The sequence below is a fragment of the Anabrus simplex genome, chromosome 11 (genome assembly GCF_040414725.1).
Source record: "Anabrus simplex isolate iqAnaSimp1 chromosome 11, ASM4041472v1, whole genome shotgun sequence".
Classification (NCBI taxonomy): Eukaryota; Metazoa; Arthropoda; class Insecta; order Orthoptera; family Tettigoniidae; genus Anabrus; species Anabrus simplex.
In genome coordinates this window covers 109602275-109661434 of record NC_090275.1, presented here as the reverse complement: position 1 = coordinate 109661434, position 59160 = coordinate 109602275, and the positions used below count along the sequence as shown (strand labels likewise).

General features: G+C 40.2%; 2 protein-coding genes across 2 annotated transcripts; both read right to left on the bottom strand.

Annotated features, from left to right (window-relative positions):
- Window positions 1-2742: 2742 nt before the first annotated feature.
- Window positions 2743-28935, bottom strand: LOC136883390 (general odorant-binding protein 57c). The gene is made up of 7 exons (XM_067155663.2): window positions 28863-28935; window positions 20762-20819; window positions 8036-8067; window positions 6041-6076; window positions 4406-4523; window positions 3047-3121; window positions 2743-2844 (listed from the first exon to the last, which is right to left on the bottom strand). The coding sequence occupies exons 1-7, from the start codon at window positions 28917-28919 to the stop codon at window positions 2822-2824; spliced, it is 399 nt and encodes a 132-aa protein (XP_067011764.2). The 5' UTR covers window positions 28920-28935; the 3' UTR covers window positions 2743-2821.
- A 10053-nt stretch (window positions 28936-38988) lies between these two features.
- Window positions 38989-52111, bottom strand: LOC136883368 (general odorant-binding protein 57c). The gene is made up of 7 exons (XM_067155638.1): window positions 52039-52111; window positions 47333-47390; window positions 44251-44282; window positions 41195-41230; window positions 40634-40751; window positions 39313-39387; window positions 38989-39105 (listed from the first exon to the last, which is right to left on the bottom strand). Exons 1-7 carry the CDS (start codon window positions 52093-52095, stop codon window positions 39080-39082), a joined length of 402 nt encoding a protein of 133 aa, XP_067011739.1. The 5' UTR covers window positions 52096-52111; the 3' UTR covers window positions 38989-39079.
- Between the last annotated feature and the right edge of the window lie 7049 nt (window positions 52112-59160).

Below are 59160 nucleotides of genomic sequence, written 5' to 3'. Positions count from 1 at the left end.
TGTTCTTTTCTTAAGTCACCTCTTTAGCATGGGATTAGCCCTTGTATTAACGGCCTAGTGCCAAGTAGGTCTTAATCAAAGTGTATTAGGAGTGCAAGTTCGCCTCCTCTCAAATTGTTATTTTAGAGGTCATTTAATTAACCTGCTTTTCTTTTAATAGACCTCAGTAGATTGGGTATTTTACCCCTGTGTTTATGTCCGTTGAGGACAATTTGAAGGTGGAGTTTGGTGTGGCCTGGGAGAGGCTTAAATTTGGAGAGCGAGTGGCTCTTTTGAAAATTCTGGGTTGTATGCCTCATGGAGGTTTTTCAGTGTAATTTGGAGCAAGGGCTCCTAGGTATGAATGGGGTTTTCTCCCCCTCTGTTAAAACTTGTGTTTGAGGTAAAACTGAGCTGATTGCCCAAGCATTGTGAAGTCAGGGCGCGAAGCCCAAATTCTGTAAATATTGTAACTAACCCCTTTTGAATTGCTACTTTGTACCTGCCATGCTTGTTATTTCTTTGTTTTCGAAAAGAAAATATAACCTTGTTAACTTTTAAATTAATTTTACATTGCACTATAATTTCGTAGTTTGAAACCCATTCACACCCGCACCTTCTTTCACCTCTACCTACCACGGAAAAGTCCGTACCAATTATTATTATTATTATTATTATTATTATTATCATCACACAGTAATGATGTTACTGCTGCTCCGAAATTATTTTGTTTTTTAAAAGTAGGGAAATACATGGGAGATCCAGTAGGGATCTTTGTGCTATGCTGGTTTATTTTCATTTAATATCCTTTTTTGGGGGGGCTTTAAACGGGTTTTGCGTATGATTTTTGCCCTTCTGGCCTCCTTTGTTTTGGTGCCATTGTTTGTCCTTCCATCGGGATTGGTTCTCCCATGGTTTAACAATTGCTTTTGTTGCCGGGGTAATGGTTGTTGTTTTTGAAATGGAATGATGTTGGTTCAGTATTTTTGACACCCCGTTGTGTATTTACTGTTTTTTGGGCACCCCAGTTGCTCTCTTTCCCTTTTCCTTCTATGTTTGTTGTGGTGGGTTTCTTTCCCTTGGTAACTTATTATGAAAAGCACTTAGCATCCCATGACTGGAACTCCCACTGTATTTATGGTTCCCTGTTTGCTGATGTGAAACGGATAGAGAGTAGGAACCTCTCAAGGAATAACGGTGAACCAAGAAGGTTGTATTTTCTAATTTTTAACAAAGTATCCTTTCCAAATGGAATCCTCTGATAAATAAATTGGTGGTTATTGCTAAGTAAACAGGTTGAGGTGATTGTAATCCTTCCTACATTCTATATCTTTCTTGCCGACTGGCGTTTTGTGTTTTAATTTCTTGATTTTGGTCTGTTTCAAACTCAAGGTACCATTTGATTTACTTTCATTATTTTCTTACCGACCGGCGGTTTCAAATGATTTTTCATTAATTTATCTTTGGGTGTTTTTTGAATTTATTTGTGGATTTCCTGTGGTTTTAGTGAGGTCTGCTTCCCTTATTTTACCAATTTAAATTAATCTCTTTGAATTTTAAAGGCCTCCTTATTTTTATCCTACGTCATCTGATTTTATTTAGTTTCTGGTACCTAGTTTTTTTTTCTAAAAATACTAACTACGAGGATGTCATTTTTTTAATTTGTTAATTGAGTTTCATGAATTATATATATTCTTTTTTAAAAAAAAGAAAGTTTTGTCTTTATTTCCACGCAACATTTATTTGACACACTGTCGGTTGGTAGTTTGATCCACCTGTTTTTTCTACCACCTGGAGGTAAGTTTACCTTTTACTATGTTCCTTTTGGTGTTTTCTGGGTGTGTAGTGTTTATCACGCTTCCGTTTTGTTCCTTTCAACAGGATCTTTGTCCTGTGTTGTGTCTTTGACTGCCAATCAGTTTAGTTGGCACCGGGTAACCTAAACGAACTTTTTTTCTTGCCTTAAGCCCCGAGATTAAAGGAGGTTTTGGGAAAGTGTAAGGTTACCGTCCGACACCATGACACTTCCAAACTTCGCGGGCCTCTTTAGCCTTTTTCTTTTGCAGTGGTTGGTAACTTCGGTCAATGCCCGTGGTCCTTGGCAGAAGCAGTGGATAATGGCGCCTGGACCACTACTTTAGGTTATAAAAGTAAATATACTTCTAGGGGCGGGTGGGTTGGACCCTGGTAGGCGTAACGAACACATCTCTGCTGCACAATAGTTTCTAGGGAAGAATAGCAGCATAGAAAATTACATATGTAATAATCCTTGCGGGGAGGACTCTATATTTCTTCCAAACACCGTGTCCTGCTGTGTGTAGAAGTCCGTAACCGCCTGCCACACATTCGCGTCCAACAGAAATCGTCGACCCTTCAAGGCCTTTCCAAGGGGCCGAAGGAGTGATAACAGGACTTTGGGAAGGGTGCTCGAGTGTCTTGTTGTCCGGAATGGATGTGGTTGTGTGGAAATGCGACCGGCACGGAACTTGGTGCAGCATTCCAGAACGGTAGTTATCAACAGGCATTCTCCTAAGAATGTCCACTTTATAGGCTCCAATTAAGGTGTTCCTGTTACACCGTGTACGTGAAAAGTAACAGAAGGGTCATCAGACGAATCAGGGATGAAGGTGGTAGAAGAAATGAATAGAAAATGATAAAATCAGTTACAACGAAAGACAACCAAGGTAAAATAGCTCAAAAATTGAAAGATAGTAAATAATATTTGGGATTTAAATGGTTCGTACTCAAAACATAACAAGGTAGAGTAACTGAGTTTATTGTTTCTCTCATCACAGAATTACAGATCATCTAGTAGAAGTTTGGCTGGCCGGTGGGTTTTCCTTCAGTTCTGCATCATTTCTTGTACTGGAAATAAAGAAAAGAAACTCATTACAATACATTTGATATGTCAAAATATGTGAAAAGTGTGGGTGCCCGAAACAATACAGTGAAGACACCATCTTGTCTTATCAAACTATTCAACTCTATTGTATGTATCACCTGCCATGTGATGAACTAATTAACACTATCACAAAAGAGAGTTGAATGCTGTATTCACTGAACTTACTTTCCTTGTTCTCCATCAGGCAGCCGAACATAACGGCTCCCTTCTCACAGGGATCTGTCTCCTGGCTCTCGTTGGCTGTGGGAACAAGGTGAATATTTCAAGTTAACAATAATATATTATTTTTTACAATTTGCTTTACGTCGCACCGACGCAGATAGGTCTTATGGCGACGATGGGATAGGAAAGGGCTAGGAATGTGAGGGAAGCGACCGTGGCTTTAATTACGTTACAGCCGACAGAGGGGCTCGAACACACTATCTCCCAAATGCAAGCTGACAGCTATGTAACCCAAACCGCTGATAATGTTATTAATAATAATGTGTTAGTTTTTAGAGGTCGAAGTAACTAACAATTTTTACAGTATCCTGCGACGCCGAAGTGCCGGAATTTTGTCCCACGGGAGTTCTTTTTACATGGCAGCAAATCTAATAACTGGAGACTGACAAATACCACCGGACTGAGCCGAGATTGAGCTATTTCGCCCGGGAAGTGAATGACTCCTTGTTCTGAGAAATGTTGCATAAATACAGTAACTGTCAAAATTTCACTTGCTGATGAACATTGCCATTTATTAAACAAATAAATACGTTTATTTGTGGATTAAAGCTTTTTTATATTAACGAATCTTCAACAGAAAAGCCAAGTTTAATTGGCTTTCATTACGGCAAAGCATGTGGCGGTTTCCTGCTGACCATTAAGCGTAGAAAAGCTTCAAGGAACAAGGACAATATCGGCAGAGGGCAGCGAATCAGTAACTTCCCTCGCGACCACCACAACACAGCGCGACGATCAGTAGGGGCCCTGGATAATATGGTCGTGATTCGCTGAATAAAAAAATGTCTGGTTCCAGTGCCAGCCGGGTCAGAAATGGAATTAAGGAAGCCCCATCTACCGGTGAGGATAGGAATTTTGCCGACTGCCGAAGGCCGTCGCAGTTCGTCGGGGCCTAATTAATAAGTGACTGGTGAACTGAAATGATGTTGGAGAGTCTTGCTGGAATGAAAGATGACAGGGAAAACCGGTGTACCCGGAGAAAAACCCGTTCTGCCTCCCCTTTGTCCGGCACAAATCTCAGATGGAGTGAGCGGGATTTGAACCACGGAACCCAGTTGTGAGAGGCTGGCGCGCTGTTACCTGAGCTATGCAGACTAGTCGCTCAACAGACTTGGTGTCAAATGTTATTTTAAGGAGTTCTTCTCTACAACAGTGGTGATACCATTAATGGATATGGAAATATTAGCATTGCTTTTCGTTTTGTGACGAGCCTTTAAGAGTTAGTAGACGCCGAGTGTGGGACAGAAAAGAAATCAAACATTAAAAGAATAATCTATGCCCTACGACACCGTAGAGGTCACTTACTTTTATCGGCGCATTGTTTGAAGGCATCCATGACTTCCTGCTGTTTGCTCTCGTCAGAAATGGTCTCTGAGACAAGCTTCTCGGCATTTTCAGAATTTGGTGTTCCGTCTGCGTCCATCTGGAAAATATAAAATATTTATGTGAAGACTCTGCAAGACCTGTGCAATCATGTGAGAGCAAGCACCACAGTGGGAGTGATATCTGACATGTCTTGTAGATAGATAACAAGTGACGGCAGGAACAAGGAGACCTTAAAAATTTCCTTGCAGTAACTGAGAAACTGATGAATATTATGGTGGAAGAATCGAGCCGATCATGTGAAAGCTTTGCTATGAAAATTAACAGAAGGAAGATTAAGGTAATGGTCATGAGGAAGAAAAAGTATTTAACAGAAATACATTCTCTGAGGTGAGGAAATAGAACAAGAATCTGCATTCACATATTTCAGAAGCACAATCAGAAGTGATGTGTATTGTTTGGATGAGGTGAAATGTGGGTCCTCTCAGTTTTAGTTAATTTGATGCGAAGACTGTACCTGCTGTGGATCAGTAGGTGTTAATATAAGGAAAGATATTCACCGGAGTAATCGCATAAACGGCATTGTACGTAAATGTTACAGACCTCTTCGTAAGGTTATGGGGGTATTTACGGGTTGTAGTAAGGATATAAAAGAGAGGGTGTATAAATCTCTGGTAAGACCCCAATTAGAATGTGGTTCTAAAGTATGGAACCCTCACCAGAACTATTTGATAGGAGAACTGGAAAAGGTCCAATTTAAGCTGCTCGATTTGTTCTGGGTGAGTTCCGACAAAAGAGTGGTGTTACTGAAATGTTTTTAACTTTGAGCTGGGAAGACTTGGGAGTAAGGAGATGAGTTTCTGGACTAAGTAGTATGTTCTGAGTGTCAGTGGAGAGATGACGTGGAATTACATTCCTAGACGAATAGACTCGAGTAAGGAATTCAAGAGTAAGAAATATCATAAAATGTACATAAAACTATAATTTAAGAATTCGGACAATTCCTCGTTAATAAAGAGGAATCAGAATAATTTATCAAGGGAGAAGTTCGATAAATTTCCAACTTTTTGAAATCATTTATGAAAATACTAAATAAACAGTAGTAGGGAATATGTTACCTTAGCGACAGGCCTAAATGCATATAATTGATTGATTGATTGATTGATTGATTGATTGATTGATTGATTGATTGATCGATTGGTTGATTGATTGATTGATTGATTGATTGATTGATTGATTGATTGATTGATTGATTGATTGATTGATTGATTGATTGATTGATTGATTGATTGATTGATTGATTGATTGAAAATAGCGACTCTCTTCTCGGGAGCGTCAGTTAGTGACAACGTTTCCTGTGAGTATCAGATTGTTCCCTCCAGGTTCTTCTCTTTCATCTACCCTATCTAACCTCCGTTGGTCAGCCCTTGTTGCTTTCTGAGACCTAGGGAGCCTTTTATCTTCACGCCTTTCTTGGCCCTTGTCTTTCTTTCGTCGATATTTTAATTCTTGGAAGTGAAACGAGAATTGTTACTCTTAATACAATGATTATCATCACAATATGAAAATTAATCTGGAGTTGAGGGATAAAGAATGAAGTATTTTAGTGTTACTCACCACTTCAGCAGACTCCAGTACGCACTTCATGAAGCACTGTGGAAATAAGACAAACATTAATTATTAGGTATGAACACAAGGAAAATTACCAAACATCTAAATATCAAACAGTAAAAGCAAGGGTCTGCCTCCATGACTAATTGACTAGAGTTCCTGGGTTAGAATCCCGGCAGGGTCGGGAATTTTAACCATAATTGGTTAATTCCTCTGGCACGTGGGCTGGGTGTGTGTGTCGTCTTCATCATCATTTCATCCTCATCACGATGCGCAGGTCGCCTACGGGAGTCAAATCAAAACACCTCCACTAGGCCTCTCCGGAGGCCTCACGGCATTTCAGTAAAAACACAGTGACGTGTCAGTCTGCAGCCTGGCTGTGATTACGAAACGTCAATAGGGATTTATTATTTTAATACGTTTACAATCAACAACCAGTTGATATTTGACGTTCAATAACGAACTATATTGCGAATTTCAGTGATGATAAATAAATATTTCAAAATAAATTTTGACCGTTTGTGTCAAGTATTAGATCCAGTAAATAAAATGAAGTCAGGTGTATGCGCATGTCGCTTTCGACGCAATTACATCACGTGATCTTGGCGAACTTCTCATTACCCACTATTCTTGCCCTTCAGTGTTAGCAGTTGAAAGTCAGTTCGTAAATAAATTATGAGTATTACAGACGGCCATGCCAAAATTTATATATTTATTTATTTATTTATTTATTTATTTATTTATTTATTTATTTATTTATTTATTTTATTTAGTTTCGGAACATCCCATTGAACTAAATAGGCTACTCGGAAATAGGACCGCCCTTTGCACTACTGGTGATAAATTCTGCAATAATATTAACCACAGACAAACAAAATATCTACAATTAACATATACGTTTAAGGCAAATAGTAATTACACTTGATCCAATTCACTGTTATACGCAGTTCCACAGTCGTAAGAGAGAATTTTACACTAAGCTATGTTATTGTTAGAGACCGGTTGGTTAGGCACTGATAAAGGTCAGAATGCAGACTTACTGAAAGGAGTAACACGTATACTAGCCCGGACAACACTTTTGCTATGAGATTTGCATAAACACATAAACATTAGGGGCTGTTAGAACCCCTAGAAGTTATGTTACTCTACATTACTGAAGAGTGGGGTACAGAGATTAGTTCGCATTCTAACTGCTTAAAGATCAGGACACTGCTCAAGTAAGTACTCCCGTAAGTAGACACCGAGGTGGATATGGAAACTAGGAAAGCTTCCCTGCTGAAGGAGGAGTGCATCAAGGATCGGTGCTCCGACAACTGTTGTTCAACATTGTTGTGAATTACTTGTCAGCCTTGACTTGGACCGAGTTGTAGGCGGATGACAGAGTCGAAAAGAGGTCGACGGGTCGAGAATAGAGAAAAGATGGCAAACAGCACTAGAACCAAATAGACTAAGAATCAGTTCGAATAAGAGGGAGTAAATGTGCTGTAATTTCGGAGAACCTGAACTAATTGGACAAGTTAGACCATCAACGAAGACAAAGAAATTCGAGTATATAGGATTCTGACGTTGAGCAGTATATTAACGTCGGTAGGATGAAATAGCGTGGTCTAAATGGAGTCGTGTAGCAGACAGACGCACGTCAAATTAAAGGACAAGGCGCATTAATCTATCATCTTTGTGCCTTTGATAGTTGCACCAGGAAAAAGAAGCAAGCTCTGTGACTCCTTGTGACGAAGATGTGAGTGCTGGGGTGGTCCGATTGTGTCATATTAAAAGATCAGCTGCAGTGCATGATTATTCATGACTTCTGCAGAAACGTACCTCTCTAGGTATTCATGCGTGACCCATTGCACTAGCGATAACTGTTTGCAGGTTTTTGAGTATGTGTTGGTCGTACCTCTAATTCCCATCTACTACCTTCATCATTCCCTTTCACATGATATCATTTTTACTTGATCCATTCCGACCTCTATGTATATAATATTCTACAGATCTACTTACCTTACGTTTACTTTCGTCATTCTTCAGTTCCTCTGTAACAAAAAATACAACAGTTAATTATAAGTAATTAATTAACATTGCACTTTATCCCAACACAATGAAGTACTCTTAGGTAATGGATCATTCGAAGCTACAACTGGAAATGTTCAAGATACGGGAAGATTCGAGAGCAAGAAGTTAAACGTTTAAGTGCCAAATTAATAATGTAGCCTACTGTTTTCTACAGAGTTTTGTCGTTCGCAATCAAATCCCAGGCGGTCCGCCAGCGCCGCACTTTCTACTTAAAAATATCCCGCATGAAGTAGTGATGCATGGGTTGCCTAATCATTTGCGTTCGAAGGAGTGACAACGTCGTTTATTTCCTATGTTGTGAAACAAATAGCAGTCATGTTACCACTTACCTTTTATAACAGCGTGGATTTCTAAATACGCCCAAGATACATTAAAGAGAATGTAAGAACTTATTAATTTATACACGTGCAGACATTCCACTCCATAAAAGAGTTGTTTATATGAAAAAATCTAATACATATTATTATAATTTCAAAGCTCAGAAAATTAAAATGTTACACTTGGATCTCCCGGAAAGTTTCCCTCTAGCCATTGTCGATATGTAGACAGGAAATGTAGTCCTACTTTACCATATACCAGCCTAGTACCATGCGGTCGAAAACGAGGCTTACTAATGCAAGGGGTTGCATTAGACGGGTAGCACTGAGGAACATGCTGCCAGCGATCGTCCGGTTATTATCACTTCATATTCTGACGTAATATGTCTACTGGCAGGATGGCCCTGGGATAATCAGCAGAAAGTACGGCATTCGCGGGCCGCCAGGTATATGTAAATTTCATGTCTACACGTAAAATCATAAAATCATGGATATGTTTCTGGGCTTAGAAAACGACAGAGAGAGAGAGAGAGTACAGATTCTTGGTTGTTCCACTCTTAGTAGCCTCTTACGACATGCAGGGAATACAGATAATGCATCCTTTCACTCCATCCACAGAGGAGATGAGGAGATGAACGGTTCCGATAAATCGAAAGAAATATGTAGCCAACAATGTGGCAGCTGATCCAGCACACAACATTCCCACGTCATCTTACAATGCAGTCCCACCTATCAAAAACTACGTCCAAGAAATGGCGGCTGATTCAGCACACAACATTCCCATGTCATGACACAAGGTAGCCCCACCTATGAAGATTTACGTCCAATAATACGGAGCTAATCCAGCACAAAACTTTCCCATGTCATGTCACAAGATAGCCCCACCTATCAAGATCTCCGTCCAACAATATGGCCGCTGATCCGGCACACAACTTTCCCATATTATGTCACAAGGTAGCCCCACCTATCAAGACCTACGTCCAACAATATGGCAGCTGATCCGGCACACAACATTCACATGTCATGTCACAAGATAGCCCCACCTATCAAGATCTACGTCCAACAATATGGCAGCTGATCCGGCACACAACATTCACATGTCATGTCACAAGGTAGCTCCACCTATCAAGATCTACGTCCAACAATATGGCAGCTGATCCGGCACACCACATTCCCATGTCATGTCACAAGATAGCCCCATCTATGAAGTTTTATGTCCAATGATACGGTAGCTGATCCGGCACACCACATTCCCATGTCATGTCACAAGATAGCCCCATCTATGAAGATTTATGTCCAATGATACGGTAGCTGATCCAGCACACAACATTCCCATGCCATGTCAGAAGATAGCCCCACCTATCAAGAACTACGTCCAACAATATGGCCGCTAATCCGGCACACAATATTCCCATGTCATGGTACAAGATAGCCCCACCTATCAAGATCTACGGTCAACAATATGGCCGCTGATCCGGCACACAACATTCCCATGTTTGTCACAAGATAGCTCCACCCATCAAGATCTACGTTCAACAATATGGAAACTGATCCAGCACACAACATTCCCATGTCATGGTACAAGATAGCCCCACCTATCAAGGTTTACGTCCAAGAATATGGCAGCAGATCCAGCACTCAACTTTCCCATGCCACGACTCAATATAGTCGCACCTATCAAGATCTACGTTCAAGAAAATCCCAACTGATCCAGCACACAACATTCCCATGTCATGGTACAAGATAGGACCACCTATCAGGATCTACGTCCAACAATATGGCAGCAGATCCAGCACACAACATTCCTATGTCATGATACGAGATAGGACCACCTATCAAGGTCTACGTCCAAAATATGGCAGCTGATCCAGCACACAACATTCCCATGTCATGTCACAAGATATCCCCACCTATTAAGATCTACGTCCAACTATATGGCAGCAGATCCAGCACATAATATTTCCATGCAATGTCGCAAGGTAGCCCCACCTATCAAGATCTACGTCCAACAATATGGCAGCTGATCCGGCACACCACATTCCCATGTCATGTCACAAGATAGCCCCATCTATGAAGATTTATGTCCAATGATACGGTAGCTGATCCGGCACACCACATTCCCATGTCATGTCACAAGGTAGCTCCACCTATCAACATCTACGTCCAACAATATGGCAACAGATCTAGAACACAATATTCCCATGTCATGTCACAAGGTAGCTCCACCTATCAACATCTACGCCCAACAATATGGCAGCTGATCCAGCACACAACTTTCCCATGCCACGTTTCAAAATGGTCCACACGGAACAAGGTCTACATCCAACAATATGGTCACTGATTTAAAAACAATTTTATGGCCATAAATATTCTCAAGGTATGTATTATGAGAAAAAGTAGATAGTAATGTATGATAGAAAATGGATGATAGAACGACGCAATTTTGGTGCACGGGATCATTAAAGAACGCGTAAAATATATTAGGAAATGGCGATACTGTCACTTATTTGAAAACAAGTTCTCATTTCCATAAAGTTTGTGTAGTTTCTATGAAGTACATATTGACTTAGATTGACTTGTGAGAGTAAAAATTATGTAAATAGGTTAAAGATTATTGACAAAGCTTAACTTGAGCTCAAAGTAACCAAGCCAATAACTAATTTCCAACACGCCTTTAGGCAATATTGCACTTATCCATTCCGTGGGCAATGAAACGTGTGCGGGGATTCAATAAAATTCATTTAACTGTTTAAGGCAGACAAGGTCGCCTGAGAAACCCAGGCTTTAAGTATCACCCAGAGGTGGTGGGAAAGACCCCGGTAATACTCTTTACCAGGGACGCTCTGCTGGTAGCGATTGTCTCTAGTGGCGAGTTACAGGACAGCGTTTCAAGGTTTTCCGTTGCAACTAAAGCTAATATAGCCTGATAAATATACTGTACAAGTCACAATGTTCAAACTAATTATATATTGTTTTTCGTCGTCCGGGACAAAGAAAAGAAAACAATTGTGAGTTAGTATATTATATTATATTATAATATATTATATTATATTATATTATATTATATTATATTATTATATATTATATTATATTATATTATATTATATTATATTATATTATATTATATTATATTATATTATATTATATTATATTATATTATATTATATTATATTATATTATATTATATTATATTATATTATATTACTAGCAAATGTACCCGTGCTTCGCTACTGTATTCTACATTTGAGTCGTATGCGCGAACAAACATCTATGTTACATTCCCTATATATTGAGAAAAACGGCAATAAAAATAATTGTTGAACGCGGGATATGGCTACGCGAGAGAATGTAACATAGACTTTTGTTTCGTAAACCAACAGGTTATAAGTGCACGCGCTCACTCATTCGTACATAATGTATGCATGCAGAAGAGAATAGTGTTATTTTAAAGTTTTAGGCTAATTATAATGATTTGGTGCGTACATCTTTCCACTCACTAGAGTCACGTTTCCTTTTCCTGCATCTGTTTTTCGTCAACGTGTGTATACTGCTTGGCTTCAACAGTATATTTACGATCACTACTATCGTCTGATTGCATGATTATGGTTTCGATCAGTAACTAAATAAACTCAGTAATATAAGAATGAACAAACCAGAACAATCTCCGGACTAGAATATGTTCATTACATTGCATTAAGTTCGTGACATTGTCGAGCGCTCGCGCGGGAAATGATGTAACATAGACTTTTGTTCCATTATTTTTCAAGTGCATTTCTCTTCACAATTTCCGGAATACTATAGCCATCTGTTAAGATATGCTCAAACTACCTGCAAATACATATCCAGGACACATCGTAGATGTTTGTTCCGTGAAAATCTCAAATGGCACAAAAATGTAACATAGACGTTTGTTCGCGCATACGACTCATTTATATACGGATATCGAAGTAAATTGCTGTACATGAAGTGAATAAAAATGTTTTAATTGCATGTCTCTTGGCGTTATCCGAGAAAATGCATAGGGAGGTCCGTAGACGTTGTTTCCTATGTGAAGTGCGAGTTGCAGAGTTGTGATAACGACAGGTCCACTTGTCTGCCGCAATTCACTATGCGTAACGTCAGTCACATTTTGATGGGTGAATTTGTTTATAATCGGGGGCCCCTATACCTACTGATAAATAGAATCCGGTAAAAGAGTTTAAAAAATGCATGCTCCCTTGCCTTCTGCAAGTCAAATCAAGAAAGGAATTATGTATTACAATGGTACACAGGCGTTGGAGAACTACCCCATTCCTATTGCTAGTTAATGTCGATCTGGGGAGTACTGATTACAACAGCAGACGCCCTCCTGCTGAGAGTCACTATTGATTTGTAAAGTATTAATTACAATGTAAGACACACTCCTTTCTAGATCGCTACAATTAGACTTTAATAAATGTAGACCGTCATACGGAAGTATATGCATGTTTACCTTCATTTACAGAATAACTGCTGCTAAACGGTGCATTCAGATTGAAAAACGGATTGTATAAAAATACGACTCTGGCCTCATTTAGCTATCTAAATGGCTGGCCCAATGATATTTCCTCGTATAGCTTCTATTTAAAGGCAAGATTATTTTAGGAAAGTTGAATAGGGTGAAATTTGTGGAAGGTTTTCACACAGTGAATTACTTTTCAGATACTTATGCGACAGCTTCAAACATAGAATTTGGCTGGATGGGCCAATATTCGTGTAGAATTTTATGACCCCATCTTTCCTATAAGTGAATCAAACCATTAATTATACGTGTACAAAGTGCAAAATTTAGATAAATCAGAAATAGAGCCAAATTTAACATAAGGGATAGAGATACGACAAAAAGTCATACGACCAAAGTTGTAGATCACTCCAAGTAGAACAGAGATTATGCTATCCGTTTTGTTATACGACTTACCGTTTAGCCACCAAATACCTCGAAAGGAAGGTCTGCATCGTCATTAAAAATGCCTCCATATTTCGATATTTTTGGGGGTAAAAAATAATTTTATTAAACATCTCGTATTCCATCGGTTACAGGCAAAAAGCTATAATTTTGCCAAATTTATATTTTCTAACTCGTCTTGGAGATTGTGCTGCCATCTTGATATGGAGGAGGGGGTTAAAAATTAGGACTTTCATGAAACTTTTAAGCCCATGAAATATCACCGACTGTGTTCTTATGCAGATGTGAAACTCCTAACGTGTCTCTCTCAGAGAATTTTGACAATTTTAGATTTTTCTAGGGATCCTGAAGTCATCAGGTTGTCTGGTACCAAGTTTTAAGTTTCTAGGATGCCTAGAACGGTCTCATTAATTCACGTCTGTTTTCATTTTTATGCCTTAATTTATATATGTATATTACTGTATATATAGATCGCGCCAAACTGACTTCTATTTATTAATATGGCTTATATATATCAGCCGCTTCCGAAGTGGTTCTAGGGGCGTCTTTCTCCCACAGTATGTTTTCCAGGTAGTAAGTCATATTTGAAGGTCATACTGGAACATACACACGTTTATTACCTTGGTCATTCTTGTCAATTTATGTTTTCACCCTTTCTCACCCTCTATGCCAAAGGGGGGCATTTTAGACAATTTTTTTCACCCTTTCTCAACCTCTATGCCAAAAGGGGTTGAAGCTGGACTTTAAAATTCCGGAATGTTACTATTCATTTCAGCGACCCGAAAATCTATGGATTAGACAGTATATTCGATGATTATTATTATATCTCACTCCCCCTCCCCCTAAAGGGGGTTAAACTTTGAGTTTTAAAAAATCGGGGTGTTACTATTCATCTCAGCGACCCGGAAAACTATGGCTTCGACGCTATTTTCGATTATTTTTAAATCTGAATCCCCCTCACCCCCCACCAGAAAGGGGGATGTACTTGAACTTATAAAATAACCGGAGTCTCATTATTCATCTCAGCGACCCCGACAACTATGGATTCGACACTCTTTTCGATTATTTTCATATATCACTCTCCCATCGCCCCTACCACGAAGGGGGCTGAACTTTGACTTAAAAAACTCCAGAGTGTGACTATTTATCTTAGCGACCACGAAAAGTATGGATTCAACACTACTTTTGATGATTTTTGTATCTGAGCCCCTCCCCTGGCCCTAAGGTTTCTTGGGGTGTATTACCCCCACGTGGTTTGTCTCCTGGTACTAAAAATCCGGAGTGTCACTATACATCCCAGTGACCCCGAAAAGTATGGATTCGACACTATTTTCGTTAATTTGTATATCTGACCCCTCACCCCCTGCCCCCAAGGGTTCCTGTGCTATCTTACCCCCACGTAGTTTATCTCCTAATACAAAAAATCCGAAGTGTACAATTCACCTCGGCGACCCCCAAAACTATGTATTCGACACTATTTTCGTTTATTTTTATTTATCACTCACCCCTCACCCCCCAAAGGGGGCTGAACTTGGACTTTAAAAACCCGGAGTGTCACTATTCATCTCAATGACCCCGAAAAGTATGGATTCGACACTATTTTCGTTGATTTGTATATATGACCCCCTTCCCCCCCCTAGGGTTTCCCGGGCTGTCTTATCCCAACGTGGTTTGTCTCCTGACACTAAAAATCCGGAGTGTACAATTCACCTCGACGACCCCGAAAACTATGTATTCGACACTATTTTCGTTTAATTTTATATATCAGTCCCCCCTCGCCCCCACCCAAATGGGAGCAGAAATTTGACTTTTAAAAAATCGGGAGTGTCACTATTCACCTCAGCGACCCCAAAAACTATTGAATCGACGCTATTTTCGATTATGTTTGTAACTGACCCTCCTAATCCCCCACCCCTAAGGGATTAGAGGTGGCTTACCCCCACAGTGCTCGTCTCCGGATAGCAAAGAATAAGTTTAAAAATTGTAATTGAAATTGCTCCAGTGGTTTAGGAGGAAATGTCTCATTTACACACATACATCCATCATCAGTCCCCCCTCGCCCCCCACCCAAATGGGAGCAGAAATTTGACTTTTAAAAAATCGGGAGTGCCACTATTCACCTAAACGACCCCAAAAACTATGGATTCGACACTATTTTCGATTATCGCTTTACCTGAATCCCCTAACCCACCACTCCTAAGGGGCTAGAAGTGGCTTACCCCCACAGTGCTTGTGTTCAGATAGCAAATAATATGTGTTCAAAATTTGATTGAAATTGCTCCAGTGGTTTAGGAGGAGATGTGTCATTTACACACATACATACATACATACTGAGCCCAACTGGCTCATAGCATTGTCTTTAAAATATTATAAATTACAGAAATGTATAAGGGAGTGAACCACAGTTTCATTATAGGCCGGATGTGTGGCGCCATTTCGCTTGCCCAGGCTTAGAGATAAGTTCCACGTGTCAGGGTCATTTGATGACGAAATGGGAAGTACTGGAAAATTCCGTGAGGTGTGTGATCAAGGTCTCCAGTTTTTAAGTTGGCGGCACTTTCAAGCAGCGAATAGCAGCGTAGATAGTTTGGAATGATGGGGGAAATTTAAAGATGGGTGCCTTACGAATGACCTCCAAAATTAATTAAATCCACCAAGGGATAATGTGAAATCAATATTAAACTATTCCGAGAACAAGAATTAAAGATGGTATATTTGCAATAATTTATTGTAATAAATGAATGCAGGCATACGTGACGGGATATTACATCACTGTTGATGGGGTTCCCCGAGCTCCATATCCAGGAGCTGGTGTGCAAGAAGAAGACGCGTGCTGCTCAAAAGACTCACTCTGCTACGGAAATTTGAACGGGTCGGACGTAAAGCGTATGTGGTTAACGAGGAATCCTAATCTTGAGCATTTCCTAGTCCACTAACTAGTTGTCGACAGGATACGACGGGTCCGATAGACTATGTATTTCAACTAAATAACGACCGAAAATCTGGTTAAAATCGGGAAGGCGATTTTACAACATTAACTGAGACTAGATAGAAAGACCGGAGCGAGATCGATGCAAGGACGCTTTGCAGTGCCACGTGTTAAACTCGCGAAAAGAGCAGAGACAAAGTATTCACTACCAGTGTAAATAAGTGTTTATGTGCTATAATAACTTATATATGTGTTTGTATGTATTTTAGTGTATTAAGACGTGAAGTCGTGTGAATTCATTAAAGCCGCAAGAATGAAGACCATGGTCATGAAGAAAGGCATCGGTTCACGGGTTAAGGCCGCCTGTATGATGGCTTAAGTACATCATGGGGCCGACCTGAAACCATGAGGCCGTGGAGCTGAGTATGGAGCGTCGCCGAATCGATAAGTACCCTGATTCATTATATCTGGCATGTGCATGATTAGCTGTTAACTTGTAAATAAATTAATGCATGGCAATTCGTTCATTTTCTTTTTATTTACTGTAGCAAGGATAGTTAGATTTTTAGGGCGTAAAGTTCATACTGATGCCTAGGGGGGAGTAAATATTGTAAATATATTTGCGTGTGTTGAATATGGTCTTCACGAATGATGAAATAATATGTGTGTGTAAATAATGATCTTCTATTACGTGTGTGAAATATGGTTTTCCTTAGTGCGCGATCTTCTGATAAATACCAGCATGTGTGTGTGTGAATATTTAATGTGATTTAGGAGGCATCAGTAAGGTATAGTCAAAGGGATTAAATAGATTAGCCTGGCATGTCGCATGACAAAAAGTTCGTCGAGAGAAATTTCATTGACCAGAGATTCGAACCTTGGTTATTCCGGCACATTACAGTGAAATTTGAGAGTGTATGTCATCAGTAAGTAATGTGTATTGTTAACCAGTGAATGAGAAATGTGCTGTAAGGAATAGGTTTCATCGTATAATTTATCCGAGATGTAGTTAGTCAGTGTCGAAGTAGGGCCTCTAAGACACAAAATGCCAGCAGCAGGGGTCGAACCAACGAGATTGTGTAGCGCAATATATGAATAAATACCGGCATAGCGATATACGTGTTTCTTAATAATGTTGAGTGAGAAATGTAGAATTATACACGTGAGATATGGAACAAATAAGATGCATTGAGAGTGATATATATATAATTAGTTACTGTTCGCACAGAAAGCAAGAATACGAAAGATGATTTTGGAGGAAACATATGAGTTCATTATAGCGGAGAGAGAGAGAATATTAATTGGGTGTGGACAAGTTAAAATGCCGTGTTAATGAAGTGAGCTGGGCGCTTGAGATAAGGTAGCAGCCCGGGTCGGCACGCTGTGTATTAGAGGAAGCCTGGCAGCTTTGGTAGGGTCTTACAAGTAAAAATATTACAGTCATTCGTAAGATAATTCTGTTTTGTGGAACTTAGGACAGCACATTAAAATTAAAAAAATAATAGATATACTTCGTGACAGTTCATTGTGGCGAGTATAATGATAGGTCACTGTAATGATGCCATGCTGAGGGTCGGAGTTCGATGCCCGGCCGAGTCAGTGAATAATGATTTTCCCTGTGATTATATGATTGGAATTATGTTGTGTTTGTGTCCATGTTATATGTTCTACAGTGTGTGAGCAATGCAAATTCTGGTTTGCAGTTGTAATATTTCTTGTTAATGTGTGAATTCAGTTCACGTATGGTTGTTTGTACTTGTGACAATGAGGTTCTATCCCATTGTTTGTAGAATCAGTGTAGGTTAAGTTGCGTATTACCATTGTAGTGTAGGTTTCTTGCTACAGGGTAGGCATATGTTTGATGTATGATAAAACAGCTGATTATGTATGTGCGGGATATTTATAATTTTTAAATGAATCAGTGAAGTGAATTAATTTATTTATGTCAGGGTTACTTTCGATTCGCGCGTGCGTTCCATATTGTCAGCATTTATATGAGTGGAGGATGTTATTGAGAAAGAATAAGTCAGATAATTTCGGACTTTAATAGGAAATATTTTATATAAAATTTTGAGATAAATAATTTAATGATTTATCAAAACTTGGGTTAAATTATCAGATCTTACAAATGTAATTGGATAATTTAATGATCTTAGCGTTAACGATTATAATGACATGATAACCCCGAATTTAGTGAATTATAATAAATTTTATGAATTTAATTAATCGAAATGATGAGTTCATGAATTATACGGCGGATGTTGGGTTTAATGAATTCATATAGCTTCATAAATTTCAGAATGGAGGATTGTAATAAAGAAAATAATTTGATAATTAATAATTGTAATTACAAGGTTTATAACATAGTGATGAAGTAATTTGAAAGTATGGAGAGTAAATACGGATTTATTTATTCAAAGAATAAATGGAAGAAGTTTTGGGTTGTATATTAACGTTTCAAAGGTCATTCTGACGAGTTAATGAAGGTTGTGATGGTAAACTATAATAATACTTTCTTTTTAATTAGTAATAAATTTGAAATATGGTTGTAACCGAATATGATTGGAATTGAATTGAATTAAAATTGGAGGTATTGGAGTAGAGTTGGTAAATAAAATGAGATGTAATAGAAATCAAATTAAATAATGTGTTTGGAAGAAGATCTGAATTTTATGAGTCATGCTGTTGATATTTCATAGTCGGAGTTGACAAAGGTTACAAACATTATTTTGGTAATTTACATTGTCGAAATTCGTAACAAATGATGGCGTGAGGAGTGCCTCATAATAAATGGCAATGAAATTTAAACATAATTCAGGTGAATCGAGTGATGTAAAGTATGATGTAAAAATATTTGTTCCGAAGATTTTGTTGATTTGTATAGGGGTATTTGCTTTGCCAAAGTTTATTCTTCCAATAAATTTGTAGTCGTAAAGGTTCTCATTCAGATTTTTGACTTAATTATTTCTTCTCTTTTATCCTTCCTGCATAATAATTTTAAGGTTAGTTTATAATATCCGAAGATGTCTCTGTGGGTAGTACCCAGTCAGCGTCCCTGTGATGTCTGAAGCTGGTGCCACACTTCAAAAGCTGGAAGGGTAAAGGGTTGAATACATACATCAATTTTCATTTATTTTTATATATCACTCCCCCCTCACCCCCAAAGGGGGATGAACTTGGACTTTAAAAAACCCCGAGTGTCACTATTCATCTCAGCGAACCCGAAAAGTATGGATTAGACACTATTTTCGTTAATTTGTATATCTGACCCCCCTTACCCCCACCCCTAAAGTTTCCTGGGCTGTCTTACCCCCACATGGTTTGTCTCCTGATACTAAAAATCTGGAGTGTACAATTCACCTCGACGACCCCGAAAACTATGTATTCGACACTATTTTCGTTTAATTTTATATATCAGTCCCCCTCGCCCACTACTCAAATGGGAGCAGAAATTTGACTTTTAAAACATCGGGAGTGTCACTATTCACCTCAGCGACCCCAGTAACTATGGATTCGACACTATTTTCGATTATTTTTTAACTAACCCCGCTAACCCCCCACCCCTAAGGGGGCTAGCGGTGGCTTACCCCCATAGTGCTCGTCTCCAGATAGCAAAGAATAAATTTCAAAATTTGATTGAAATTGCTCCAGTGGTTTAGGAGGAGATGTGTCATTTTCACACATACATCCATCATCTGTCCACCCCTAGCCCCCACCCCAATGGGAGCAAAAATTTGACTTTTAGAAAATCGGGAGTGCCACTATTCACCTCAGCGACCCCCAAAACTATGGATTAGACACTATTTTCAATCATGTTTTTACCCGAACCCCCTAACCCCCCTAAGGGGGCGAGTGGTGGCCTACCCCCACAGTGCTCGTCTTCATGTACCAAATAATATGTGTTCAAAATTTGATTGAAATTGCTCCAGTGGTTTAGGAGGAGATGTGTCATTTTCACACATAGGTCCATCATCAGTCCCCCCTTGGCCCCCACCCAATTGGGAGCAGAAATATGACTTTTAAAAAATCGGGAGTGTCACTATTCACCTCTGCGACCCCAAAAACTATGAATTCGACACTATTTTCGATTTATTTTTACCTGAGCCCCTAACCCCCCACTCCTACGGGGGATAGAGGTGCCTTACTCCCACAGTGCTCGTCTCCGGATAGCAAAGAATAAATTTCAAAATTTTATTGAAATTGCTCCAGTGGTTTAGGAGGTGATGTGTCATTTACATACATACATACATACATACATACATACATACATACATACATACTTACATTTTTATATTATATTATATTATATTATATTATATTATATTATATTATATTATATTATATTATATTATATTATATTATATTATATTATATTATATTATATTATATTATATTATATTATATTATATCATATTATATTATATTATATTATGTAAAAGTAAAACATGCTCAAAGTTTCTTATACTAATTAACTAAAGATATACCATCGTCAGCAGCTCCAACTTCTGTCTTACATTTCTCTGCTGCTTCTTCGTGATTCATCTGTAATTGAAATACTACCAATTAGAAGTAGAAATGTACAATGTACCTTACCAGTATTAATATTATTAATCATAATAGGACTAATACGAGCACAATTCTGAACGTTAAAACAAATAAAGTTACATCTAATTGACCTGATGTGTCCCAAATGCATAAATCATGGAAAGCCAGTAAATGATTACAACTGCATCACAGAGACACATCATTTTAGAACATATATTCCACTGCGAAGAGATTTTTATCTACAATTTGCCTTAAAACGCACCGACACAGATAGGTCTTATCGCGACGATGGGATGGGAAAGGCCTAGGAGTTGGAAGGAAGCGGTCGTGGCCTTAATTAAGGCACAGCCTGGTGTGAAAATGGGAAACCAGGGTAAACCACCTTCAGGGCTGCCGACAGTGGGATTCGAACCCACTATCTCCCGGATGCAAGTTCACAACCACGTGCCCCTGACCGCACGGCCAACTCGCACGGTACAGATAGGTCTTACGGCGATGATGGGATAGGAAAGCGCTAGGAGTTGGAAGGACGCGACCGTGGACTTAGTTAGAGTACATCCCCAGAATTTTCCCCGTATGAAATGGGAAATCACGGAAAACCACCTTCAGGGCTGTCGGCGATGGTAGGGTTCGAGCCCACTATCTCCAGAATACGCGCTGCCACTCGCTCGTTGAAACGATCCATAACGTGGAAGGACACAGAGCTCTCATACAGCTGAAGTGTGTTTGCTGGATGTTCGTGCGCAAATTAGCCTTTGATAAAGCGGAGTATACCTTTTCTGGCAGGACCTAGAGTTTACAGTGCACTGTGTCTTATGGTATGGGCTAGAGCAATTTTGTTACTTTCATAGATCTGTCTCTGTCTTATCCTTGGCTTTAACAGTATGAAAGTGACTGAGGTATGAGCGATGCTAGTAATGCCATTCCTTGTGCAGCCAGTCCCTGTTGTGAATGGTGTGAAAACGTTGCTCGTAGGGTCGGTTGGTGCATGCATTTCAGTGGGCTTGGCAGACTGATATGTAATAGCAACTTCTGGCTCGGTGAGGAAAGCAACGGGAAACTACCTCACTCCTCATTTCCCTAGTACGCCTCCTCAGTGATGCCTAGGCCATCTATGACAGCTGATGGCAGAGCTGTTGAGGATACAACCAGGCTTAGGGCTGAAGACTGAACATACATACATACACAAAGCGGAGTATGGTTTCATGCAGTCCCAGTATCGAACAGGAAATAGCAATGCTGTATGATGCCGACTGTATCGAATCATGCATAGCATCCCGAAGTATCATGGCCCCATACACTAGAGGAAATCACGAGACGAACGGCGCAGCCAGGTTTAAACAAGCGATACTCAGAGATCTAGAAAGTGCTCTTGACATGAGAATAGAACTAGCCGCCCTACAGGAATAACCCCCCTTTCAGGATGGGCATGGGGCATGGCCTGCTCAACAGGTAGCTCCGGCCTTCTCCACTGTATAGCTCCACTGGAATGACGTCACAGCGTTGGTGCTTCGATGTTTGCGTGATGGTTTGGTAACACGATGTTGGCATTTCAACATTATTAAAGGTGTTCGTTGGTGTTTTCTAGTGATGATGTTTCGGAGAAGCAGAAGTATAGTGTTCGGCTTATTGGTCAGTATAGTCTCCTCTGTTCAGATGTCCACGGGTTCGATTCCCGACCTTATTGGTTACTTCTCCCAGCTCAGTGGTTAGGTATTTGTACTATCCCCAACATTCCAGCAACTCACACACCACGCACAACACAAAAGCACGCAGTTCACGGCAGATGTCACAAACCGTCTTTGGAGGATCTGCCCTAGGGCTGCACCAGGCGAGCCGAACTCGTCCTCGGACACTCCTGGGACTAAAAGCCATACGATGTACTGAATACCATCGGTCATTGTTACAGAGGCATAATTTTAGCCTGTGGTATCACGTACATTCAAGACCACCCTGAAGAACCTTGGAGATCCTTGTATTTTAATTTATTGCCTGGGAGTAGTTGAGTTGTGCAGTGCTCGTGGGAATGGAACAGCTAAATAATTTATTAGGAAATCTCTGGAATCTCATAAGACAAATTTATGACCCCAAGCCAAGCGAGTTAATTTAGACGCAGGACGCTAAACACTTTTAAAGAGGTGGCGTGTCAACAAAGATTTGGAGCGAAAAGGAAATTAATTTATATCTTAAAGCACAGAAGAAATGCATTTAATCTGAGAAGAAAATTGCAACCTCCATAAACTGAGCAAAATTTTGATATGTGACTTGGGCATAACTAAAAGTGCATAGATTAGTACTTAGCGCGCTTCTTGCAAGGAGACCGCCGGAGGGAGAATCTCGCGGGGAAATCATTAGCTTGGGTACGCGAGACGTGTTATAAATATGCAACAGTAGAGCACTCGAGATGGCACTCTTTGACTGTCTCGCGACTGCGACGGTGTGATACTACTCCAGGAGGACTTCGTGAATCAGATCTAAGCGGCGAGCTGTTAACATTCAGTACAATCTACTTGGGAATAGAAGTAAGTAAATAATCTGCATAATCTAGTTGAATCTTTCAGACTACATGTGTTTGTTTGCCTGTCATGGAAATGTACTGCCAATAACTCCACTATCTCGCTTGTAATTCGAATAGCTTTAAGGGCCAAGTATTAGAAACGAGGTTCGTAATCTTATTATAGCTCAGATGATTTCTGGCCGTTTGGAAAAATATTTCTCTGATAGAAAGACTGAATCTAGGCACAATATGTGAAAATGTGAATGATGGGTGTAATTGACGTCGTTCTAAAAGGAGCTTTAAAACGTGTGAAAGGGGCCTGAGTGGAGACTGACATTGTAGCAGAACTCTTGGTAACTTATGTCTCTTTTACAGTTTCCCTTCACGTATACAACGTGAAAAACGTAGCAGAGAACGAGAGAGAAGAATAGCAAGCTGTAGCAACGGAGCAGCTGTCGAGACAACCGAGCATCGACGCGGGGACTCCAGGAAGGCGAAGCTCACCACAATACCGGAAGAGACACTGGACCACTTTCACGGAAGCTTTCGAAGAATCATTCACCAGCCAGCATGAATCCAGCGATCTACATAACTTTGCAGATGGCAGTGTCATCTGTCACCATGAGATAAGTTCCTGGGTTCCATAGAGAGCCGCCTCACAACGTCATCGGTACTCCCAGGTCAGACAAACCCAATTTTCAATTAGCATCGGCTAGATTAAAATTAAAATTCAAGGTGGCGTCAGCCACGACAGTTATGTTAATAATGGTTTTTATAGGATAGGTATGCACAGACCTCGAACTCTGGACGGTAGAAATGGTTGTAAATTTTTATATTTCCACCTTGTATTATGTTTGTTTTTGTTCGCGGCATCTTTTATGCATTGGTCACGTTAGCTAGGTCTTTCAGCCAGACACGGGAATTTCAGAAGCAGAGGATTTTTATTTCATTGGTTATTGTACGTAAGTTTTTCATACTGGAGACAGATTCCTTGACTTGCAGAAGTTGGCATGGCTGGAGGTGTTAGACATGGTGCTAGTGCTTCATATGCACGGTAGAGATAGCTAATCGCACGCATGGACGTTATATGACTGAGTGCTGTTGATATGATGAATAATTTTGGTAGTGCCAGGGAATTGAACCCAGGTGTCATGATGAAAAGCCCTATGGAGGCAAAGTATGTGAGAGTTATATGATTGAGTGCTGTTGATATGATGAATAATTTTGGTAGTGCCAGGAAATTGAACCCAGGTGTCATGATGAAAAGCCGTATGGAGGCGATGTATGTGAGAGTAATATGTATGCCCAAGCCCTATGAAGGCAGATATAGATGATTTCAGCACTAAATGGTTAGATGTGTGTTAATGTAAGGGGGTAAGTAGTCCCTGTAGTTGAACAGCTGTGCGTAGTGTAGGATGGCGGGGGAGAACACTCTGCCATTGACTTGTGCGAGGCAGGGCAGTCGAGTGTGACGTCATAGACGAGAAGATTTGGTCTCTGTCTGCGTGTTTGTTTTGTTTTCAAGTGCTTAGGGGGAGTCGCCCTCGGCTTGTGACCTTGAATATAGCTGCCTGTTAGGACCGCAGTTCGTTTGTTTGGTTTATTTTTTCTTGTCTACTTAATCTCGCCACATGTTTACTTCGCCACGTATTATTGGAGCGGGGATGTTTTTGGATATATTGATAAGTGTGTGTACGTTAGTTAGGTTGGACTGTGAGCATTCATCCAGTCCAGGTCTTGTACTGTAAAGCTTTGATTATGGAAGAGTATGGGTTCGAGGTCATGTGACGCAACGTTTTTACGCATGGGAGATTGCCTTTTGATTTTTTCCTTTTGCCCAGATAGTTCTCTTATCTTCCTATTTCGACTTATTCTGTTGTTCCACCCTTGTTCCATCCCGGCAGACCGATGGTTTTGTGACATGGAGGTCCTCGGCGATATCAGATTGGAATATATCAGATATTCAAACTCTTTGTATATATGATTTTGGATTTAAATTTTTGTAATAAATTCACCATGTTATTTTATGAATGCAGCTTGGTTTCTCGTATTTTGTCATTTTTATATTAGATTATTCTTACCTGATATGTCACATATCCTGTTGTTTATCGTAATTTCGCCCTTTGTTTCCCTTGTACCCCTGAGATGTGCGCGAGTGAGTTGCTGTGCGAGGATATGTGTTCAGGTAAGACTATGTGCACAAGCTCACGATTGTGGGAGGTTTTTCTTCACTACTGTGCTCTTGGTCCGAGACCGGTTTTCGCCTGGCCGGAACCAAATGGCCCTGTAGGGCACAATACAAATAAATAATACTATAGTATTGTACTTTGAGGAACATGATGTTGTTAAGTATTGTTAGGGTATGTGAACCCACTCAACTATTATGCATTGTCAAGCGTGCTATAATAGTATATTATAGCAACAAGCCTATAATGCCAATAATTAAGACACGAGGGTACGAGTGTCTTCATTTGCATACCACTGTTTATGCTCGATGATAATTATAACTCTAATTTTAAATATTCAAAAATTTCTGTCGAGATGTCGGTTGACAGTTGAGTTTACTGAACAGAGGGAATGCCCTGGGTTATTAAATTTCCATGAGTAGATCAAGTGGAGGCACATGCTCCCCCTAGTGCACCGTCACTGCACTGTTCTACATAGGAGGCTGTCCGGCTCCATGGCTAAATGGTTAGCGTGCTGGCCTTTGGTCACAGGGGTCCCGGGTTCGATTCCCGGCAGGGTCGGGAATGTTAACCATCATTGGTTAATTTCGCTGGCACGGGGGCTGGGTGTATGTGTCATCTTCATCATCATATCATCCTTATCATGACGCGCAAGTCGCCTACGGGAGTCAAATCAAAAGACCTGCACCTGGCGAGCCGAACATGTCCTCGGACACTACCGGCACTAAAAGCCATACGCCATTTCATTTCATAGGAGGCTTGGAGTGGTGTCTCAACGGCGCACTACCCTACAACAAATACAGTAGAGACAATACGCCACACTCAGCGAGATATCGAGGGACAGCTATTAGAGCTCTCTGTAGCGGATTGACCTGAGAACTACTGATTCTGTCATAAGAGCACGTGTATTTGTGTGTGAAGTTTTTGGTGTTATTGATGCGTTTTCAGTGAGTTCACATAATTAAATAGTAGCGTGTGTAAATCCTTGATATCTCCTCTCAATATGAGGGGAAAGGCATGTGCTGTGTTTGGCTGCAGTAACTATGAAGTAGAGAAGAATGCGCGGTCTTTCTTCCGTTTCCCACGTGACAAGAAAATGTAAGTAATATTGTGCTTGCAGGTATGTTCTTCCAGTGACAAAGAGATTTTTATACTACTTCATAATCTTCTGACCAGCTCGACCCATATTTTAACTGGCTTAAAATATAATACGCATATTTTATTGTATAGTGCAGCAGTTAACCTGCAATACCGATGTGTTGTTGTAGCTGTGATCTGTGGGTTTGATTTAATTCAGGAAAATATGTATGCATATGTGTGTGGCTGGTTGTGTTCCAAGTTACCCCATTTGGAATGCCGTAATGTGTTGTCAAGCACTGAAGAAAATATGGGTGATTTAAGAAATGTACATATTTTGTTGAAACAATATGATGATGCAAATTTGCTTTACCCTAATGTAATGGCATTATGGCAAGTATTGCTTATAGGGAAAGTTTGAATGTTTTGTGGCTAAATTTCTAGATTTTCTTTCCGTCAGTAGGCTTCAATTTAAAAGGAAAATTGTCCAGCTCTTAAATGTAAATTCATTGAATCATGTGTGTAAGGAATGTGCCGATATTTTTATTGAGAAGTGTTTTAATATCAATGCTTTTAAATGAGAAAAAAGAAAAATCTAGCCGTGAACGTTCAGGCAGGAATTCTAAAGCCAAAAGAGTAATGCATAAATGAAAGATCAAGCCCTTTCACAGCAGTCCATTTCACATCTTGATAATATGTCTAATTTCAGTCTTTAAATAATAACCTGTTAAATAATTCTTCATTCATTTATTCAGAACTGCTTTAGCAACTTTGAAGTAAATATCTTAATAACACTTTCTTTCTAGACGTAATTTATTCATCCATTTCCGTATTTTCAGATCAAGCCACTAGGAGCGCCACTTGCGACTTGTCTCCCATTTTAACAAGACTAAATCCGGAAGTGTCTACTGTATGTGCCTTCAACGTCTTAGAAAGTTGTAAGAATCCAACTGATGAGCCCACTGCTACACCGGTACGAAACGCTGGTAATGTCACGATTGAAAATGTCTCAAGGGTTCAAAAATTTTAACTCTTGCGATCGATCAAATTATGATCTCCTTCTGGGAACTTCATTTTTGATACTTATTAAACCCTTTAGCGAACCTCCGTGATTCAGGCGGCAACGCACCGGCCTCTCAACGCTGACTTCCGTGGTTCAAATCCCGATCACTCTGTGAGATTTATGCTGGACAAAGCGGAGGCGGGACAGGTTTTTCCCCACGTACTCCGCTTTTCATTGTCCTCCTTCATTCCACCAATACTCTCCGATATCATTTCATTCCTACTGTCAGCCATTAATAATTACCCCAGAGGAGTGCGACAAGATTCGGCAGCCGGCACAATTTACATCCTCACCGCTAGATGGGGGCTTCATTCATTCCATTCCTTAACCGGTCGAGTGACTGGAAACAGGATGTTTATTTTCATTAAGTCTTTTAATCGATACGTCCTATCGATAAGAGATATTGTCGTTGATAAAACACGTATAGACGCAAATGAAATTGTTTTGATGAGGAAAAGTACTCGTATAATAAAGTAGGGGGAACGAAAACAAGGAGAAAAAATATTACGTTCGGAAAGCCACACAGACAGTCTTTCTGAGGATATAAAAAGGCACACAGAGTATGTCTGCCATTGTAATGGAAACTCTCCAACTCAACTGTAACTGGCAATAGGCAAAGAGGCCTGGCATTACATTGAACACTATCCAACTCGATTGTGACTGGCGCTAGGCGAGGGGGCCTGCCATTAGAATGAAAACTACCCAACTCGATTGTGACTAGCAGTAGGCGAGTGGGCCTGCAATTATAATGACCAACTCGATTGTGACTGGCGCTAGGCGAGGGGGCCTGCCATTACAATGAAAACTTCCGGAATCCATTGTGACTGGCAGTAGGTGAGTGGGCATGCCATTACAATAAAAACTATCCAACTCGACTGTGACTGGCGTTAGGCGAGGGTGCCTGCCATTACAACGAAAACTCCTGGAATCGATTGTGGCTGGCAGTAGGCGAGGGTACCTGCCATTACAATGGAACTCCCCAACCCGGTCTTCACATGAGAAGCAACGTATGATGTCGTGTTTCTGGGGTAACAATATGCAATATAATAATATCTTACAACGTGTATACTACATCACGTAGCATTCTTTCAGAGTTATCATGTTGCCATATGTCATCACTGGACTCTAAAGGGTGTGAATAAGGCTAACAGTAGTCCCCGCCCCGCATTAATTGGGTATGGTTACCTAGTTGTAGTTTAAACCCCAGTAGGACTCACCTCAGCCAGACAGGCGGCTACAAGGGCCAGGAACACGAGAGCTGTGGAGGTCTTCATGGTTGTCTCTGCTGCAGGCGATGGACTTTGATGTGAGGACTGGGCACAGTGGGGCAGATTTATACCGGAGGAGGAGAGAAACATGAACGTCATCAGGACAGGATATCCCATAATTTAAAAAAAAACGGACCATTTCTTGTGTAAACATTAATTCGATCTGAAATAACGACATGCCCTATTACACGGAGTTCATGGTGTATATTATGTTTGTACAAGCACCTAAAAAAGTCTCTCGTAATGATACCCGGATGCTGCTCGCACGTGTCCTTCCCTCCACTATAATATCATCAGGTAGGTGGAGTTCAGTGTTGTAGATACGGACTGTACGACTCACAACCAAAATTCTTGGTAGTTCTAGCCGAAAATTGAAATAGGACCAATTAACTTGTATTTCAGTTTGGAATAAAGCTAACAAGATTTGTGTATCGTTCTCTCAGGGGATAAGGCGGACCACTTAGAGGCTGACGTCCTCTCTTTGCTCAGGAGATGTGCGGTCGTGACTTGAGGTGAGCTTAAGGGTAACAAGGGATGGTATCAGGCGTATGAATAGGATAAGGTAGTTACAACCTATTTGAAGTTGCTTAGTTGTGTGTGTTATCCATTTAGTGTTGTAGATATTGGTTGTTTAGTGTTTATTTATAGTAGTGATATTTATTTAGAATTTACATTCAGTCGTTCAATTAGTGTTTGGTAGATTACGTATTGCAAGTTTTCCTTTGCTTCATATTCGTTTGGGGGAAACAGGAAATAATATTCAATCTTTTTGGTTTAAATATCCGTAGTGTTTTTGTTAGAATACTTATAGAGACAATTTATTACACGAACTTGTAACTTCCACATCTTTTATATTCGTACAAGCTGAAGACAACCCGCTTCGCTGTTTTCTTCTTTTTTCTTTACATCCGCGCGATTTTCTCTATATAATACAGAAGACGTGAGCCTCCGTGGCTCAGACGGGCAGCACGTCGGCCACTCAGCACTGGATACCGTGGTTCAAATCCCGGTCATCCCATGTGAGATTTGTGCTGGACAAAGCGGAGGCGGGACAGGTTTTTCTCCCGGTACTTCGGTTTTTCCTGTCATCTTTCATTCCAGCAACATTCACCATTATCATTTCCTAGCATCTATCAGTCATTAATAAATCACTTTGGGGGGGCGACCCCATCGTACTAATAGCCTATACATGATTCATTCATTACATCCCTGACCCGGTCAAAAGACTGGAAAACACGTTGTAGGTTTTCATTCATTTTCAATACAGAATACGTGTATTAAAAGACAGCTCTTTGTTTTCTGTTTCTTCTTCTTCTTTTACATATCTTATATACAAAGTAATTTCAGAAAATACATTCTTATATACTACATTCCACTTCTTGACTGGGACGTGCACAAACAGACTTTCTGCTTGTTAGACACGTGAAGAAACAACGTAGAACTGACCGTGTGAGAAACACGAATCATTGGAATTAACTCCGCAAATGCAACGTTTGCCCCTGAGCCGTATTGATCAGTCATACTATAAGATAATCTCACTGGAAATCGTAATCGTTTGAAACTAAACCGCAATCATTTCAGATCAATGGAATTCTTGGCATGAAAAGCAATTTTCTTTAGTTATTAATCTAATCATAATTCCCTGTAACATCCAAGATATCATATTCGATCGTGTTGGGTGCAGACATGTTGGAAGGCCGAAGAAAGCTATCCAAGCAAAATAGAAGACACAGAATGACCGTTAAAGTACAGTACACAGAAGTATTGGCTAGTCCACCGTCTTCACAAGGAACTGTCGGGTGATATCACCTCGTGTTGAACAATAGGATCGAAGCGTCGGTTAGGGAGAGAGGGCGATATTCGAAATCAGAGTTAACTCGTGGCCGAAGACACTTTAACACTTTGCGAGTTAATACGGACGTGGGATTGAAGAGATTATTCAGTCTGGCTTTGTCTATATTTTCAATATTAGTTGGGTTGGGTTCGGAATAAATGGGTACTGATCTGGTGAGTGGACTGCTTCCTTATGACTTCCAGGCTTATCATTTGACTGCTTCTCAACTTCCTAACGCAAGCTTCCTCAGTTACAAGCCAAATAGCGCCCTCCTTTCTCAACACGGATTTGGAACCACGAAGCGGGGTGGGCAGGACGGCTGTGATCTCCGGGACATCTTGCGGTGAAATTTTTTCTGTATAATGGTGGTAAGGGACGTGTCTTTTAAGACCTGTTTTCTGGCCGTGTACTTATAAAACTCTCCGTGATGAAAACGTGTAATCACATATTTCCGTGCTTTATACAACAAAATTGGTCTAAGTTATGTTCGGTATTCAAATTTTATAAAAATTATGCTCGGAACACTTGATTGTACAAAATATATTGTTTATATCTTCTTTTTAATTAGTGCACATATTTGGTGAGAGGGGAACAGATTAGGGTGAATGGAATATAACTAATGTTACTTCCTTTGTACCAATAGAGTATTTAATAACATTCATTGAAACCGGCATATTCTATAGAAAAACGTCAATGTAAGCTTTATGTACAGTACCGGTATTTAACAGCATTCATTAAAATAAGAACACTGTACAGAAACACGCCAACTTAAGCTGGATGTACGGTGTTTAAAACATTCATTGAATTAATCACTGTGTGCAGAAAAATACCCCCTGTGGGTGGGGGCGGTACAGTTAACATTGGAGTTACCGAGCTCGGCCTCTGCTGTATCGGACCTTCCTTCGTCAACTGTCGTTCTTTTCGAACTCGGAGTGTTTTATGTTCGCGAAGCCTAGGGAATCATTCATTGAGTATTGAGTAACCTTTATTGTTTCCTCCAGATCTATAGTAAATTACGCAATTGATCTGTTAAATGAGAATAATAAAAATGTCCAGCCTATAAGCCATAGTAAATTAAGGTACAATGAACAACTGACACTGTCATATGACCCATGAAAAACTCCTTATCGGAGATCCAATGGCCATGTCATTACGGCAGTAGGATAAACAACAAACAATAAAATGGAGTGAAATTAAAGAAAATCGGCAAACAGCCCATGAAGTTTGAAACCTACATATCTCTTCCGGCTAGGCTCGCAACCTAGCACATTCCAGGCCGTACCTTGTCCTCGCCGCTGACCTCCTCAGGCTGCTTACCGAGCTGTAGTATTACATCACATGTCGTGATGTTGTGCCACAGCTCCTTCCTTAGTAATTTACTATGAACTACTTCCTAATTACTAAACGCCATTACTTTACTCAAATAATCGCTCATCCAAATTACCTTAATTACCCTCCAATCACTAATCATTTCAATAAATATCTAGCATTCATCACCCAAATTACCTTATATACTTAACATTCCAAATCAATTCTAAATGACCTTAATTACACTCAAATCACTAAACATTTCATTAAATATAATCACAATCCCACACTTTCCTTTCATGTCAATCACCATCTTATAATTACAAACCCAAAAACACTCCACATTTCGAATTCTCATCCATCTCATCAACTAATCACTCTTCAATTCAAATTACTCAAATCAAATTCCACACTTAAATTCTACCATCACGTCTAAACTCTTAGCGATCTTCACTCCAAAAAATACCATCGAACTTCCCAATCTCATATCCATACAAATCGAACTCTTATCCTTGAACTAATCACTCCTCCAAATTACCTTAATTCCGTTCTAAAGTCACTTATCATTACAAACTCTCGACCCTCTCATGCCACCAACTGATCATTCACATACACTTAACACTGACTAAATATTTCAAAAGTAAACCAATTTACTTACTACTACTACTACTTGTATTTTTTTACTTTTCGTCACTTTTACCCTTCTTGCCCCACAGTTCCTTTAAGCTCGAGCTTCTACCTTTAGCCAAGGCACCTCTTACTTCTACTTCTTCCCTCAAGCCATTATTTTCGCTTGATTTATGACCACTTGTCATTTCTTGTGTTACCCCTCCCATCTTCACTTCCTGTATCCCTGTATCCTCCTTTCTTCTCTCGCCCTGACCTCCATCCTCATCTCATTTGCTGCTTCCCTGACTCCTTTTAAGACTGCTTCTTGATATTATTCCTGCTCGGTGCTCCTCTCTTGCTAATATGCACCTCCTCATCCGCCCTGCTAATTCCTTCTCGCTTCAAACTCTCTTCCATTGCTTTCAGTTTTGTCACTGTCCAATTTAGAGTCCGATTCCCGTCGCTGACCACCAGTATCTGGTCCCTAATTTACGCCCTCAACCACTGCAGTTTTGCTCTCACTAAATGTTTCTTCAAAATTTTGTAATTCATATTCTGCTCTCTCCCCAAATCCCTCTTAATCCCAATTTTCTCACTCCGTAGATTATCAGCGTTCCTTGCCACTATATCTGCCATCATTGAAGATAGCAGCGACACTGTTGTGGGTCTGTGCCCACTCACCTTGCCTACCCTCTCCACATTATCTATATCGACCTCACTACAGTTAAATTTCTTTTGAATGACATCTACCACTTTGTAAATAATGTCCAGTTTATAATCGGTCTTTTCTTCCTCCACTCCATAAATAAATATTGATTTCTTCTTACAATCCAGACTGAAAACTGCCATTTCTTTCTTCCAATTTACCACCTCCTTTTCCATATTTTTTATTTTCTGCCGCAGTGACACCAGTTCTCTCTCGCTGTCCTCCTTGCCTTACTACCTTTCATGTATTCCTGGATTCACTGCCTCGTCTTTTCGTGCTCCTCGACTTGCTCCTGTAGCATATTTTTAACTCCTCAAACGGGGATAACACCTCCACTAACTCCTTTACCACCTTCCCTATAACTTCTATGTCTTCCCAGCTCATGTTGCTACTACTCTGTGGACCTGGATTTACCTCTAGTCTTCCAATAACCAGAAGCACAGTGACCACCACTGCAGCTAACAGCATCTCCACCTTCACTCCCATCTCTGCCTTGCATTCATTTTTATTGCTCATTCCCTTCTTTATTCTTCCCTGCCATCTCCTGATAGTGACCTCGTACTGCTCAATACCGATCATCTTCCGAGCTTCGTCCTCACACCCCACTTGACCCGACCGATCCCCCACTCCTTCTCCACTCCACTCAGCCGGCACACACGACACGGCACGTCCGTTCTCCTTGCTGGCTTAAGTTAGACTGCTAGGGAGTCATTCGTGTTCACGCTATTCGTGGCCCATGTCTTTCTTTGGCCGATACCTTCATTTCACGAAGTCTCGGATCCCTTCTATTCTTCCCTCTGATTAATGTTAATGGAGGATTGTTGCCCAGTTGTAATTCCTCTTAAAACAATGATCACAACCACCACCTGTGCAGAGAAATGTCAATGTAGGTTATATGTACAGTATTCACTAACATTAATCGAAATCAACACATTGAATGAAATCACCACACTGTACAGGAAATTGTCAATGTAGTCTGTCACAAGTGGGTGGAAGCAATGCCAGGATTCGGCTAAGGCTAAGGCTCCCAATTTAAGAGTCACTGGCGCCGCATTTAGTGGCCTCCTTGTGACAGGCATGAGGTACCGTTGGTGTTAATTGTACCGCCCCCACCCACAGAGAGTATTTTTCTGCACAGTGTGATTAATTCAATGAATGTTTTAAACACCGTACATCCAGCTTAAACTGGAGTGTTTCTGTACAGTCTTCTTATTTTAATGAATGCTATTAAGTACCGGTACTGTACATAAAGCCTACTTTGACGTTTTTCTATACAATATTCCAGTTTCAATGAATGTTATTAAATACCCAACTGGTACAAAGAAAGTAACATTAGTTATATCCCATTCCCTCTAATCTCTTCCCCTCACACAAAATATGTGCACTTATTGAAAAGAAGATATAAACAATATATTTTTTTACAATCAAGTGTTCCGAGCATGATTTTTATAAAATTTGATTACCGAACATAACTTAGACCAATTTTGTTCTATAAAGCACGGAAATATGTGATTACACATTTTCATCACGGAGAGTGTTATAAGTACACGGCTAGAAAACAGGTCTTAAAACACACGTCCCTTACCACAATTATACAGAAAAAATTTGTCCCGGGGATGGCAGCCGTTCTGTCCACACCGCTTCGTATTTGGGACCGGCTGTGACGGGATATCTGAAAATTACGAGCTGCTTACCAACATACACTTCTGTTTCAACCTGGGAATGTTATTTTTGCAGACGCACCAATGATGACAACAATTTATGGCGATCACTGCTTGAGTGTCTAGCTCCCTGGGGAAACGGTTAGCGTGCTGGCCTTTGGTCCATGGGCTTCCAGGTTCGATTGCCGGCTGGGTCGGGGATTGAAACAATACCGATGGCTCGGGGGCTGGGTGTGTGTGCCTTCTTCATCATCATTAGGTAGAACCTCTGTACGGCGTCAAGTCGAAAGGTCTGCAGCAGACCATCATCGTTATTATTATTATTATTATTATTATTATTATTATTATTATTATTATTATTATTATTATTATTATTATTATTATTATTATTATTATTATTATTACCGGGTTTCCGTGGTTCAGAGAGAGGTGAAAGATGGTGTGGGCTTGAATGGGTCTATCTACAATATCAAAGATTCTTTTAAAACTTTGAAATAAAGGTTATATTTCCTTTCAGAAAATCAAACTTAACAACGGTGTATCAGGTACAATGACAATTTTGATATAAAAATAGAAAACTCCAGAATAGGGAATTTAAGGTTTAGGCTTCAAGCTCCAAATTTACAAGTTTACAATGACGCCGATGTAGCGTTTAATTAGACACAAATTTCCAGAGCACTTTGCTCCAACCGTTACAAATTTGGAGGAATTCCACAGGCACCACTCAATATTACAGTGATATTAGCAGTCTCAGAAAAGAGCTTACATGTTCTCCATCTCCAACCAAGGGGACTGTGCTCCCAATTTCTTACAGCTCACTCAAGGCAACATTACACCTAAAATCTTCCAATTTCTGGCTTCTCTAGGCCCAACCTACAATTAACAATTTTTGTACACAGGCGTATCTAGTACCCATAGTACTGAGCCTTCGTGAAATGGAAGAACAGGTTAATTACTGGCCCAAACTCAAAATGAATGGAGGCGTAAACTAGCGCTCCTTGAAAACTCGGTTTTAAAACCCTATTTGGGCTTATGGCCCGATGATGCGGAGGCTAATCCCACACTAATGAGGTTACTAGAAGAACAAGTTGGTTGGTAATTTACAGGAGAAAAACTGTTACAAAATCGCAGTCACCTCAAGATAAACTGAAGGGGAACTCGAGAGGGTAACGCACTCTCTATCCCCGATTTACAGTTTAAGACGTTACGAAGTTTTACAGTAGCAAAAACTCATTTACATTTTAGAAATCACACGGTTACATAGTTAAAGCTTCGAACCTTCCCCTCGGCTAAGTTGGTGGAGATAGCTACAGAGATAGAAAGCTGTTGGCCATTACTGGGCCGATGTACTGATTGTCTAAGCATGAGGCACCCCGCCTCCTGCCTTAAAACTCACACTCAGTAATTCGACGATCAGTAAGACAAGGTAGCTTGAAAAAGCCGCAGCTTATATACCTGAGGGGAGGTTTCGAGAAGGATCTGGACTAAATCTGCACACACCATCCCATATTATTGGCCGAATAAAAATTTACAAGAAGCCTGTGATAGGCTGAAAGTAAATACAAATATTTCTAATTGGCCAGATTCAAAATCTGGCGGGATGAGAAGGAAGTGTTGCAATCCTTGAAATAACAAAATAAATGAACGTTGACTTAGTTACGAAAACCTAGAAACACAAAACTTCTTTAAATCATAAATTCTTTCACCTTGCACCCGAGTGCATGACCTCAGTTTTTTGTAAGGACATCTATGGAGGTATATTCAGACTACTTGCTGTACACCAAAACAATACAAATAAATCCAGTCAGTTTAGGAAACTTTAAAATAACACAATACTCTGTTATTTATGAGAGACATCTTCTGATTAATGTCCCAACTTCATGCAGTAGCTGTTTCACGTTTTGTTTGATAGATGGAGTTCCATAAGGCACTACTTTTAAATGTGCTGGGTTGAGCTGTACCTCCCCGTACAATTATTATTATTATTATTATTATTATTATTATTATTATTATTATTATTATTATTATTATTATTATTATTATTGCTCGTGTCGTACGAAGAGTTATGAGTGATTCATGAGCGGTCGAATATCAGCAGACGATGAGCCACGTTTCGGACGGTCCCATCATTGAGTGCCGACACTCATGTTGCCCAAGTGAAGTGGGACGTTCTAATCGTCATCTGACGTTTTCGAAAGTAGCAGAATCATGTCACAAGATTCTGACAGAAGTATTGGAAATTTACTGAAAGCTTTCGAAGCTCGTTCGAAGACTCCTAACTGAGCACCATTGAGACGTACGAGCTTTTGTCTGCCTTTAGATCGCGGTAATAAAAGTAAGAACATCATAACTAGTCATGAAACATGAAAATGCAATCATCACTTTGGTGTGGAAAATATTCATAGACACTACTGTATATCTCAGGTCAAACGTTAAAGTTTCGTTGGTGCTGTTGTTCTTTTGACATCAGGGATATTGTGCACTATGAATTCCTACCTTCGATTCGAACGGTGAGTCGTTGTTTGTTTCTCGAAGTCTTCAGAGGTTTGAGATAAAAGTTCAGGAGAAAAACTTATGAATCCATTAACGTGACAGCTCAAGAATCGCATTTAATTAAAAAAAAATGGCGATTACAAGGAGAACTGTGCTTCTCTCAACTAGCGCTAGCCTCTTATAGTAGAAAATAACTTACTTCTTATGTCTCCTTGTGAACAAAGGGCATCTAGGAATGCTCTTGTTTCGGTACGTTTTGTAACCAGGTCTTTTATGTCGTACCTGTTTTCCCAGTTCTAATCAGTGCCTCTGTAACTGTTCGCCTCCAAGTGTTCCTCTTTGCCATTGAATTCCATTGCACGATCAACTTTTCAACTGCTACATCCTGTTTTCTCAATGTGTGTCTTATCCTCATTTGTTCACTTCCTGAAGTTTTCGTTTGTTTGTGATCACTTCTATTGATGACAGGCCGCAAACAGAGATTTACGAACATCTGGTGTTGGTGATACACAACCGTAAAGAGAACGGAGTTCACGTTTGTATTAAAAAATCGGGTTTCGGTTTTTCGTGGGAGCTCACTGTTGTTCCAAATAGGCCATAGTGCAACAGATGGGCTGTTTGCTTTCCAGATTTGAGCCTTGACATCTACCTCTATCTATCTACGGAAGTTTTAATTCGCCACCCTAAAGGGCTGGGGCGGGCCACCTAGAGAGTTACGCCCTCTGACCAAGAGATGCTGGGGGGTGGGGGGGTTAAAGAGGAAGTACAGGATTGAGGAGGGGGTTAAGGATGTGGAGTAAGAAGGGGATGGGAGGGATTGTTTCGGTCTATAGGCGAATTGCTTTATTACATCAAGGGGTGTACAGTAGTTAGTACGTATAAACAGAAAATTTTACAACAGTGGTATTTCTTGACCACCCTAAATTTTTTGATCTACCTCTGTGCCAGCAGTCTTTATTATTATGCTCCTATAATACTTTACAAAATTGTTTTAATTTCGTTGCTTAATAGTGGTAAGTCTTCTAGGAAAAGGAAATATTGTAGACACGGTACAAGATTTCGCACTTGTCCCGTGCTAAGTAATCAAGGTAAAATTCTTGACGTTTCGCAGAGAACCTTGCTCCACGCTCGACTGTCCACGAGGAAGACTTCTGAAATAATGCGGGATTTAAATTGCAGAATGCTTCTCATAGTAAGTGGTACGCTCATTCGCCATCAGATGGCTCGCACTACCATCCACGGCGTTAGCTAACGACACCATCTAAGTTCCAATTACGATGTTCCCGTTACGTGGAAAGTAACAGAAGGGTCATCAGATGAATCAGGGGCGAACGTGGTAGAAGAAATATGTAGAAAATAATAAAATAAAGTGCAACGAAGCACAACCAAGATGGATGAGCTGAAGAACGATAAGACAGTAAGCGTTATTTGGGTTTTAAATGTCTGGTACTCAAAACAGCAACGTACAGTAACTCAGTTTATTGTTTCTCTCGTCACAGAATTACAGTTCATCTACTAGAAATTTCTCTGGCTGATGGGGTTTCCTTCACTTGTCTTATGAACTCTGCATCATTTCTTGTACTGGAAATGAAGAAAAGAAACACATTACAATACATTCGATATCTGAGTATTCATGAAAACTGTGGATACACGACAAAATAACTTGAAAATAAATCAAACTATTAAAATATAATTTTGTCTTAGCAAACTATTGAACTCTGTGTCAGCTGTCATGTGGTGAACCCTCTAAGAGTATCACAAATGAGAATTAAATGTTATTGAACTTACTTTCCTTGTTCTCCATCAGGCAGCCGAACATAACGGCGCCTTTCTCACAGGGATCTGTCTCCTGGCTCTCGTTGGCTGTGGGAACAAGGTGAATATTTCCAATTAATAACAATAATATATTATCTTTTACAATTTAAATAACGTCCCAACGACAAAACTAGGTCTTATGGCGACCATGGGATAGCAAAGTGCTAGGAGTGAGAAGGTAGCGACAGTGGATTTCAGTGGGGCTCAAACCCGCTATCTCCCAAATGCAAGCTGACAGCTATGTGACCCAAACCGCTGATAATAATAAATGTTATTGGTTAGAGGTCTAACTAACTACTTTTACAGTTTCCGGAGACGCCGAAGTGCCAGCATTTTGTCCCACGGGAGTTCTTATATGTGGGAGCAATTCTAACGACTGGAGACTGGCAAATACCACCGGACTGAGCCGAGACTGAGCTATTTCTCCCGGGAAATTAATGACTCCCTGTTCTGAGAAATGTTGTACAAATACAGTATATGTCAAAATGTTACTTGCTGATGAACATTGCCATGTTATTAAACAAATAAATATGCTTATTTGTGGATTAAAGCTTTTTTTATATTAATGAGTCTTCAACAGAAAAGCCAAGTTTAATTGGCTTTCATTAGGGAAAACCATCTGGAAGTCTCCTGTCGACCATAAGCTTCAAGCAACGTGGAAAATGTCGGCAGAGGGCAGCGAATAAGTAACTTCCCTCGCGACCACCACAACACAGCGCGACGATCAGAAGAGGCCCTGGATAATATGGTCGTGATTCGTTGAATAAAAAATGTCTGTTTCCAATTCCAACCGAGTCAGAAATGGAATGAAGGAAGCCCCATCTACCGGTGAGCATAGGAACTGTGCCGGCTGCTGAAGCCTGTCGCATTTCGCCTGGGCAATGATTAATAACTGACAGGTGAATTGAAATGATATTGGAGAGTCTTGCTGGAATAAAAAATAACAGGGAAAACCGCAGTACCCGGACAGAAAGCTGTCCTACTTCCGCTTTGTCCAGCACAAATGTCAGATAGAGTGACCGGGATTTGAACCACGGAACCCAGCGGTGAGAGGATGACGCGATATCACCTGAGCTATGCAGACTAGTCGCTCAACAGACTTGGTGTCAAATTTTATTTTAAGGAGTTCTTCTCTACAACAATGGTGATATCATTAATGGATATGGAAATATTAGCGTTGCGTTTCGTTTTGTGGCGAGCCTATAAGAGTTAATGGACGCCCAGTGTGGGACAGAAAAGAAATCAAACATTAAAAGAAAAATCTATGCCCCAAGACACCGTAGAGGTCACTTACTTTTATCGGCGCATTGTTTGAAGGCATTCATGACTTCCTGCTGTTTGCTCTCGTCAGAAATGGTCTCTGAGACAAGCTTCTCGGCATTTTCAGAATTTGGTGTTCCGTCTGCGTCCATCTGGAAAATGTAAAATATATGTGAAGGCTCTGCAAGACCTGTGCAGTCATGTGAGAGCAAGCACCACAGTGGGAGTGATATCTGACATGTCTTGTAGATAACGAGTGAAGGCAGGAACAAGGAGACCTTAAAAATTTCCTTGCAGTAACTGAGAAAATGATGAATATTATGCTGGAAAAATCGAGCAGATCGTGTGAAAACCCTGCTATGAAAATTAACAGAAGGAAGAGTAATCATGAGGAAGAAAATACAGCAAATACACTCTCTCAGGTGAGGAAATAGAACAAGAATCTGCACTCACATATTTAAGAAGCACCCCGACGGTGTCTCCCTCTGGTTGGTGAGAAGGGAGCTTTGTTTCTCCTAATACAATAATCACCACCCGCAATGAAATCTAATCTGAAGTTATGGGATAAAGAATGAAGTATTCCAGTGTTACTCACCACTTCAGCAGACTCCAGTACGCACTTCATGAAGCACTGTGGAAATAATGAAAAGCATTAATTATTAGATATATACAAGAAAAATAACCAAACATTTAAAAACCGATCAGTAAATACACGTGACTTACTGTCTGCAGCCTGGCAGTGATCACGAAATCGCAACTAGTGATTCGTTATTTTTATAAATTTATAACCAACAACCCGTTTCTGCATGACTTTCAATAGGCTAATGCACATACGAACAATACTAGAAATTTGAGTTATTATAAATAAATATTTAAAAGCAAACTTTGACAGTTTTTATCACGTACTAGAATCAGTAAATAAAATTAAGTCAGCTTTCACCTTCAACTAAATCACATCACATGATCTTCGCGAACTACTAATTACTCATTATTCTTAACTTTCAGTGTGACCCCTTGAAAATCAGTTCGTAAATTATGAATATTACAGACGGCCATGCCAATATTTATTTATTTATTTATTTATTTATTTATTTATTTATTTATTTATTTATTTATTTATTTATTTATTTATTTATTTATTTATTTATTTATTTATTTATTTTCAGAACATCCCAATGAACTAACTAGGCTTCTAGAAAAAGGGACCGTCCTTTGCACTAGTGGTGATGAATTCCGAGATAATATTAACCACAGACAAAGAAAACATTTACAGTACATATACGTTTAAGGCAAATAGTAATTACACATGATATAATTTACTGTTCTACGTAATTCCCTAGTCTACCGTAAGAGAGTAATTTACACTAAGCTATGTTGAGATTAGTGTTCAGTTGGTTAGGTATTTATAAGTTAGATTGCAAACTTACTGAAAGGAGTAACAAGTATACTAGCCCGGACAACAGTTTGGCTATGAAATTTGCATAAACCTTAGAAGCCCGGCCTGCTAGAACTACCCAGAAGTTATGTTACTCTAGCTACATTGTGGAAGAGTGGGCTAGCACCTTACCCTGCCTAAAGATCTGAACTACAAATATTATAGGCTTTAAAATAAATACTGTTCAACTAAGTACTTTCTTTCTTCCTTTATGAAAATACAAAATATCTTAAGTCCTCTAATTCGGGATGGTAGATCATTAGAAGTTCTGCAAGGCGTTGAATGTTTCTTGTAGGCGAGGTACGTCGGAAATATCCTCTGAAGACAGGATCTGTTGTTCCAGTGGAAGAGATCAAATGATTCAAGTGTAAGCAGGCTGAGTCAGCTAACACTTTCACTGAATGTCTCAAAGCGTATCTCGCTAAGAACATGGAAATGAGTAACAAGGAGAGTCTAAAACGTATGTGGAATGGCAAAAAATAAAGACTATTTCTTAGTGTGTGAAAGAGAAAGCCGAGGATCGGTAAGAAGGTCATCGAGAGATGATTTTCAAGAAATGTCGATGGCAGGACATTTACTTTGCAGGCCTGGTAGGAAGAGGAAAAGAGACATGATTATAATGTGACCAAGAAGTGCGCTAAACAAGAAGCACAGCAGCAGTTATATGAAAATGGCGGAAGAGGTAAGTGAACTCTTTAAGGTCGTTGCTCGGGGCAGAGTTGTTAACACATGCATCCAAGACAACAACGGAAATATGCTTGGCGATGATGAAGCCGTTAATGACTTCAGCGAACTGCTGAATGAACAGTTTCCAGCTGTTGTACAGGCTCCGATCGAGGCATCTGTGTTTGAAGTCACTCGAAAGAACGTTCAAAAGACCATTTCAGGAATTGAATGTGATAGTGCAGAAGGACATGACAACATTCCTTTCGATCCATGGGAAGTATCGGGAGTAGAAGGACGAGAAAGTTTGCCTTTCTATATTAAAAATCCTTGCCAGAAATCCTAAGCCGGATCAGTTACGTGAACTTTTTCTGCTACCCGTTTACAAAAATGGGTAAGATATTGTAGACATGATCGAGTGTCAAACTTCTTCACATACACCCCAAGAATATGGAAATGTATCGTAGTTAGTTACATTGGCATTTACATTAATATCCATCGAAATCCATTTGAATTCATGCACAGATTTTTGACCAGTGGTGCACTCAGAATACTGTGTGAAGAATACCACGACTTACGAAAAGTTCTTTACATAGATTTTACAGATCTGGTGAAATCCTATGACGCGCCCTTGGGCTTATTGTTTGGGCGAACCTTCGAGAGCAGAAATACCCTGAGATATATGTCAGGATCGTTCAGAACATGTATCGTCATCCAGTAACTAAAGACCGAAGTGGACCTAAAGATTCTCTACTGAACTGGGAGTGCGTCAAGGAGCGGTGCTCGGACCATTACTGTTCAACACTGTCATTACTTGCCATTAAAGTTCCGGTCAGCGCTGTCTTGGACCATGCTGTAGGCGGATTACAGAGTCGAGAAAAGGTCTACAAGTCGAGAAGTGTGGAGAGATGGCGAACAGCACTAGCATCAAATGGGATGAGAATCAGTCAAAGTATAAGAGTGAGTAAATGTGCTGTAACATTGCAGATCCCGAACAAGATGGACGAAGACAAGGAAATTGAAGTATATAGGATCCTTTATCACCAAAGTCGCCATGACAGATGCTAACGTTAAACAACACATTAACGTCATTTGGACGAAATAGTGGAGTCATGTAGCAGACACATGCTTATCAAATTTAAGGACAAGGTGTATGACTCTATCATCAATACGCCTCTTCTGTATGCCTCTGCTAGTTACACTAGGAAAGCGAAGCAAGCTCTATGACTACTTGTGACGAAGATGTGAGTGCTGGGGTGTTCTGATTGCGTCATATTGAAATATCAGCTGCACTGCATGGCAATTAATGACCTCTGTATATACGTATAGCTCCAGGTAATCATGTATTGAACCCATGACCTTTGACCTCCAAGGATTAAGTAAGCCCCATTGCACTAGCGACAACTTTTCGCAATTTCTTACTACGTGTGAGTCGTACCTGTCTGGTTCTCTCTGGTCCCATCTACTTCCTTTATCATTCCCTTTAACATGCTATCATTTGTGCTTGATCCATTCCGACCACTCTGTATATAATATTTTAAAGATCTACTTACCTTACGTTTACTTTCGTCATTCTTCAGTTCCTCTGTAAAGGAAATAGAATAATTAGTTATAAATAATTAATGCACATTGCGCTTTATGCCAACAAAATACACTAGTCTTAAGTAATGATTCATCGGAAACTACAACTGGATATTTAAGGTATGGGAAGATCATGAAGCAAGAAGTTAACCCATTAAGTCCTGAGTCAATAATATACTGTTTGCAACCTCAGTCCAGGGTTTCCTCATTGGCATATAAATATATGTAAATTTTTCTAGTACACGGAAAAATAGAATAATGGATATATTTTGGGCTTAGAAGACTAGAGAACACGTACAGATACTTTTGTTGTTCCACTGTTAGTAGCCTCTTACGACATGTATGAGGCACAGATAATGCATCATTTAACTCTATCCACAGGGGAGATAAAGGGGTCCCATAAATCGAAAGAAATATGTAGTATCATGATCTACGTCTAACAATATGGCAGCTGATCCAGCACACAACATTCCCATGACATGTCACAAGATAGCCTCACTTGTCAAGATCTACGTCCAACAATATGGCAGCTGATCCAGCACACAACATTCCCATGTCATGTCACAAAATAGCCCCGCCTATCAAGATCTACGTCCAACAATATGGCGGCTGATCCAGCACACAACATTCCCACGTCATGTCACAAGATAACCCCACCTATCAAGATCTACGTTCAACAATATGGCAGCTAATCCAGCACAAAACATTCCTACGTCATGTCACAAGATAGCCCCCCATATCAAGATGTACGTCCGACAATATGGCAGCTGATCCAGCACACAACATTTCCACGTAATGTAACAAGATAGCCCCACCTATCAAGATCTACGTTCAACAAAATGGTCGCTGATTTAGCACAAAATGTTATGGCCATCAATATTCTCAAGGTGCGTATAATGGCGAAAATAAATCATCCTTAGAGCATTAATACACATGGAGCGCGCTTAGCGCCATGTCGTCCATGTTGCAGTGTGAAGTCAAAATCACGATCAGCTGATCAAGAGTTAGTTCGAAGTAGGTTTTGAGAGGTTATAAGGAGAACTCTCAGTCAGTCAGTCAGTAACATTCGAAAAGGCCAAGAAATGGCTATTTTAGATGGAAATCCTTCAAACCGAAAGGAATCTACGATAGGTTATATCATTATGACCATATTTTCGTACGTATTATGTCCCCGCGGGTAAACTATAATTGTTTGATGTTAATTATTTATTATAATGTAAGGGACACACAACTGTTTCAAATTACCGCATCATATTTTGATTAATAGTTAAATGTAACCGTTGAAATTTGTACATAAAAATGTAGAATCATTTTAAATATTAATGCGACTGACATCTAAAATAAACCCTTCATAACTTTCACAAACAGCTGTAAAATATTGTATTTACCATCTTGGTGTACTTTTGACTGAAAGAGGCCTACATCAAAGCAATGCCCATGCACAAGACACAATGAGTGACATATAGCCTACAAGAACATTATGGAAAAAAAAACCACGAGTATCATATTTCAGCGAACCATTCACCACCAACAGATGGCAACAAAAATGAACTCTCAAGCACAGAAGAATAACAGGTTATAACAAATTTTGACTTGTCATAAGTAGGAAAAATTCACAATACACTGGTGCCAATTGCAGATCAGTCTGATTACAGTACCGGTACCCATCTGTATATGAAGCAGGGGTATTTGAAAATATGCTGCTTCAACAACAAAATAATACTCATAATAACAAAGGGGATGCATAAAAAGCATTACAGGTAACTCCACTTCCGACTTAATTTCATCACTCATCATTTCTATAGTATTTTTGTATAATTATTGTAATGTAATACGATATAATATACATATGTTTCAGTACCTGCTTGCATGGAAGAGAAAGCCTGAAGGCCTTAATTTTTCCGGTTAAAATAAAACATTACTGAACTAAACTAAACCTACTAAATTAGGCTTAGTTTAAAGCCCATTCTATGCTAATGCACATGTCACATTTGAAGTAGACCTACAAATAGAAGGTAACATCTGAAGAAAAGAAAACATCCTGCTGGTAAAAAGTGGGGTGGAAATTAAAAACTGGTGGCACTGAATTTGGGTTCAGTTTAAGTCCAATATTAAATATTTCATTATCAAAACATTCCGATGAAATATGCTTAGAGCATAATATTGAATGCTTTCCAAGGCAAAAATTTCTCCATTTTTAATGTAACTACCCATTGCCTTTTCCTTGTCTCGACAACAGGGAAACTGGAACTGTAACCAATAAAGTAAATTACACGTTATTGTACGTATTCTACAGACACCTGACAACGACTTTATAAAACATATCAACCGCTTGCATCATCATAGTTTGTGAATGTCCACGAAGCCACCGGTTAATTTAGGTAAATATTAACTTAACCGTGATAAGAAATGTTAGGTCCTTTTTTTAAAAGTCTCCTTGCAACCATTTGCTAGTAACAGTGTACCACCGCTTCATTAACAGTAGCTAAAAGTAACTTTAAATTACTCTGATCACTATTTACGCCTATAACACAATGTTCAATTTGGTGAATATATTTAAAACCGGGCGAAGATCCGAGAAACAAGTAGTACCTAGCAGATAATATATTCTTCCATGTTCAGAGGAAGTGTGTACTATCTGGCTTGATGGACAGTAAACAAAGATGGGTGCATGCAATCACATTAAGGATGAAATTCAAATATATCAGAATATTACTGAAAGCGTTAGTCGCTTAGCAACCTGCTAAGCACAGAATGTAATGCGGGATAGGGTAAGCCTTCGCCTGCAATTACTGGAGTGGCCATTTAGTGATTTGATTTTATGATTACTCAAATTTGACTTAACGCAGAGACCTGTCAATGTCTGACGAATCGCCTGCAAGTAATTCTAAAGAGCATAAAAAACAAGTAAGCAAATCAGTCCAGTAGAATGGCTGGACGGACTGGACAAAACTGTTTTCAGTAAACTTTTTAATATATTATATAGTATCATTCTCAGAAAACCTAAAACATGTTCAAAATCTCTTATAAGTTACTAATTAACTAAAGACGTACCATTGTCAGCAGCTCCGACTTCTGTCATGCATTTCTCTGCTGCTTCTTCGTGATTCGTCTGCAATTAAAATACAACCAGTTATAAGTAGAAACATAGAATATTGCCTTACCATTATTAGTAATAATAATATTAATAATACGAGTATAATGCTGACCGTTAAGACTGAAACAAAAATAAAGTCACATCTGATTGTCCTGTCGTGTTCAGAATGTATAGATCACGGGAAGCCAATAAATTATTACAACACAGAGACACATCATGTTATAAGATCTATTCCATTCTGAAGAGAACTTTAACTACAATTTGTTTTACGTCTCACCGACACAGATAGGTCTTATCGCGACGATGTGAAAGGAAAGGCCTAGGAGAGGTAAGGATGCGACCACAGTTTCAATTAAAGTACATCCCCAGCATTTGCTGGGTATGAAAATGGGAAACCACGCAGAACCATCTCCAAGGCTGCCGGTGACGGTAGGTTTCAAACCCACTGTCTCCCGAATGCAAGCGACCCAGACCCCGTAGCTACTGGTCCGGTTGACGAGATCAATAACACGGAAGGACAGAAAGCTTGCACACATTAGAAGTGTGTTTGCTGTATGTTCGTGTGCACATTTGGCCTAGACAAAGCGGAGTATGGCTTCGTCCAGTCGCAGTATCGAACAGGAAATTGCGATGCTGTATGATGCCGGCTATATCGAATCATGCTTAGTATCCTGAAGTATCATTGCCCCATACACTGAAGGAAATAACAGGGACAACGCTGTAACTGTGTTGAAACAACGGATACTCATTCCCGGGTGCCTCAACCGCTGTTACGAGTTAACCGTGGTAAAATGGAAAGCTTACCACGGTTAAGTTGAATTTCTGTTGCATCAAGCCCGGTTTTGAAATTTGAGACGTTTTACGGCTGTTAAAAGTTAACCGGTCGTAAGCGAGCCGTTAAGTAGTTAACGGAGGCTTTAAGGCCTACGTACGCCACATAACATCACGAGTAATTTCTGTATTACGTGCATCAAACTTGCCGTGATCTTATCGTATACCTATAACATCTTGAGGATGATGAACACAGAGAAAGAAACGGTGGCGACCTTTTCACAGTTAAGAGGTGACCAGCTCGAGTTCCCTATTCCTAGAAATTATCCTGTTTCGCCCAGAAGTAATCTAAGTCAGTGAGCATTTCACTTTCAAATGCGTTCTCGTTCTCCCTTCCTTTTCCATATCGGCCGATACTGGTAACATAACCAAGACTAACCTAACGAAATAAAATTAATTCATCATAGAAATAAAGGACTGTAATAAAATACATGATAAAATGACTGCAATGATGCTGAAAAGGAGAAAAATGATTATAAAACTTTTCTATACCAGTGTAAAATAATTTAAATAATATTCGTCTTAGAAATAAGAAGACAGCTGACGATTCCAGACAAAACATAAACTGGAAACTGGATAAATTAGAGCCAAGCGACTGCGAATTCATCACTGCCTTCTGAATACTGCTTTGAACTTCCTTCGCCGGGCTGTGTGGCTGAGACGGTTGAGACTCTGGCCATCTGACCCCAACATGGCAGGTTCGATCCTTGCTCAGTCCGGTGGTATTTGGAGGTGCTCAAATACGTTAGCCTCGTGTCGGTAGATTTACTGGAACTTAAAAGAACTCTTGCGGGACTAAATTCCGTCACCTCGGCGTTTCTGAAGGCTGTAAAGGTAGTTAGTAGGACGTAAAGCAAATAGCATTATTACTGAATTACTTCCGAGGGCAATAACAGCGAGAAAAATGAGCGTCAATACAGCGCGATTTCGAAACCAAGGAGTGGGAATGGTGCACTTGTGCTCTTGGCTAGAGGATGAGCACCATACCGGAAGTCACCCCGTTTCAGGATGTCTCTGATCGTGCTAGGGCATGGCCTACTCGACAGGTAGTTCCGGCCTCTACACCGTACAGCTCCACAGGGATGACGTCACAGTCTTGGTGCTTCAATGTTTAGAGTGATTGTTTGGTAACATGTTGTTGTTATTTCAACATTATTAAATGTGTTCGTTGGTGTTTTCAAGTGATGATATATCCGAGAAGCAGTAGTTTAGTGTCTGGCTCCTTGATCAGCATAGTCTCCTTCGGTTGAGAGGTCCCCGGGTCCGATTCCCGACCACGACGAAGATTTTCCCTTTAAATGATTATTTCCCCTGGCTCGGTGGTTGGGTGCTTGTACTATCTCCGACATTCCTCCAACTCACACAACACTCTCCACCATACAGCTCAAAGCAAATGCCACCCATCCTCGCCAGAGGGTCTGCCTTAGGGCTGCACATGTCCTCTGGCACCGAAAGATATACGATAAATAAATACTACTATAGTATTGTAGTTAAGCAGCTTTATTTTATTGAGAATTGCTAGGCAATGTGAACCCACTGAAGTATTATGAATTGAGTTACGTGGTTTAAAATTATTTAATTATGATAATTATTATTATTATAATGTGTTGGTGTAGTTCAGATCTACTTTACAATATAGGACGTACGTGTAGTGTGTCTGGTTGTGCATCTAATAGTAAAATACTGACATTTGAAAGACGAGACTTCACCTAGCAAACATCATGATATTTTACATCTTAATAATTAAGTTAAAACATTTAACCTATCGATGACATTAAATTATGATTTCTTTCTGGGAACTTAATTATTGATATAAAGGCCAAAAGCAGGCATTTATACATTTGGGGGACATGCTTCCCCTAGTGCACTGTCATTGCATCGTCCTACCTAGGAGGCTTAGATTGGTGTCTCAACAGGGTCGGCGATGGCAGAGTGAGCTTCGGGCTACAGGTGGCCATGGCTGGTCCGTAGTTCGACGGCTCTGCACTCGGACCGACCAAACGAGCAGACGAAGGGGGGGGGGGGCGGCTCCACACCGTGGGCTGTCCTGAGAATGGTTTCCCGTGGTTTTACACTCTCCTGCACTAAGGCGAATGCCGTGTATAGGCCACGGCCACCAATCCCCTCACATTTTCCCCACATCTTTTCCGATACAAATCTCCTTGCCCGAGAGACGGCCTTACCGTCTAGGAGGCCCGCCGTCGCCATCAGAGGAGGAATGAAAACATTTTTAGCAGTAGTACCAGTTGTGTCTCAACGGCGCACTAACCGCCAGCGTGTTGGAAAGGTGTAGCAATCCATCTGATGAGCCCACTGCTACACTGGGGCGAAACGCTGGTGATTTCACGATTGATAAGGTGTAAAGAGCATGACAAATTTTAACACTTGCAATCGATGATATTGTGCAAATTACGGTCTCATTCTGGGAACTAAATTTTTGATACGTATTAAACCCCTTAAGGAGCCTCCGTAGCTCAGGCGGCAGCGCGCCGGCCACTCACCGCTAATTTCTGTCGTTCAAATCCCGGTCACTCCATATGAAATTTGTGCTGGACAAAGCGGAAGAGGGGGCGGGTTTACCTCCGGGTATTCCGTTTTTCCCCGTCATCTTTCATTCCAGCAACACTCCAATATAATTTCATCCCATCTGTCAGTCATTAGAAGAGTTGCTACAGGCTTCGGCAGCCCGCACAATTCCTGTACTTCCCGCTGATGGGGGCTTCATTCATTCCTGACCCCGTCGAATAACTGAAATCAGGCTGTGGATTTTCATTAAAAGCTTTAATCCATACGTCCTATTGATAAGAGTTATTGTCGTTGATAGATCACGTATAGACGCAAATGGAATTGTTTTGATGACGAAAATTACTCGTATAATAAATGAGCAGTAAGAAAACAAGGGAAACAAAGAGGAAAGACAAATATTATGTCCAAAGACTTTTGGAAAGCTACAGAGACGGTCTTTTTGAGGATAAAAACGTCAGCCGGAGAGTGAGTGTCTGTCAATATAATGAAAACTCTCCAAATCGATTGTGAATGGCACGAGGCAAGGAGACCAGCCATTACAATGAAAACTCCCCAGCTTGATTGTGATCGGCTGTAATCGAGGGTACCTGCCCTCATAATGAAAACTTCTTAACTCGATTGTGACTGGCAGTAGGCAAGGCGGACTGCCATTGCAATAAAAACTCCCCAACTCTATTATGATTGGCAGTAGGCAAGGTAGCCTGGCATTACAATGAAAAGTCCATAACTCGATTGTGACCGGCTGTAAGTAAGATGGCCTGCCATTACAATAAAATCTCTTCAACTCGATTGTGACTGCCATTATAATGAAAACTCCCTAAGCCGATCTTCACATCAGAAGCGACCTCCCCTTCTTGTTCCTGCGGTAACAATATACAATTTAATAATATCTTACTCACAATGTGTTCACTACATCACGTGGCGCTCTGTATACAATGCTGAATTCCGTGGCGAAGCTTGGATACATCACCTGAGATTAAATCAAAAATAATTTGAGCAGACTGAGGAGCCTAAGACTTATAAGTTAACCGAGTCGATACTGGGAAGATATCTCTTCAGATATTTCAGGTATTTTGGATTGTTCACTTGATGTGTGTCTCCTGTGTTCCTAGCCATCAGCAAACAACGTAAGGTAAACTGCCATGAAATGACATGGAATTGTAACCGATGATAACATTCAGGGATAACAGGTTGCCATATGGCATCACTGGACTCTGAAGGGTGTGAATAAGGCTACCAGTAGTCCCCGCGCCGCATTAATTGGGTATGGTTACCTAGTTGTAGTTTAAACCCCAGTAGGACTCACCTCAGCCAGACAGGCGGCTACAAGGGCCAGGAACACGAGAGCTGTGGAGGTCTTCATGGTTGTCTCTGCTGCAGGCGATGGACTTTGATGTGAGGACTGGGCACAGTGGGGCAGATTTATATCGGAGGAGGAGAGAAACATGAACGTCATCAGGACAGGATATCCCGTAATTTGAAAAACCCTGATCATTTCTTGTGAAAACATTAATTCGATCTGAAATAACGACATGCCCTATTACACGGAGCTCATGGTGTAGATTATGTTTGTACAAGCACCTAAAAAATATATATCGTAATGATACCCGGATGCTGCCCTAATTAGGGTCTGGCACGCGTCCTTTCATGAACTATAATAGCATCGTGTTGGTGGGGTTCAGTGTTATAGTTACGGACTGTAAGATTCACAACCAAAATTTTTGGTGGTTGTAGCTGAAAATTAAAACAGCACGAATTAATTTTTATTTCAGTTTGGAATAAATTTGACATTATTTGTTTATAGCTCTTTCAGGGGTAACTTAGAGGATGACGCCCTCTCTTTGCCCAGGAGCTGTGTGGTCGTGACTTCAGGTGAGCTTTAGGGTAAGAAAGGATGGTGTGTATTCTATGAAAAGGATAGTTACAACCTATTAGAAGATGCGTAGTTGTGTGTGTGTGTGTATGTATGTGTGTGTGTGTGTGTGTGTGTGTGTGTGTGTGTGTGTGTAATCCAATTAGTGTTATAAATATTGATGTTTTAGTGTTTGCAGTAATGAAGTTCAGTGACCTTTTTTAAATTTTGCGTTGAGTAGTTCCATTTGTGTTCGACAGATTAGTTTTACTTTGCATCGTATCTCGGTTGGGGAAATTTTTCTTTCTTTCTTTCTTTCTTTCTTTCTTTCTTAATCCTTTTTTACCGTCCAGGGTTGGTTTTCCCCTGCAGTGCAGTATGAGGGATCGCATCTCTACCGCCTCAAGCGCAGTTTCCTGGAGCGTGAGACTTTGGGTCGGGGATACAACTGGGCAGGCGGAAGACCCACCTGTTATGCTCAACAGGGCCTTGTAGGGGATGAGAAAATTGGAAGAGATAGACAAGGAAGAGGGAAGGAAGCGGCCGTGGCCTTAAGTTAGGTACCATTCCGGTATTTGCCAAGGAGAAGAACTGGGAAACCACGGAAAATCACTAGGAGGATGGCTGAGGTGGGAATCGAACCCGGCCTCTGGGAGTGGCAGCTAATCACAATAACCACTACACTACAGAGGCGGACGGTTGGGTAAATAGGAAATAATATTCCATTATTTTTGGTTTAAATATCCATAGTGTTGTTGGTAGAATACTTATAGAGACCATTTGTTACACGGAGTTAAAACTTCCACAGTATGTTCGTATAGGCCTTGGTACTCGTGTTTACAGTTCATTATGTCTTTTGGTGTGTGCCAGAACAATTTTGTTACTTTCATTTTCCGGTCTCAGACTCATCGTTGGCTTTGACAATAAGAAACTGCCTGAGGTATGAGCGATGCTAGTAAAGCTGCCTGTCCCTGCTATGTCACTCATGGGGTCGGTTTGTGGGAGCAGTTCAGTGGGCTTGGTAGAACGGTATGTAACAGTATCTTCTGGATCGGCGAGGAAAGCAACGGGAAACAACCTCGTTCCTTGTTTCCCTATTATGCCTCTTCATTGACGCTCAGTTATTGGTGGAGTGGTTGAGGATCACACCATCCTTCGGTCTGAATAGTCAACATACCTAATAAGCACTAGACACGGGATTTCGTAAGCAGTAGGCCTAACTAGCGCCATAGCATCTGCAATGAAGACGATAATTTCTTGATATAAATAATACTATAGTCTTGTAAATTTTGTTAATAAAGAATTCAAGAGAATGCACAGTATTTCACTGACATCACAGTTGACTGTCTATCTATTGTTGGTAATTATTTCTGCACCTATCATTCCAATATACCATTGTCAGGGCGGAGTTGAAAATAACCATCCAGTTCCTATATCCCGATATTTGGATTTCAAGTGTACCGCATAAATTAGAGAGAAGTTACTGACAAATTATTTTAGACATCCGCTTTTTAATTTTGTGTTTAAGGGAGGTTATAATTTCCATCCCGATTTGTAGGAAAAATAATGATAGTAATTCACAAGCTGCAATAATCTAACTCCATTTCTATTATTTGTTTGTTGAAATGAAGACACTCTCACGTGCAGTTTAGAATTGGGATGTAGTTATTTTATCACACACAGTAGTACCTTACTGCATTCTTATCCGTATTCAGTAATTGACGGCATAGGGCGTAGTACCAGAGTTATTTACGTACAGGCCATGAAGGCCCGTGGAGGGGTGGAAGGTAAAGGCTCCTCCTATCCGTAACCTCGGCACATGATGAGGTAGAGTGGTTAGTTCTACGCCTGGCCGCCTTTGCCCCCAGAAATTAACTGGTACTCATTTTTGGTGTAGGCTGAGTGAACCTCTGGTCCATGTGCACCTCCGGAAGTGGAAATCTCGTTTCGTAAATGTTTCGACTTTCTGACGGCGAATCGAACCCACGTCCTTCCGGCTGAACCAAGCACGCTTTTACCGCTTTGGCCTGGCAGTCCCTATAGGGCGTAGTAGGATAAAATAATAATATAACACGCCTAAATATTATTGTCATGTAGTTACTTTATTGTCGTGTGATCCTTGTGTAATATCCAAGACAACATTTCCTTCCTTTGTTCCTTTTCAATTCCCAGAAAAAGTTAGTCTTTTTTTCTTTCCTGATTTGTAATATTTACCTAAAGAAGAGTAAAGACTGGCTAAGGAATGCAGCTGTACGGACTACAGGTGCGAGCGGGTATTAAAAAGTATGAGGGAGGATTTGGAGAGTTTTAGGGGGATACTTACTATTCTCAATGAGCACAGGAGGTGCTCCATCAAACAATGTACAGAGATGGGAAGGGAAGTGGTAAGTTGTAGAAGACAGGTGGGCTAACTAATTAAGGGGAAGTAAATTGCAAGCTAACGACTCTATTCGGAAGCAGATTTCAGGACAGGAAACGGTGAGAAATCGGTATGAGTCACTGCAGGTAGAGTAGCAAAGGGAGGATGAGGAACAGGAACTGTTACAGAGGAGGGAAGAATTACGAGGAAAGGAGAAGGTACGGAAGGGAACAGTAGACTAGAGTTTAGGAAAAAACAGTTGGAACAGGGTCATGAGAGGGAGAAAATGGAGGAGAAAGCAGTGTCGTGTACGGCGGTTCACGACACGCCTTCCGCGTATCAATGAGTGAGCGAACGGACTCGAACGGGAATCGAATCCGCGACCTCCAGGGTATAAAGCCTGTGATTTGAAAATTAGCGGGCATATAAACACATGTATATATGAACGAATTCACAAAAGGGAAACTTCGGACCGCGCAGAGAGCCATGGAAAGGTCAATGCTAGGCTATACAAAGAAAGATAGGAAAAGAGCTGATGACATCCGGTCTGTTACAAAGGTTAAAGACATCTTAGAGAGAGTACGCTCCTTAAAATGGCAGTGGGCTGGCCATGTTGCACGAAGAAATGATGATAGATGGACAAAACTAGTGCTGGAGTGGAGTCCGAGAGAACATCGAAGGCCTAGAGGAAGACCACCGGACAGATGGGACAAAGATATCAAGAAGATCGCTGGTACCACTTGGATGAGATCTGCCCAAGACCGTTCTACTTGGAGAAGACTGTTGAAGGCCTACCTATACCCACGACTTAAAGAGGCCACATCATTTTAATGATTGAAATGGCTGATTGTATTGTATATGAAGGGAAATTACAGGAGAGTTTGTATATATCTATAATTCATAATTCATAAATGATAGTGACAATAATAATAATAATAATAATAATAATAATAGAAATGACAGAATAATCCAAAGAAGGATTGGGAACATTCGATGTAGCGTAGAAGTTGTTCGTAAGCCAAGAGTTCTGTGTCTTAATATTGTGAAACATTGTGTAAGTAGATACGCATTTTCTTTGGAAATATACGAAGTCACTTGTAAGAGGCATAAGAACAGCTTCCAAATTGTTCTGGAACATCACATGTAATCGTAACGTGACTAGGTGGTTTCGTACTAAGGAACCAATCAGAGGACAGTGACGCTGTGACGTGTACGAGTGGCCAGTGGAGGTTGTGTTACTCAGTGAATTTTTCTGTAAAGAATAGGAAAACACGTAACACGTAAACACGTAAACAACAGGGCTTTTGACTTTCATCGCTCAGACAAGAGGCTTTGACGGTCAGCTCTTGAAGGTGGCTTTTTAACTGTAGACTCTATCGCCGAGAGAACTGTTAGTGTGCTGGTATAATTTGAGTAGAGCCGCGAATGAGTAGCTGAAAACTGTTAGCAAGTTAAAGGGACACTAGTCTCTTAAAGTAGGTGTGGTTCATCAGTGAACGATCACAAGGTTTTCCACACCAGTAGTCAATTAGCTGTTGGAATATAATCATCAATACAAACCAGTAAAGCACTCGTAATCGGGTGAGTGTTACCTCGCCGCGAAAGCTACGGGTTCCAGGGACTTCAGCGCAGAAGAAAAGAAGAGAGAAGACCTCAACTGGACGAGCTTTAATTCTACTCCGTAGTTAAGTATTCAATCAGTGCATATATTTATTCTTGTGTGTAATATAAGGACTTAAAGACAGTCAGAAAGATCTGAAGTTTGAGAGAAGATTGAGATTTAAGTGGTGTCAGAGTATTTTGTAATATATTTGTATATTTATCTTGTTTATATATGTATGTGAACATTCTTGGGTTTAGAATATAATTAATATTCAAACTTTGCCGATCTGACTATACGCTCCCAGAATTCTGGACCCAAGTCCTCAGCCTGTTGTTATCTCTAGGGTCACGACAACAGCTTCTGCAGCCGTCAGGAAAGACTGGGCTGAACATCAGGGGAGGGGATCAAAGTAGATGGGTAGGGTTAAGGCTTAGGCTCTGCTTATGGGGGATTCCATTCTTAGACGTGTGGGAAAAGTGTGTGGTGGAAAGGGAACCAGGGTAGAGTGTACCTACGTGTAATATAAGAGAAGATCTTCATTGGGGTAATCACATAAATGGGATTGTAAATAAAGGGTACAGATCTATGCTCATGGTTATGAGGGTATTTAGGGTTTTTAGTAAGGATGTAAAGGAGAGGGCATATAAGTCTCTGTAAGACGCCAACTAGTGAACCCATAATTCTACGATAAGAAAATAATTTTTTATTTTCCCAATATTTATTTCAGCTACAAACTACTTTATTGAGAGCAGCCATGTTTTGAATTTCAAGAGCCTCTTTGTTTCGTGGGAGCGAGCTCCCCGCGTCAAGCAAGCTGCGAACTCGTGAAACGCCGGAACACATCGGTGGACTTCGAATATTCAACAATTTTTCAAATTCAAGGAATTCTTCGTAACGAGAGATTTTGGCAACACAGTAAATCCAGAAATAAAGAATCTAAATTATTCTTAAACCCTATGGGAAGACAGAACCCCCAGGGTAAAAATGAATGCAGTTAAGCCTAGAGAAGAATTTGCGCCCGGCTCCCGAACTAACGACACGTGTCAAGGTCGATGGATGAAGAAACCCCGCGAAACGCCCGGGCAGAAATAATTTATTTCGCCTGTTGCGAGTATGGTAAAAATATGAAATTAACACCGTAAGAAATCGTAAGTCTGTCCGAAGTTATGGAACAAATTTCAGGAAAATTGGTCTATTGGATGCGGAATTAGCAGATTACACAACCAAGCTTCATGGTGTGAGTAGTGTCATCCCATAGGGTATAAAAGAAATCTCCCTTCGAACATTACACAGTCTCTGTCTGGTTATTGGAGCAGCGGAGCTCGCGTCACTCGTCAGCAGAAAAGTGTGAAAATTTGGTCTCCAAATAACTTATTATATGTCGTATCTATGGTTCAAATATGTGTTAGAATGGAAGATGATAGACATTTTCTGAGCTGCCGCTAATGGGAACTTTGAAGGTTTAGATATTTGGGTGAATAAGTAATTGAGTTTCTCATTGTATTCAGTGCGTGCGTATAATATTTGTTAGAGTCTGGATGTGAGCTACAGGGTCTGGTTTCTTATCTGTTGGAACACCTGGACTTTTAAGTAGGGTGAAAGGAAGCAGCGGTCGTACGAACGCAGTAGATGTCTTCATATGAGCAGAGTGTTCGTCGCCTGCTAAACGTTTGAAAGTGCGTTGGAAAGTGTTGTGTAATTTAAGCTGCATGTATGAGAAGATGATGGTAAATTTAGCCATGGAAGGCTAAATAAACGAGGTTTGCTGGTTAGATGCAGCCAGAATCCAGGACGATGGCTACGATCACAGGTCTGTGAATATTTTGTATCAATGTTGTAGTTAGATTATTGTTTGTCCCTACCAATTTTCATTGCGTGTGTTGGGTTGATATTTTGTAATGCTCAGGCGAAGGTATATTTCTGTTCAGCGTGTGAAAATCTTTAGTGTTGTAAAATTCACATCAAGAAACTATAAGATGCGAAGTTTAAATATTGTGTTAATGTTCTTTGAGATATTGTCCGAATTGAGAAAAATTAGGGAGGTGATAACGATAACGTAGTCGTGGCGAATGTCTTAATTTCGAATATTGTTTGAATTCAGAAAATTTCAGTTGAAATAATAATAATAATAATAATAATAATAATAACGTCTACCGCGGGATAAAATTTTCCTATGTTAAAAGTGGATTTAACTAGTATGTTCTACAAGGTTTGCGGGTGTCTAGAAAATTCCAGTGAAATCCGATAAAGTTATGTTTTATTCATGGGGAGTAAAATTTTGTGACATCGTGTATATCGATGATATGGAAAATCACGGTGTGTTATATTCTCGAGGCCCGAAAGTTGTAGTAACAGTAAAATAAAAAGGTGTATTTTTATAAAAGTTGTTTGTCACGAGAGGATTGAGGTTTGAAAAAGTCTTGAAATATAAGAAAATGGATTGAGAGAGAAGAATTTATATATGTGGAGATAAGAGTTGTAGAAATGTTGAAGGCAGAGAAAGCCTGGATATTTCATATAATACTGCGCTGAGAAGACGATGAGAATGAATTTTTGAGACAGGTTATATCTGCCGAGAGCAAAGAATTGAGACAGGCTCTATATTAAATGTGAG

Excerpts from the sequence above, each read along its gene's own strand:
- LOC136883368 (XM_067155638.1), bottom strand. The coding sequence starts at position 52,095 with ATGAAGACCTCCACAGCTCTCGTGTTCCTGGCCCTTGTAGCCGCCTGT. Across the intron at positions 44,283-47,332 it reads AGTCGGAGCTGCTGACAATG|AGGAACTGAAGAATGACGAA; the intron begins GTACGTCTTTAG and ends TTTCCTTTACAG. Across the intron at positions 40,752-41,194 it reads TACTGGAGTCTGCTGAAGTG|ATGGACGCAGACGGAACACC; the intron begins GTGAGTAACACT and ends TACATTTTCCAG.
- LOC136883390 (XM_067155663.2), bottom strand. The coding sequence starts at position 28,919 with ATGAAGACCTCCACAGCTCTCGTGTTCCTGGCCCTTGTAGCCGCCTGT. Across the intron at positions 6,077-8,035 it reads ATGACGAAAGTAAACGTAAG|TGCTTCATGAAGTGCGTACT; the intron begins GTAAGTAGATCT and ends TTATTTCCACAG. Across the intron at positions 4,524-6,040 it reads TACTGGAGTCTGCTGAAGTG|ATGGACGCAGACGGAACACC; the intron begins GTGAGTAACACT and ends TATATTTTCCAG.